Genomic DNA, 72,089 nt, shown 5'->3' with positions numbered 1-72,089 from the left:
CTGATTGAGAGAGGGTCAAATACTTATTTCCCTCATTAAAATGCAAATCAATTTATAACATTTTTGACATGCGTTTTTCTGGATTTTTCTGTTGTTATTCTGTCTTTCACTGTTCAAATAAACCTACCATTAAAATTATAGACTGATCATTTCTTTATCAGTGGGCAAACGTACAAAATCAGCAGGGGATTGAATTGTTTTATTTCTTCATCAATCTACACACAATACCTCATAATGACAAAGCAAAAACAGGTTTTTAGAAATGTTTGCAAATGTATAAACATTTAAAAACTGAAATATGACATTTACATAAGCGGCGCACAATTGGCCCAGCGTAGTCCAGGGTAGGGGAGGGAATGGCCGGCAGGGATGTAGCTCAGTTTATAGAGCATGGCGTTTGCAACGCCAGGGTTGTGGGTTAGATTCCCACGGGGGGCCAGTATGAAAAATATATATAATAATAATAATGTATGCACTCACTAACTGTAAGTCGCTCTGGATAAGAGCGTCTGCTAAATGACTAAAATGTAAATGTAAATGGGATCAAATACTTTTTCCTATATCGACATAACCTGTCCTATATCGACATAACCTGAAAGGCCGCTCAGCAAGGAAGAAGCCACTGCTCCAAAACCGCCATAAAAAAGCCAGACTACGGTTTGCAACTGCACATGGGGACAAAGATTGTACTTTTTGGAGAAATGTCCTCTGGTCTGATGAAACAAAAATAGAACTGTTTGGCCATAATGACCATCGTTATGTTTGGAGGAAAAAGGGGTGTCTTGCAAGCCGAAGAACACCATCCCAACCGTGAAGCACGGGGGTGGCAGCATTATGCTGTGGGGGTGCTTTGCTGCATGAGGGACTGGTGCACTTCACAAAATAGATGGCATCATGAGGAAGGAAAATTATATGGATATATTGAAGCAACATCTCAAGACATCAGTCAGGAAGTTAAAGCTTGTTCGCAAATGGGTCTTCCAAATGGACAATGACCCCGAACATACTTCCAAAGTTGTGGCAAAATGGCTTAAGGACAACAAAGTCAAGGTATTGGAGTGGCCATCACCAAGCCCTGACCTCAATCCTATAGAAAATTTGTGGGCAGAACTGAAAAAGCGTGTGCGAGCAAGGAGGCCTACAAACCTGACTCTTGTGGAAAGCTACCCAAAACGTTTGACCCAATTTAAAGGCAATGCTACCAAATAATAATTGAGTGTAGGTAAACTTCTGACCCACTGGGAATGTGATGAAAGAAATAAAAGCTGAAATAAATCATTTTCTCTACTATTATTCTGACCTTTCACATTCTTAAAATAAAGTGGTGATCCTAACTGACCTAAGACAGGGAATTTTTACTAGGATTAAATGTCAGGAATTGTGAAAAACTTAGTTTAAATATATTTGGCTAAGGTGTATGTAAACTTCTGACTTCAACTGTAAGTATTCAGATACTTTGCTATTAGACTTGAAATTGAGCTCAGGTGCATCCTGTTTCCATTTATTATCCTTGAGCTCTTTCTACAACTTGATTGGAGTCCACCTGTGGTACATCCAATTGATTGGACATGATTTGGAAAGGCACACACCTGTCTATATAAAGATCCCACAGTTGACAGTGCATGTCAGAGCAAAAACCAAGCCATGAGGTCTAAGTAATTGTCCGTAGAACTACGAGACAGGATTCTATCTGGGGAAGGGTACCAAAAAATGTCTGCAGCATTGAAGGTCCCCAAGAACACAGTGGCCTCCATCATTCTTAAATGGAAGAAATTCTCGAACCACCAAGACTCTTCCTAGAGCTGGCCACCCAGCCAAACTGAACAATCGCGGGAGAATGGCTCCAGAGTTCCTCTGTGGAAATGGGAGAACCTTCCAGAAGGACAACCATCTCTGCAGCACTCCACCAATCAGGCTTTTATGATATTGGCCAGACGGAAGCCACTCCTCAGTAAAAGGCACATAACAGCCCGCTTGGAGTTTGCCAAAAGGCAGCTAAAGACTCTCAGACCAGGAGAAACAAGATTCTCTGGTCTGATGAAACCAAGATTGAACTCTTTGGCCTGAATGCCAAGTGTCACATCTGGAGGAAACCTGGCACCATCCCTACGGTGAAGCATGGTGGTGGCAGCATCATGCTGTGGGGATGTTTTTCTAAGGAAGGGACTGGGAGACTAGTCAGGATCGAAGTAAAGATGAACGGAGCAAAGTACAGAGAGATCCTTGATGAAAACCTGCTCCAGAACGCTCAGGACCTCAGACTGGGGTGAAGGTTCACCTTCCAACAGGACAACGACCCTAAGCACACAGCCAAGACAACGCAGGAGTGGCTTCGGGACAAGTCTATGAAAGTCCTTGAGTGGCCCAGCCAGAGCCTGGACTTGAACCCGATCGAACGTCTCTGGAGAAACCTGAAAATAGCTGTGCTGCGATGCTCCCCATTCAACCTGACAGAGCTTGACAAGATCTGCAGAGAAGAATGGGAGAAACTCCCCAAATACAGGTGTGCCAAGCTTGTAGCGTCATACCCAAGAAGACTTGAGGCTGTAATCGCTCCCAAAGGTGCTTCAAGAAAGTACTGAGTAAAGGGTCTGAATGCTTATGTAAATGTCATATTTCAGTTTTAAAATGTTTATACATTTGCAAACATTTCTAAAAACCTGTTTTTGCTTTGTCATTATGAGGTATTGTGTGTAGATTGATGAAGAAATAAAACAATTCAATACAATTTAGAATAAGGCTGTAACGTAACAAAATGTGAAAAAAGTAAAGGGGTGTGAATATTTTCCGAATGCACTGTATATACACTACCAGTCAAAAGTTTGGACACACCTACTCATTCAAGGGTTGTTCTTTATTTTTACTATTACTTACATTGTAGAATAATGGTGAAGACATCAAAACTATGAAATAACACATATGGAAATATGTAGTAACCAAGAAAGTGTTAAACAAATCAAAATATATATTTGAGATTCTTCAAATAGCCACCCATTGCCTTGATGACAGCTTTGCACACTCTTGGCATTCTCTCAACCAGCTTCATGAGGTAGTCACCTGGAATGCATTTCAATTAACAGGTGTGCCTTCTTAAAAGTTAATTTGTGGAATTTATTTCCTTCTTAATGCGTTTCAGCCAAGCAGTTGTGTTGTGACAAGGTAGGGGGGGTATACAGAAGATAGCCCTATTTGGTAAAATACCAAGTCCATATTATGGCAAGAACAGCTCAAATAAGCAAAGACAAACGACAGTCCATCATTACTTTTAAACGACAGTCCATCAGTCAATACGGAACATTTCAAGAACTTTGAAAGTTTCTTCAAGTGCAGTCGTAAAAACCATCAAGTGCTATGATGAAACTGGCTCTCATGAGGACCACCACAGGAATGGAAGACCCAGAGTTACCTCTGCTGCAGACGATAAGTTCATTAGAGTTACCAGCCTCAGAAATTGCAGCCCCAAATAAATGCTTCACAGAGTTCAAGTCACAGACACATCTCAACATCAACTGTTCAGAGGAGACTGCGTGAATCAGGCCTTCATGGTCTAATTGCTGCAAAGAAACCACTACTAAAGGACACCAATAATAAGAAGAGACCTACTTGGGCCAAGAAACACAAGCAATGGACATTAGACCGGTGTAAATGTGTCCTTTGGTCTGGAGTCCAAATTGGAGATTTTTGGATCCAACCGCCGTGTCTTTGTGAGACGCGGTGTGGGTGAACGGATGATCTCCGCCTGTGTAGTTCCCACCGTAAAGCATGGAGGAGGAGGTGTTATGGTGTGGGGGTGCTTTACTGGTGACACTGTCTGTGATTTATTTAGAATTCAAGGCACACTTAACCAGCATGGCTAACACAGCATTCTGCAGCGATACGCCATCCCATCTGGTTTGGGATTAGTGGGACTATCATTTGTTTTTCAACAGGACAATGACCCAACACACCTCCAGGCTGTGTAAGGGCTATTTTACCAAGAAGGAGAGTGATGGAGTACTTCATCAGATGACCTGGCCTCCACAATCCCCCGGCCTCAACCCAATTGAGATGGTTTGGGATGAGTCGGACGGCAGAGTGAAGGAAAAGCAGCCAACAAGTGCTCAGCATATGTGGGAACTCCTTCAAGACTGTTGGAAAAGCATTCCAGGTGAAGCTGGTTGAGAGAATGCCAAGAAGCTGTCATAAAGGCAAAGGGTGACTATTTGAAGAATCTCAAATATAAATTATATTTTGATTTGTTTAACACTTTTTTGGTTACTACATGATTCCATATGTTTTACTTCATAGTTTTGATGTCTTCACTATTATTCTACAATGTAGAAAATAGTAACAATAAAGAAAAACCCTTGAATGAGTAGGTGTGTCCAAACTTTTGACTGGTACTGTATATACACTGTATATATCTTCTACGGTTCATGTCACTATTTTGACCTATTCTAATGAGACCATGCTGCGCTCAAAGTGGTGGGGGCGACAGCAGAAGAGAAGGGGTTGGGATAGAGCAAAACTAACACTAAGTAAGACATAACAGCTACGTAATGATGGAAGCTCCGGTTGAGTTTCAAACAGCAGGTGGAAGACTGGGTACGGTCAGGATGCAGAAGGTTATGTTCCGCTCGAACGCTTGTGCGGTGGGGGCCAGTCTCACAGGAGAGGCCAGTAAGACAAAGAGAATTACAACAATATACAGTAGGAGAGGAGAGGAGAGGACAGGAGAGGAGAGGAGAGGAGAGGAGAGGAGAGGAGAGGAGAGGAGAGGAGAGGAGAGGAGAGGAGAGGAGAGCAGGAGAGGAGAGGAGGAGGAGACGCTACTGTCAGAGATAACACACAGTGCTCACTCAGTACACACATACAGTGGGGAGAACAAGTATTTGATACACTGCCGATTTTGCAGGTTTTCCTACTTACAAAGCATGTAGAGGTCTGTAATTTTTATCATAGGTACACTTCAACTGTGAGAGACAAAAATCCAGAAAATCACATTGTATGATTTTAAAGTAATTAATTTGCATTTTATTGCATGACATAAGTATTTGATACATCAGAAAAGCAGAACTTAATATTTGGTACAGAAACCTTTGTTTGCAATTACAGAGATCATACGTTTCATGTAGGTCTTGACCAGGTTTGCACACACTGCAGCAGGGATTTTGGCCCAGTCCTCCATACAGACCTTCTCCAGATCCTTCAGGTTTCGGGGCTGTCGCAGGGCAATACGGACTTTCAGCTCCCTCCAAAGATTTTCTATTGGGTTCAGGTCTGGAGACTGGCTAGGCCACTCCAGGACCTTGAGATGCTTCTTACGGAGCCACTCCTTAGTTGCCCTGGCTGTGTGTTTCGGGTCGTTGTCATGCTGGAAGACCCAGCCACGACCCATCTTCAATGCTCTTACTGAGGGAAGGAGGTTGTTGGCCAAGATCTCGTGATACATGGCCCCATCCATCCTCCCCTCAATACGGTGCAGTTGTCCTGTCCCCTTTGCAGAAAAGCATCCCCAAAGAATGATGTTTCCACCTCCATGCTTCACGGTTGGGATGGTGTTCTTGGGGTTGTACTCATCCTTCTTCTTCCTCCAAAAGCTCTATTTTTGTCTCATCAGACCACATGACCTTCTCCCATTCCTCCTCTGGATCATCCAGATGGTCATTGGCAAACTTCAGACGGGCCTGGACATGCGCTGGCTTGAGCAGGGGGACCTTGCGTGCGCTGCAGGATTTTAATCCATGACGGCGTAGTGTGTTTCTAATGGTTTTCTTTGAGACTGTGGTCCCAGCTCTCTTCAGGTCATTGACCAGGTCCTGCCGTGTAGTTCTGGGCTGATCCCTCACCTTCCTCATGATCATTGATGCCCCACGAGGTGAGATCTTGCATGGAGCCCCAGACCGAGGGTGATTGACCGTCATCTTGAACATCTTCCATTTTCTAATAATTGCGCCAACAGTTGTTGCCTTCTCACCAAGCTGCTTGCCTATTGTCCTGTAGCCCATCCCAGCCTTGTGCAGGTCTACAATTTTATCCCTGATGTCCTTACACAGCTCTCTGGTCTTGGCCATTGTGGAGAGGTTGGAGTCTGTTTGATTGAGTGTGTGGACAGGTGTCTTTTATACAGGTAACGAGTTCAAACAGATGCAGTTAATACTGGTAATGAGTGGAGAACAGGAGGGATTCTTAAAGAAAAACTAACAGGTCTGTGAGAGCCAGAATTCTTACTGGTTGGTAGGTGATCAAATACTTATGTCATGCAATAAAATGCAAATTAATTACTTAAAAATCATACAATGTGATTTTCTGGATTTTTATTTTAGATTCCGTCTCTCAGAGTTGAAGTGTACCTATGATAAAAATTACAGACCTCTACATGCTTTGTAAGTAGGAAAACCTGCAAAGTCGGCAGTGTATCAAATACTTGTTCTCCCCACTGTACATGCATTGCATACATACTCATACACACACATGCAAACCTGGACTTCCACACACAGACGCAAACATACACACAAACACACACACACATACACACACGCACATACAGTGGGGAAAAAAAGTATTTAGTCAGCCACCAATTGTGCAAGTTCTCCCACTTAAAAAGATGAGAGAGGCCTGTAATTTTCATCATAGGTACACATCAACTATGACAGACAAATTGAGAAAAAAAATCCAGAAAATCACATTGTAGGATTTTTAATGAATTTATTTGCAAATTATGGTGGAAAATAAGTATTTGGTCACCTACAAACAAGCAATATTTCTGGCTCTCACAGACCTGTAACTTCTTCTTTAAGAGGCTCCTCTGTCCTCCACTCGTTACCTGTATTAATGGCACCTGTTTGAACTTGTTATCAGTATAAAAGACACCTGTCCACAACCTCAAACAGTCACACTCCAAACTCCACTATGGCCAAGACCAAAGAGCTGTCAAAGGACACCAGAAACAAAATTGTAGACCTGCACCAGGCTGGGAAGACTGAATCTGCAATAGGTAAGCAGCTTGGTTTGAAGAAATCAACTGTGGGAGCAATTATTAGGAAATGGAAGACATACAAGACCACTGATAATCTCCCTCGATCTGGGGCTCCACGCAAGATCTCACCCCGTGGGGTCAAAATGATCACAAGAACGGTGAGCAAAAATCCCAGAACCACACGGGGGGACCTAGTGAATGACCTGCAGAGAGCTGGGACCAAAGTAACAAAGCCTACCATCAGTAACACACTACGCCGCCAGGGACTCAAATCCTGCAGTGCCAGACGTGTCCCCCTGCTTAAGCCAGTACATGTCCAGGCCCGTCTGAAGTTTGCTAGAGTGCATTTGGATGATCCAGAAGAGGATTGGGAGAATGTCATATGGTCAGATGAAACCAAAATATAACTTTTTGGTAAAAACTCAACTCGTCGTGTTTGGAGGACAAAGAATGCTGAGTTGCATCCAAAGAACACCATACCTACTGTGAAGCATGGGGGTGGAAACATCATGCTTTGGGGCTGTTTTTCTGCAAAGGGACCAGGACGACTGATCCGTGTAAAGGAAAGAATGAATGGGGCCATGTATCGTGAGATTTTGAATGAAAACCTCCTTCCATCAGCAAGGGCATTGAAGATGAAATGTGGCTGGGTCTTTCAGCATGACAATGATCCCAAACACACCGCCCGGGCAACGAAGGAGTGGCTTCGTAAGAAGCATTTCAAGGTCCTGGAGTGGCCTAGCCAGTCTCCAGATCTCAACCCCATAGAAAATCTTTGGAGGGAGTTGAAAGTCCGTGTTGCCCAGCGACAGCCCCAAAACATCACTGCTCTAGAGGAGATCTGCATGGAGGAATGGGCCAAAATACCAGCAACAGTGTGTGAAAACCTCGTGAAGACTTACAGAAAACGTTTGACCTGTGTCATTGCCAACAAAGGGTATATAACAAAGTATTGAGAAACTTTTGTTATTGACCAAATACTTATTTTCCACCATAATTTGCAAATAAATTCATTAAAAATCCTACAATGTGATTTTCTGGATTTTTTCCCCTCATTTTGTCTGTCATAGTTGACGTGTACCTATGATGAAAATTACAGGCTTCTCTCATCTTTTTAAGTCGGAGAACTTGCACAATTGGTGGCTGACTAAATACTTTTTTTCCCCACTGTACATGCATGCATGTGCCAACACACACAAACAAAAAGAAACACTGACTTTCTCTCAGACTACTACACATCCTAAACATACACAGTGACTAACACACATACGCTCTCCTTTTCCCCATCTCGATGGCACACACACACACACACATGCACACGCACGTTCACTCTTATAAATGACTCTCTGGAAGAAACACACAGGGGGATGGACAATGCTGGAAATAGGTCAGCACCGTTCCTGATGCTCAGAATGTGTCACATTATGGAAGACAGGCTGCAGGACACAAGGCAGCTGCAGCCACTAACATTACAGTATCACCCATTCAGAATGAACAGCCCTGCCTCCATTTAAAACAGACAGTACTGTAGGAAGGCCATTGGGGACAGGGAAGGGATGGTGGTGCCATACACACCTACAGGCACAGACGTGTTTCTCTCGGCTGGAGGAGAGAAGGTATGACAGGTTGCTGTAAGGTTTGAGGAATGATGCACACACACACACACACACACACACACACACACACATACACACAGGTGTTTGGTCACGGATGGAAAATAGCAGGTAGTTGTTGTTGTTGTTGTGAGGAATACCACACACACACACAGGTGTTGAGGCAGGGAAGGCTGGAGTAGTAGCTGTAACAGTAGTAATGAGTAGTCAAGGGGAAGCTATCTGCTATCTGTCATCAGCTCAGATATGCTCAGTCCCACAGGTAGACACACACACGAACACACACACACGAACACACACACACGAACACACACACTCGAACACACACACACGAACACACACACACGAACACACACGAACACACACACAAACGAACACACACACACACTCCGCCAAGACTAACACAAGACTCAAACACAAAATCATCCCGGTATGTCAAATGAACAGTCTCATAGTGATGAACACATATTCTAATTCAGTTATGAGTGATATACACGGTTTGTTCGGGTTACAGTGATTGAAATACATAAGTTTAGAAACTGGGGATAACAGCTGTAGTACTGTACATGTGCATGGATGGTTAAGCTATTTCTCTGGGCATCTAAAAGTTCCCTCCAACCCCACCACACCAAAGTGGCGTTAGTATTTTCTAATCCACCCCATCAAGTCATATATTTTACATAAATGTAAATCACATCATACAGTCACCTGTCCCACATATACAGATCCTAACAGGTATATAAAAGTAACTTCAAACATGCCTAACATCAAACTCCCAATGACATCAATATCCATTTTACACAAGAGTTTAATGCACGCATATACACCTCAAGTTAGCATTTGACCCTACAGTATAGTGAGAACTGCAGTAGCATTGTGACATTTCAGGACAGCTTGATCAGAAGTCCAAGGCCTGCTAATGAAGAGAGGCTAATTAGTCACAAAGCTGTGATCAGGCTCACGGCAGATGGATGGTTTATTAAAAGGCCTTAGTAAGCACAGAGGCTGTCAAGACTGTACGCAGGTGTAACTTAGGTAGTTAGGAGAACCACACTTGTGCGTTAGTCTCGCTCTCTCTCTCTCTCTCTCTCTCACACACGTGCACACTCACATGCGTACAGACGCACGCACGCGCATGTACACACACTCCTGGCCCCTTTAGTTAGACTGCAGGTGTTCAGTTCAGACTACTTTATCAAGCCCCTGGAGTTTCTATCTTCCTCCACTCCATAACATCCAATAATAAGGTTATGTTACAGCAGAATACAAGTCAAAGACCATAGAAATAGAATTAGGATACATTAGGGACTAGGGACTAAGGACTAAAGTGGAGCTCTAGGAGAGCGGTAACGCATACACTGAGTGTACAAAACATTAAGAACACCTTCCTAATATTGAGTTGCACCCCATTTTGCCCTCAGAACAGCCTCAATTGGTCGGGCTTGGACTCTATGAGGTGTCAAAAGAATTCCACAGGGATGCTGGCCCATGTTGATTCCAATGCTTCCCACAGTTGTGTCAAGTTGACTGGATGTCCTTTGGGTGGTGGACCATTCTTGATACACATGGGAAACTGTTGAGCGTAGAAAAAACCAAGCAGCGTTGCAGTTCTTAACACAAACCGTTGCGCCTGGCACCTACTACCATAACCCATTCAAAGGCACTTCAATCTTTTGTCTTGCCATTCATCCTCTGAATGACACACATACACAATCCATGTCTCAATTGTCTCAAGGCTTAAAAATCCTTATTTATCCAGTCTCCTCCCCTTCATCTACACTGATTGAAGTGGATTTAACAAGTGACATCAATAAGGGATCATAGCTTTCACCTGGAATCACCTAGACAGACTATGTCATGTACACTCAGTGTATAAGGAAGCCAAGCTCCAGCAAATGACAGTAACCTCTGTTAATCTGAGACCACCACCCCTTGTGGCCAATGTGCAGACTGAGACAGAGGGCAGGGCAGTCTGACTCACTGTTTAGAAAGACAAAGAGCAGGGGGTGATAAGAAAGTAAGAAAGAGAGACAAGGAGAGAGGTGGAAGATCGGGAGAGAAAGAGAGAGAGGACAACTGCTTTGTAGTCCGGCAGATTTAGTTTATTGTCAAAGCTGACAGCTCCATTCAGATGAGCAACGTCTAAAATATGGGAATTGTCTGACAGAGAAGCAGCCACATTTGTACCGACACATTTCAACCAAATCAAATGTGTCGCTGCAGGGTAGAAAGAGAAAAAAGGATAGAGAGAGAGGGGGAAATAGGGAGGGAAACGAGAGAGGAAGATAATGCCTTTGACTGTGAGAGGCATCATGAAAATTAACACTTTTATGGGGGCACGCTTAAATTTTTCCGCCCCGCTGCGGTCCCTCGTTCCCCGAGCTGTGAACGTAGCTTCAGGTGAACCAGGTGTGTGTGAACACCGTCTCCCTCTCCCTCACACACCCTCTCTTGCTCTCTTTCTCCCATCTCTCTCTCTCTCTCTCTCTCTCTCTCTCTCTCTCTCTCTCTCACACACACATACTCAGAGTATCTCTTCTGGTTTAGTTCTTTTTAGTTCTGTTTTAGTTATATTTCTCTCAAGCTCAACCTCTGTAGTTGGTCTTACCATATTGTCAGTCACGCATCATGTTTCCCTGTGACCATTGTTGTCTGTGGCACATGAGGATGTAACTATCTGTCAGCACTATCGCTGCACAACAGAGACTACTGTTATTGGATGATAATACACACACACACACACATGCATACACACACATGGATACACACACACATACATACACACACACGGATACACATACATGCACACACACAAACATACACACACACACCGCCCTTGTCGTGTCAACCCCCTAAACCCCTGCCCTACACCCCCCTTACAGACACACCCTACACACACACACTATTTCTATGTCTATCTTTCTCACCGATACACATACACTCACTGATATGCATATGCACACGCAGAGCCATTTTAATGGTAATAGGTTTATGTTGGATCTGTAATTAAAAACAGCATGGTACATCCCTTTTTTCACTGTTTGAGGTCTAGAGAAATAGATAGCAGTGGGGAGGAGAGGGGGTACATAGCAAGATAGAGAGCAAGGAATACAGAGTCAGAGAGAGAGAGAGAGACAGAGAGAGAGAGAGACAGAGAGACAGAGAGAGAATGATATGCTAGCTGACAAGGCACACTGCAGGTGTGATTTGGAGACTGAAACAGCTGCAGTCAGTTCCTCTCACTACCAGGTAGAAAAACACTGTCCTGAAGTCTCTCTCTCTCTCTCTCTCTCTCTCTCTCTCTCTCTCTCTCTCTCTCTCTCTCTCTCTCTCTCTCTCTCTCTCTCTCTCTCTCTCTCTCTCTCTCTCTCTCTCTCTCTCTCTCTCTCTCTCTCTCTCTCTCTCTCTCTCTCTCTCTCTCTCTCTCTCTCTCTCTCTCTCTCTCTCTCTCTGTAGAGTACACTCAGTCTATAGAGTAGACTTCAGTCTCCAGCTGTCCATAGGGGAGTGGAACGGCTTGCTGGGATATGCCAGTCCTCCAGAGCAGCGCCCCATTGTAATTGGGTGGGCTTGTCTGCTGACAATTTGCCATTGGTGGAGGATGGAGAGATTGGGAAAATGACGTGTGTAGGGGATGGGGGGGGGGGGGTTCAGCGGTGTGTGTGTGAGTGGGAATGTGTCTGAGTCAGAGCTCAATGCTGCATGAAATGTTTTTCTAGCACAGATTGAGCAGTACTGACCAAAGGGACCCACCGGGGCTATCTGACCAGTTGGCGCGCACGCACACACACACCATCCCAGTTTACCGGCTCTTCCTCTCTGTCCCGTGCCTCATCACGCCCACTCTAATGAGGCATGCTGTGTAATTAACTAATTGAAGCAGCTTATTTCCATAACGGTTCGGCTCAACAAAAGGCCTTACGTCCCCTTAACAAACCAGCACGCCAAGCAAAGATGTTACCCAAAGACAGGGGGTGGGGGGGAAGAGAAAGGGAGAGGGTAAAGGAGAGAAAGGGAGAGATTGAGGGAGGGAAGAGATGAAATGAGGGGGGAGAAAATTGGACAGAGAGAAAGAGAGAGACAGAGAGAGAAACAAGGGAGGAGAAAACATCTAACATTTACATCTGACCAGTAAGCCCTTGAAATGAGAAAAAAAAACATCTCAAGATAAGACACTTTTGAGAGAGAGAACGAGAGAGAGAGAAAAATAAAGGGAGAGAGAGAACGAGAGAGAGAATGACAAGTGTGGAGCGCGGGTTGAAAGAGCACCTTTCTCCGTTCTCCATCTCGAGGCATTTTTCCCTCCCGTCTATCTGCCTCCCCAGCAACGTCATCCAAGCGAGGGAGAGAGAAAGACAGAGGAGGAGAGAAAGAGCCAGAGAGAGAGAGAGAGAGAGAGAGAGAGAGAAAGGTGGGCGGAACAGTTCCCAGGCACTGCCGCGTTCTTAAGTCACGCATGAAAAGCCTGAGTTATGCTCAATCGTTCCACTTTATGTACCACTTGGATAATGGAGCGCCTCTCCTGAAAAGGCATCCATAAATCTGACCCAGTTTTTCTCTCTTTCACTCTCTTGTCTTTCTCTCTCTCTCTCTCTCTCGCTCTTCTGTGATGGTGTATGTATGTTTTGGTCGTTCTATCTTATGTAACAGAAGATACGTCTTAGTCACATAACTTAGAAGAGCTTTGTTTTCGGGTTGTCACACAACCCAAATGTGATCACACTCATAGATATCTCTCTTTCACTTGCGCGAAAACACACACACACACACACACACACACACACACAGTTCAGGAGTCTTTCTTTCCTTACTCCAATAAGGTCACACAGTAGATACAATAAGGTCCCATACAGTAGATACAATAAGGTCACATACAGTAGATACAATAAGGTCACACAGTAGATACAATAAGGTCCCATACAGTAGATACAATAAGGTCACATACAGTAGATACAATAAGGTCACATACAGTAGATACAATAAGGTCACACAGTAGATACAATAAGGTCACATACAGTAGATACAATAAGTTCACATACAGTAAATACAATAAGGTCACATACAGTAGATACAATAATTTCACATACAGTGGATACAATAAGGTCACACAGTAGATACAATAAATTCACATATAGTAGATACAATAAGTTCACATACAGTAGGTACAATAAGGTCACACAGTAGATACAATAAGTTCACATACAGTAGATACAATAAGGTCACACAGTAGATACAATAAGGTCAAACAGTAGATACAATAAGATCACACAGTAGATACAATAAGGTCACACAGTAGATACAATAAGTTCACATACAGTAGATACAATAAGTTCACATACAGTAGACACAATAAGGTCACATACAGTTTTTTTTTTTACCTTTATTTAACCAGGTAAGCCAGTTGAGAACAAGTTCTCATTTACAACTGCGACCTGGCCAAGATAAAGCAAAGCAGTGCGATAAAAACAACAACACAGAGTTACATATGGGGTAAAAAAACATAAAGTCAAAAAATACAACATATACAGTGTGTGCAAATGTAGCAAGTTATGGAGGTAAGGCAATAAATAGGCTATAGTGCAAAAAAATTACAATTAGTATTAACACTGGAAAGCTACATGTGCAAGAGATTATGTGCAAATAGAGATACTGGGGTGCAAAAGAGCAAAATAAATAACAATATAGGGATGAGGTAGTTGGGTGGGCTAATTTCAGATGGGCTGTGTACAGGTGCAGTGATCGGTAAGGTGCTCTGACAACTGATGTTTAAAGTTAGTGAGGGAGATAAGAGTCTCCAGCTTCAGAGATTTTTGCAATTCGTTCCAGTCATTGGCAGCAGAGAACTGGAAGGAATGGTGGCCAAAGGAGGTGTTGGCTTTGGGGATGACCAGTGAGATATACCTGCTGGAGCGCAGACTACGGGTGGGTGCTGCTATGGTGACCAATGAGCTAAGATAAGGCAGGGATTTGCCTAGCAGTGATTTATGAGGTATGAGGGAGCAGCAGTCGGGAGAGGACGTGTTTTTCTCTAGCTCTCTAGCTCTCTAGCTGGAGGTAAGCAAACTTCTCATTTGGTGTTGAGTATAGCTTAACCATGCATTAGATCGTAGGTTGGTAGTTAGTTGTAGTTAGGTATTGTATTTATTATAGGTTAGTATTGTTGTTATTGTAGGTTTCCGTAGGTTATTGTAGGCTAGTATTGAAGCTCGAGGCTAGCTAGCTCTCTAGCTGGAGGTAAGCAAACTTCTCATTTGGTGTTGAGTATAGCTTAACCATGCATTAGATCGTAGGTTGGTAGTTAGTGTAGGTAGGTATTGTATTTATTATAGGTTAGTATTGTTGTTATTGTAGGTTTCCGTAGGTTATTGTAGGTTAGTATCGAAGCACGAGGCTAGCTAGCTAGCGGGTAGCTACTGGTAACGATTAGCTGTTCCCACTGTTAAATGTGCTTCTAGCCAACGTTTAATTTTTGCTGCGTTCTGCGTTATGTAAGGAACTAGACACGGACATGAATCATCTGTTTAGTGTGCTAACACACTCTTGGCAGTTTGTTGTAACCAAGTATTGGTGCTAATTGTGTGTTAATGGATGCTAGCTTGCTAGTTAGCTACGGCGTCATAGCTAGGTATCGTGGGTAGCTACTGTGTCTTGGCAGTGTCTTCCGCCGTGCCGGCTGTAGCACGAAGCGAGCTAATTAGCCGTTTTTTCGAACAGAGTCAGAGTCAACACAGTAGCCATTGTGTGCCGGGTGTAGCACGAAGCTAGCTAGCTAGCCGTTCTTAAAACAAAGCCAACACAGTGGCCATTGCTAGCTACCCAGCACGACCAGCGAACGGTACGGTAGTAGCTAATTACAATATACTTGTCCTAGCTAGCCAATGTTGAATCATTGCTGCGTCATGAAAGGAACTTGACACAGACACGAATGATCTGTTCAGTGTGTTATCACACTATTGGTGGTTTGCTGTGACCAAGTGTTTGTGCTTGGCTGTGTGTTACTGGATGCTGGCATGCTGGTTAGCTAGTTAACACACTATTGGTGGTTTGTTGTGAGTATTTGTGCTTAACTGTGTGTTAAACTGTGTGTTATTGGATGCTAGCATGCTAGTCAGCTATGGTGTCATAGTTGGCTAGCTGAATAAAGTGGGTTTGAGTTTATTCCTTTAAACATTGAACAACTGTTCAGTGAAACAATTTTAGTTTCTGAGGTAGAAGTTTTTGGTGAGGGAGGCCCCCCTCTCTCCTCTCCCAGATGCTTAGCTCATTTCATTCCGATCTCCTCTGCATTTTTGTAGCCATTTGCTACAGCCTGTCAACTATGCCTCTGCCTATCCCTGTTCTCTCGTCTCTGCACAGGCTACACAAACAACGCACAACACCGCGCGGCTGCTGCCTCTCCAACCTGGTGGTCCCTGCTCGCACCCCTCACCTGGAGTTCCAGGTCGCAGGCAGCCTCTGGAACTGCCGTTCTGCTGCCAACAAAGCTGACTTCATCCCAGCCTATGCCAACCTCCAGTCCCTCGACTTCCTGGCGCTGACGGAAACATGGATCACCACTGAAAACACGGCTACTCCTACTGCTCTCTCCTCGTCTGACCATGTGTTCTCGCATACCCCGAGAGCATCTGGTCAGAGGGGTGGTGGTACAGGAATCCTCATCTCTCCCAAGTGGACATTCTCAATTTTTCCCCTAACCCATCTGTCTATCTCCTCATTTGAATTCCATGCTGTCACAGTCACTAACCCATTTAAGCTTAATATCCTTGTCATCTATCGCCCTCCAGGTTCCCTTGGAGAGTTCATCAACGAGCTTGACGCCTTGATAAGTTCCTTTCCTGAGGATGGCTCACCCCTCACAGTTTTGGGGGATTTCAACCTCCCTATGTCCACGTTTGACTCATTTCTCTCTGCCTCCTTCTTTCCACTCCTCTCCTCTTTTGACCTCACCCTCTCACCGTCCCCCCCTACTCACAAGGCAGGCAATACGCTTGACCTCATCTTCACTAGATGCTGCTCCTCTACTAATCTCACTGCAACTCCCCTCCAAGTCTCCGACCACTACTTTGTTTCCTTTTCTCTCTCGCTCTCCTCCCACACTACTCACTCTGCCCCTACACAGATGGTAATGCGCCGCCGCAACCTTCGCTCTCTCTCTCCCACTACTCTCTCCTCTTCCATCCTATCATCTCTTCCCTCTGCTCAATCCTTCTCCCTCCAATCTCCTGATTCTGCCTCCTCAACCCTCCTCTCCTCCCTTTCTGCATCCTTTGACTCTCTGTGTCCCCTATCCTCCCGGCCGGCTCGGTCCTCCCCCCCAGCTCCGTGGCTTGATGACTCACTGCGAGCTCACAGAACAGAGCTCCGGGCAGCGGAGAGGAAATGGAAGAAAACTAAACTCCCTACCGACCTGGCATCTTTTCACTCCCTCCTCTCTACATTTTCTTCATCTGTTTCTGCTGCTAAGGCCACCTTCTACCACTCTAAATTCCAAGCATCTGCCTCTAACCCTAGGAAGCTCTTTGCCACATTTTCCTCCCTCCTGAATCCTCCCCCCCCCCCCCCCCCCTCCTCTCTCTCTGTGGATGACTTCGTCAACCACTTTGAAAAGAAGGTTGACGACATCCGATCCTCGTTTGTTAAGTCTAATAACACTGCTGGTCCTGCTCACACTGCCCTACCCTATGCTTTGACTTCTTTCTCCCCTCTCTCTCCAGATAAAATCCTGCGACTTGTGACTGCAGGCCGCCCAACAACCTGCCCGCTTGACCCCATCCCCTCCTCCCTTCTCCAGACCATCTCCGGTGACCTTCTCCCCTACCTCACCTCGCTGATCAACTCATCCTTGACCGCTGGCCATGTCCCTTCCGTCTTCAAGAGAGCGAGAGTTGCTCCCCTCCTCAAAAAACCAACACTCGACCCCACTGATGTCAACAACTACAGACCAGTATCCCTTCTTTCTTTTCTTTCCAAAACTATTGAGCGTGCCGTCTTTAGCCAACTCTCTTGCTATCTCTCTCAGAATGACCTTCTTGATCCAAACCAATCAGGTTTCAGGACTGGTCATTCAACTGAGACTGCTCTTCTCTGTGTCACGGAGACTCTCCGCACTGCTAAAGCTAACTCTCTCTCCTCTGCTCTTGTCCTTCTAGACCTGTCTGCTGCCTTTGATACTGTGAACCATCAGATCCTCCTCTCCACCCTCTCCGAGATGGGCATCTCCGGCGCGGCTCACTCCTGGATTGCGTCCTACCTGACCGGTCGCTCCTACCAAGTGGCGTGGCGGGAAGCTGTCTCCGCACCACGTGCTCTCACCACTGGTGTCCCCCAGGGATCGGTTCTGGGCCCTCTCCTTTTCTCCCTATACACCAAGTCACTTGGCTCTGTCATATCCTCACATGGTCTCTCCTATCATTGCTACGCTGACGATACACAACTAATCTTCTCCTTTCCCCCTTCTGATAACCAGGTGGCGAATCGCATCTCTGCATGTCTGGCAGACATATCAGTATGGATGACGGATCACCACCTCAAGCTGAACCCTGGCAAGACGGAGCTGCTCTTCCTCCCGGGGAAGGACTGCCCGTTCCATGATCTCGCCATCACGGTTGACAACTCCGCTGTGTCCTCCTCCCAGAGTGCGAAGAGCCTAGGCGTGACCCTGGACAACACCCTGTCGTTCTCCGCCAACATCAAGGCGGTGACCCGCTCCTGCAGGTTCATGCTCTACAACATTCGGAGAGTGCGACCCTGCCTTACACAGGAAGCGGCGCAGGTCCTGGTCCAGGCACTTGTCATCTCCCGTCTGGACTACTGCAACTCGCTGTTGGCTGGGCTCCCTGCCTGTGCCATTAAACCCCTACAACTCATCCAGAATGCCGCAGCCCGTCTGGTGTTCAACCTTCCCAAGTTCTCTCACGTCACCCCCCTCCTCCGCACACTCCACTGGCTTCCAGTTGAAGCTCGCATCCGCTACAAGACCATGGTGCTTGCCTATGGAGCAGTGAGGGGAACGGCACCTCTGTACCTTCAGGCTCTGATCAGTCCCTACACCCAAACGAGGACATTGCGTTCATCCACCTCTGGCCTGCTGGCTCCCCTTCCTCTGCGGAAGCACAGCTCCCGCTCAGCCCAGTCAAAACTGTTCGCTGCTCTGGCACCCCAATGGTGGAACAAGCTCCCTCACGACGCCAGGACAGCGGAGTCACTCACCACCTTCCGGAGACATTTGAAACCCCACCTCTTTAAGGAATACCTGGGATAGGATAAAGTATTCCTTCTAACCCCCCCCCCCCCCCCCCCCCAAATTGTAAAGTGGTTATCCCACTGGCTATAGGGTGAACGCACCAATTTGTGAGTCGCTCTGGCTAAGAGCGTCTGCTAAATGACGTTAATGTGCCCTTGAGCAAGGCACTTAACCCTAATTGCTCCTGTAAGTCGCTCTGGTTAAGAGCGTCTGCTAAATGACTAAAATGTAAATGTAAATGTATAGATGGCCTGGAGCCAGTGGGTTTGACGACGAACATGTAGTGAGGACCAGCCAACAAGAGCGTACAGGTCACAGTGGTGAGTAGTGTATGGGGCTTTGGAGACAAAACGGATGGCACTGTGATAGACTACATCCAATTTGCTGAGTAGAGTGTTGGAGGCTATTTTGTAAATGACATCGCCGAAGTCAAGGATCGGTAGGATAGTCAGTTTTACGAGGGCATGTTTGGCAGCATGAGTGAAGGAGGCTTTGTTGCGAAATAGGAAGCCGATTCTAGATTTAACTTTGGATTGGTGATTCTTAATGTGAGTCTGGAAGGAGAGTTTACAGTCTAACCAGACACCTAGGTATTTGTAGTTGTCCACATACTCTAGGTCAGACCCGTCGAGAGTAGTGATTCTAGTCGGGTGGGCGGGTGCCAGCAGCGTTCGATTGAAGAGCATGCATTTAGTTTTACTAGTGTTTAAGAGCAGTTGGAGGCTACTGAAGGAGTGTTGTATGGCATTGAAGCTCGTTTGGAGGTTTGTTAACACAGTGTCCAATGAAGGGACAGATGTATACAAAATGGTGTCGTCTGCATAGAGGTGGATCTGAGAGTCACCAGCAGCAAGAGCGACATCATTGATATACACGGAGAAAAGAGTCGGCCCAAGAATTGAACCCTGTGGCACCCCCATAGAGACTGCCAGAGGTCCAGACAACAGGCCCTCTGATTTGACACATTGAACTCTATCTGAGAAGTAGTTGGTGAACCAGGCGAGGCAGTCATTTGAGAAACCAAGGCTATTTAGTCTGCCAATAAGAATGCGGTGGTTGACAGAGTCGAAAGCCTTGGCCAGGTCGATGAAGATGGCTGCACAGTACTGTCTATTATTGATCGCGGTTATAATATCGTTTAGGACCTTGAGCGTGGCTGAAGTGCACCCATGACCAGCTCGGAAACCGGATTGCATAGCGGAGAAGGTACGGTGGGATTCGAAATGGTCGGTGATCTGTTTGTTAACTTGGCTTTCAAATACTTTCGAAAGGCAGGGCAGGATGGATATGGGTCTGTAACAGTTTGGATCTAGAGTGTCACCCCCTTTGAAGAGGGGGATGACCGCGGCAGCTTTCCAATCCACATACAGTAGATACAATAAGTTCACATACAGTAGATACAATTAGTTCACATACAGTAGATACAATAAGGTCACATACAGTAGATACAATAAGGTCACACAGTAGATACAATAAGGTCACATACAGTAGATACAATAAGGTCACATACAGTAGATACAATAAGGTCACACAGTAGATACAATAAGGTCACATACAGTAGATACAATAAGGTCACATACAGTAGATACAATAAGGTCACACAGTAGATACAATAAGGTCACATACAGTAGATACAATAAGGTCACATACAGTAGATACAATAAGGTCACATACAGTAGATACAATAAGGTCACATACAGTAGATACAATAAGGTCACACAGTAGATACAATAAGGTCACACAGTAGATACAATAAGGTCACATACAGTAGATACAATAAGGTCACATACAGTAGATACAATAAGGTCACATACAGTAGATACAATAAGAGGGAGAGTAAAGTAATTCCAATCCTAGTTGCAGGTTAATTTCAAGGTCAGTCACATCCACCTTCTCATTGACATTACATTGCTGTGGTGGAGTCAAGGCATATGTGAGGATATAAGCTCTGTCAAGAAGTCTAGCTATACCTTTTTGACATGGGCGATGTACTCACCTTGAAGCTGCAAGGTTGCTGGTTCAAGCATCACTCAAGCAGTTACCCCTAAATCACTACATTAACATCAGAGGAATAATTACTCTTTAATTACAGTTGTTCCTTTCTCAGCTGACCAATTGAATGACTAATATGCATCCTGAATTAAGAGAGTTAGAATAACAATGTTTTCTGATTTAGTAATTTTCCAACCAATTCGGCATAGTCTCACCCTTGAGACTCAATTAGACTCGCTGTGCACCGATGATGCCCTTTTTAGACAACATGACTCTGCGGTACTTTGAAGACGAGAATACGAGTAGGTAATATTACAAATAGCCTAACTACCATACTCTCATGTCTACTAGCCTACTATAGCCTAGTCTACAAGCGCCACTGCGCTGGACAGAGTGCGGTGTGAACGGTCAATGAGGTCCCTCCCTAACCACGGCATCGCTGCCTCATTTGCAGCACACACCCTCCAATTATTGACTAGAAATGGATAGTTAGTAAAATAGATGATATGCTGTTTTACCAAAGTTGGTAGTGGCATCAATAAACTGCAACCCGTGAAACCCATTTAAACTAAAATGCTGGTAACTTCCAAGGGGCTCAACAACCTATTTTGTAGCCTGTAGGCTGCTGTCTGACATCCATCAAACATCAAGAAAGCTTCAGTTGAATTATTAATTTAATGAATGTCTCTTTTTTTATTTATCCATTGCCCAGCTTTAGTTCAAATAGTAAAGAAACATCTGAAAATCCTTCTTGAAATCAACGCTCGCGTCTATCAATGCCCCAGTATACAGAATCACAATCTGTAAGCAAGTTTTCATTCTCACTTACCTTTTCCAGCGAGAGCGCAGGACAGCCACAGAACCACCCAAACCAGCGCAAATGGCACTCCAAGCATCTCCATGATGGGAGAACGAATTCGACCAAGACAAGGCGATCTCTCTCTCTCTCCCACTTGATATACCTTACTTTCTTGCAATGTCTGTTCGACACACCTTTTCAATGCGAGTTAAGCAGGGAACTGAAGCTGACTGCGAGAGACAGAAAGCGTGCCGTGCCAGTCAACAGTCTACTAGGTGGAGCGATGGTTTGGCGTGGCTGGCTGAGCCTTTGATATTTGAAGGGGACCGGACACAAAGCGCGCCCCGGGACTAGACTGCTACGTCACGCAGTGGAAAATATAACGAGCTTTATCATCATGTAGCCTACTTCTTCTATTTAAGATGTGTTCGACTTGATTAGCCTATCAATTCAACCAGTCTGTTTATCACCACCAGCATTTACATTTAATCATAACTATTGCATTAATGGAATAGATTGCATTCTAGTGTAGCATATTGCAAGAGTAGGAGTCTTTGAGTTGCTTATAAAGTTGCTTACTACAGTAGCCTATTATAAACCACAATGACCACTAAGCAATACATAATCTTCTCTCAATCATATGAATATTACTTTTGCTGTTATGAAAATATAATGCAACTATGTTATCTAAGATGTCTTAAATGTTCACTGCAACAGCTCAGCTCTGTGTAGGCTATTGTACAATTACATCAAAATCCTGTCAAAGGCTTAAAACCTATGGTACATCTGTACCTCCTCCAGATTTAACTCCTCCAAATGAAGTAACCCTGTGGCAATATGTCTGGTTTCTCTCTTATTATTTTACAACATTCCCTGCTGTGTGTGCCAAGGATTAGTGTGTGTTTGTGTGTGTGTGTGTGTGTTAAGCCCTGTGGTGTTGCCTCATGCTGTCAGGGGCCAGGGGGAGAAGGAAGAAAGTCCCTAGAGTCAGAGACACAGAGGAAAATAACTGGTTACATTGGAGCCCAAACCAATGTATGTGTGTGTGTGTATTTGTGTGTGTGTGTGTGAACCTCATTAGAGTGGGCGTGATGAGGCTTGGGGTGTAGGAGAGGAGCCAGTAAACTGGTGTGTGTGTGTGTATATATACACTACCGGTCAAAAGTTTTAGAACACCTACTCATTCAAGGGTTTTTCTTTATTTTTACTAGTTTCTACATTGTAGAATAATAGTGAAGACATCAAAACTATGAAATAACACATATGGAATCATGTAGTAACCAAAGAAGTGTTAAACAAATCAAAATATATTTTATATTTGAGATTCTTCAAATAGCCACCCTTTGCCTTGATGACAGCTTTGCACACTCTTGGCATTCTCTCAAGCAGCTTCATCTGGAATTCTTTTCCAACAGTGTTGAAGGAGTTCCCACATATGCTGAGCACTTGTTGGCTGCTTTTCCTTCACTCTGCGGTCCAACTCATCCCAAACCATTTCAATTTGGTTGAGGTCGGGGGATTGTGGGGGCCAGGTCATCTGATGCAGCACTCCATCACTCTCCTTATTGGTAAAATAGCCCTTACACAGCCTGGAGGTGTGTTGGGTCATTGTCCTGTTGAAAAACAAATGATAGTCCCACTAAGCCCAAACCAGATGGGATGGCGTATCGCTGCAGAATGCTGTGGTAGCCATGCTGGTTAAGTGTGCCTTGAATTCTAAATAAATCACAGACAATGTCACCAGCAAAGCACCCCCACACCATAACACCTCCTCTTCTATGCTTTACGGTGGGAAATACACATGTGGAGATCATCCGTTCACCCACACTGCATCTCACAAAAACACGGCGGTTGTAATAAAAATCTCCAATTTGGACTCCAGACGAAAGGACACATTTCCACTGGTCTAATGTCCATTGCTCGTGTTTCTTGGCCCAAGCAAGTCTCTTCTTCTTATTGGTATCCTTTAGTAGTGGTTTCTTTGCAGCAATTCAACCATGAAGGCCTGATTCACACAGTCTCCTCTGAACAGTTGATGTTGAGATCTGTTTGCTATTGAACTCTGTGAAGCATTTAGTTGCGCTGCAATTTCTGAGGCTGGTAACTCTAATGAACTTATCCTCTGCAGCAGAGGTAACTCTGGGTCTTCCATTCCTGTGGTGGTCCTCATGAGAGCCAGTTTCATCATAGCGCTTGATAGGCCCACCCACTGGGGAGCCAGGCACAGCCAATCAGAATGAGTTTGTCTCCACAAAAGGGCTTTATTACAGACAGAAATACTCCTCAGTTTCATCATCTGTCGGGTTGGCTGGTCTCAGACGATCCCGCAGGTGAAAAAGCCGGATGTGGAGGTCCTGGGCTGGCGTAGTGACACGTGGTCTGAGGTTGTGAGGCTGGTTGGACATACTGCCAAATTCTCTAAAATGACGTTGGAGGCGGCTTATGATAGAGAAATTAACATTAAATTATCTGGCAACAGCTCTGGTGTACATTCCTGCAGTCAGCATGTCAATTGCCACCTTCCTCAAAACTTGAGACATCTGTGGCACTGTGTTGTGTGACAAAACTGCACATTTTAGAGTGGCCTTTTATTGTCCCCAGCACAAGGTGCACCTGTTTAATGATCATGCTGTTTAATCAGCTCTTGATATGCCACACCTGTCAGGTGGATGGATTGTCTTGGCAAAGGAGAAATGCTCGCTAACAGGGATGTAAACAAATTTGTGTACAACATTTGAGAGAAATAAGCTTTTTGTGCGTATGGAACATTTCTGGGATCTTTTACTTCAGCTCATGAAACATGGGACCAACACTTTACATGTTGTGTTTATATTTTTGTTCAGTATAAGATATTAGATTAGAAAAACTTTAATGTCATCAATGAGGCAATTCATATCGTAGTATTCACAATACATACAGATGAAATGATAAGATATATGGAAGATATAATATCTAAGATTATCTCTCTATTGCCTCTGTATCTGTAAGTAGTATATTTACACAGCCTACATGATATGCATGGAATCTGAAGGCATTTAATTAAGTTTAGGTAAGGGATCATGAAGGAGGGGCTATGGAAAATAATGGATTTAAAACAGAAAAAATACAAACGATTACCTAGCACTGGGATTGAACCCACGATCCTCTGAGCCATAGCTCGCGGTTTAACACCACCCTAGCAAGCCGCGAGCCTACTAGATGGAAATAAGTGCTCATGTTGCCCCAGTGGACAGTATTGAAGGCATCTTCCGACATCCTGGGGACCTGGACAAACGTCTAATACTACAGTGGATCTGATGTGACTTGGCTGAGCTAGCTACAGCATTGCTAGTTTCCTTGATAACCTAACAAACAGACTTGCTAGCTAAGCAAACCATCAGTCCTCCTAAATGTTATAGTGCTTGCTAACATTTAGGAGGACTGATGGTTTGCTTAGCTAGCAAGTCTGTTTGTGAAAATGTATGAGTCTGTTTGTGAAAAGGTAACCTGCCTAAATGACTATCACCGCGTAGCACTCACTTCTATAGCCATGACATTTTTTGAAAGGCTGGTCATAGCTCACATCAACACCATCATCCCAGACACACTGGACCCACTCCAATTCGCATACCACCCCAACAGATCCAAAGATGACGCAATCTCTATTGCACTCCACACTGCCCTCACCCACCTGGACAAAAGGAATACCTATGTAAGAATGCTGTTCATTGACTACAGCTCAGCATTCAACACCATAGTCCCCTCAAAGCTCATCACCAAGCTCCCTGGGACTGAACACCTCCCTCTGCAACTGGATCCTGGACTTCCTGACGGGACACCCTAGGCGATGAGAGTAGACAGCAACACATCCGCCACGCTGACCATCAACATTGGGGCCCCACAGTGGTGTGCGCTTAGTCCCCTTCTGTACTCCCTGTTCACCCACGACAGTGTGGCCGTGCACGACTCCAACACTATGATCAAGTTTGCTGATGACCTGATAGTGGTAGGACTGATCACCGATGACAATGAGGCAGCCTATAGGAAGGAGGTCAGAGACCTGGCAGTGTGGTGCCAGGACAACAACCTCTCCCTCCACGTCAGCAAGACAAAGGAGCTGATTATGGACTACAGAAAACGGAGGGGCGAGCACGCCCCCATTCACATCAATGGGGCTGTAGTGGAGCGGGTCGAGAGCTTCAAGTTCCTCGTTGTCCACATCAATAAGAAATGAATATGGTCCACACACACCCACACAGTTGTGAAGAGGGCATGACAGCACCTCTTCTCCCTCAGGAGGCTGAAAAGATTTGGTATGGGCCCTCAGATCCTCAAAAGGTTCTACAGCTGCACCATTGAGAACATCTTGACTAGCTGCATCACTGCTTAGTATGGCAACTGAAAGGCACCCGACTGTAAGGCACTACAGAGGGCCAGCTTTAATAAGCACTCATATTAGGGTGCATCTGTCTTTTTCAGAAGGGAAATTTAAGAGGCTATCCTTAAACTGATTTACACTTTACTTAATTCCCTCTCTTTACATTTATTTGACCTTTTTTGAGCGACCTTCTGTTTTATTCCCCCTACAAATGCAAATCTTGCACTAATGCAAATACCCAATCTGGTGCACCATAGATAGCTGCCGGTTCGATTCAAATCACAATACTGTACTTTCACCTGTTAATATCAGTAGAAATGTATACCTCTTTAAAATGATTATGTATAACTTGAACATTTCCTATATAATATGGCAGTAACTGTTTTTACCTGAATTTTCGACTTGTATCTTTTACTACCGTCAAATGCAAAGGCCCTTGTCTTTCATCCCTATAGTCCCATGTGGTTGCCCCATTAGGCACATTTAGGTGGTTATATGTTGCAGCTACGCCTGTCTCTGTTATGGAAGTCTATGAATAATTGATTCCAGTTTTTATTTAAAATCTTATGAGGGCAATCTGTTCAAGTGAAGGGTTTGGCAGGGAGATCTATTTTTGTTACATATGCTGCAGTAAATGTATTCCATTGAATTATTGCTCATCTCCTCTCCAGTGTTTTTTCCCCCCTCTCTATGTCTTACTGTAACGTTTTGGATATTCAGCACCATGGACAGCGTTCTGCATTTGGTTGCAATTCATAATATTCTCCACAGGGGGTCAGATCTAAGTCATTTAAAAAAACAAAATGGACAAGTTCTTGTGTGTAACTTGAGTGGGTTGTGGGAAGCTGTATAAGTCCAATCATTCACCTATAGCTCAATGGCAAATACAAGGGGTTAAGCAGTAAAAGGGGAAAACGATTTATTGACGAGAACGTCTCTGTTTCTATTTCATTCACAGTGAACTACCAGCATGCAGTTCAGCAAAACTAATTGTAATAACAACTTGTAAAGGTAAGTACAAGGATATCGTTATAACTCACATTGTACTTTAATGATAATGCTAGTGTGTGTGTGTGTGTGTGCATGTGTGTGTTTGTGTGTGTGTGTGACAAATAAGAAACCTTCCATTCTTCCTGCAGGTTGCACAGTTATGTTAAGAAGGTTATTTATAATGCATGAGTAACTGAGAGCAGAGGCGACCTGAAGGAGACTGTAGCTTTGACGGTCGTAACCCACTCTGCCTGTTTGTGTGTGTGTGTGTGTGTGTGTGTGTGCATGAGAGAGAGAGAGAGAGAGAGAGAGAGAGAGAGTGTATTTTTAGAATTTAGTATTCATTAGGATACCATTAGCTGCTGCCAATGTAGCAGCTACAGTGCCTTCAGAAAGTATTCCCACCCCTTGACTTTTCCAAATTTTGTCGTGTTACAGCATGGACTCACTGCAATAATAGTGTTTAACATGATTTTTGAATGACTACCTAATCTCTGTACCCCACACATACAATTCTCTGTAAGGTCCCTCAGGCATCCTTCTTCCTAACTCAGTTGCCGGAGAGGAAGGAAACCGCTCAAGGATTTCACCATGATTTCACCATGAAGCCAATGGTAACTTTAAAATAGTTACAGAGTTTAATGGCTGTGATAGGAGAAAACTGAGGACGGATCAAGAACATTGTATTCAGTCCACAAAGGACGCCTGTACAGAATAAAAATATTCCAAAATATGCATACTGTTTGCAACAACGCACTAAAGTAATGTGGCAAAGAAATTAACTTTTCGTCCTGAATATAAACTGTTATGTTTCAGGCAAATCCAATACAACACATTACTGAGTACCACTCTCCATATTTTCAAGCATAGTGGTGGCTGCATCATGTTATGGGTATGCTTGTAATCATTAAGGTGTGGGGAGTGTTTTAGGATTAAAAATAAACGGAATGGAGCTAAGCACAGACAAATTCCTAGAGGAAAACCTGGTTCAGTCTGCTTTCCACCAGACACTGGGAGATTAATTCACTTTTCAGCAGGACAATAACCTAAAACACAAGGACAAATCTACATTGGAGTTGCTTACCAAGAAGACAGTGAATGTTCCTGAGTGGCTGAGTTACAGTTTGACTTAAATCTACTTGAAGACCTGAAAATGGTTGTCTAGCAATGATCATAACCAATTTGACAGAACTTGAAGACTTTTGAAAATAATAATGGGCAAATGTTGCACAACCTAGATGTGGAAAGCTCCTACAGACTTACCCAGAAAGACTTATAGCTGTAATTGCTGCCAAATGTGATTCTAACATGTATTGACTCAGGGGTGTGAATGATATATTGTAATCATATAATTATTCACACCCCTTTCTAAAGGCCACTTTGTCATTATGGGGTGTGGTTTGTAGATGGGTGAGAAAAAAATATATTTAACCATTTTGAATTGAGGCTGTAACACAACAAAATGTGGAATAAATCAAGGGGTATACATACTTTCTGATGGTACTGTACTCTTCCTGGGATCCAAACAGGGTTAAAATAGTTACATCACACCAAAACACAACAACAGCCTACATCATAAATAAAAAAACACATCATACAATACATTATTACTCTAATATTACAAATGTACAATATAAAATACACAATACCACAACATTACAATGTGTATGTGTGTGTGTAGTGTGTGTAAGAGTGTGTGTGCGTATGTGTGTGTGTCTTTACTGTCCGCGTTGTGCCGTGAGGTGTTGTTTTATCCGTTTTATTTTAAATCTGATTTTATTGCTCACTTAAGTTACTTGATGTGGAAGACAGTTCCATGTAGGCATGGCTCTATGTAGCACTGCATGTTTCCCAGAGTCTGTTCTGGACTTCGGGACTGTGAAGAGACCCCTGGTGGCATGTCTTGTGGGGTATGTATGGGTGTCTGAGCTTTGTGTCAGCAGTTTCAACAGACAGTTCTGTGTTTTCAAAACATCGAGAGAGAGAGAGAGAGAGAGAGAGAGAGAGAGAGAGAGAGAGCGAGAGATTTGTATTATTTGTACTCACAGATGTGTAGAACTCTGGCATTCAGTTTCATGTGAAGAACGCAGACCTCAAACAACTAGAGAACGTCAGTTTTGCCACTAGATGTCACTATCGTACCATACCACTACAGAACCTTTATACAACGTTGCTTCAAGCTGGGGAAGGCAAAAAGTGTAACACATGAACCTTACGCAAACCACGTAGTACACAAGCGGGAAAAGGTAATGATATTATTGCTTGTAGCTACCATTGGCGTTAAAACATTTTAATGAATATGTCATGACAGGGTTTTAAACAAATAAGATAGCAGACAGCATAATCATCGTAAGACATTCGATGTGTGTGTTATAGCCAGCCTGGTTACCGTTAGCTAGCCCGCTATCAATGTCAAATCACCTGTAGCCGCCTGATAAAAACTGCCAACTACCCTGTCTATAACGCGGAATAGGTATAACGGACTAGGTAGCTACTAGGCTCGCGTTGCCATACCTCCAAAAGGTTCTCAACGAGGCTAGGTAGCTACTAGCTAATGTAGTAAGAAAATACTAGCTAGATGTTGAAAATAGTTTTGACTGCTACTGTAGATGAATAACCAGTCGTGTTTTCCTGCATGTGCTGTTTAAATTAGAACAAATAAAAACTTTCATAGAAGTTTTACGTGAGCCCCGCGTGAGGGGTCTCCTGTGTAGCCTCGCGAGACTACCTGTAGTCTACCCCAGTTCCGTAATTTTCGTTGGAAAATGTTGTACCTATGTAGCACCTTGTTGTACCTTGTATGCAGCTATGTCACACTCAGTGGTGTAAAGTACTTAATAAAAAATACTTTAAAGTACTACTTAAGTAGTTTTTGGGGGTATCTGTACTATTTATATTTTTGACTACTTTTACTTCACTACATTCATGAAGAAAAGAATGTACTTTTTACTCCATACATTTTTCCTAAGACCCAAAAGTACTCGTTACATTTTGAATGCTTAGCAGGACAGGAAAATGGTCCAATTCACGCACTTATCAAGAGAACATCCCTGGTCATCCCTTCTGCCTTTGATCTGGCGGACTCACTAAACAAACACAAAGGCTTCATTTGTAAATTATGTCTGTTGGAGTGTACCCCTGGCTATCTGTAAAAAGACAATGGTGTTGTCTAGTTTGCTTAATATAAGGAATTTGAAATGAGTTACCGTGCATTCGGAAAGTATTCAGACCCCTTCGCTTTTTCCACATTTTATGTTACAGTCTTATTCTAAAATGGATTAAATTAGTCAATCTACACACAATACCCCATAAAGACAAAGGGAAAACAGGTTTTTAGATTTTTTTTGCAAATGTATTAAAAATAAAAAACAGAAATACCTTATTTACATAAGTATTCTGACCCTTTGCTATGACACTCGAAATTGAGCTCAGGTGCATCCTGTTTCCATTGATCATCCTTGAGATGTTTATATAACTTGATTGGAGTCCACCTGTGGTAAATTCAATTGAACCCAATGGTCACTCTGACAGAGCTCCAGAGTTCATCTGTGGAGATGGGAGAACTTTCCAGAAGGACAACCATCTCTGCAGCACTCCACCAATCAGGCCTTTATGGTAGAGTGGCCAGACGGAAGCCACTCCTCAGTAAAAGGCACACAGCGCACTTGGAGTTTGCCAAAAGGCACCTAAAGACTCTCAGACCATGAGAAACAAGATTCTCTGGTCTGATGAAAACAAAATTGAACTCTTTGGCCTGAATGCCAAGCGTCACGTCTGGAGGAAACCTGGCACCATCCCTACGGTGAAGCATGGTGGTGGCAGCATCATGCTGTGGGGATGTTTTTCAGCGGCGGGGAGTGGGAGACTAGTCAGGATCGAGGGAAAGATGAATGGAGCAAAGTACAGAGAGATCCTTGATGAAAACCTGCTCCAGAGCGCTCAGGACCTCAGACTGGGCCGAAGGTTCACCTTCCAACAGGACAACGACCCTAAGCACACAGCCAAGACAACGCAGGAGTGGCTTTGGGACAAGTCTGAATGTGCTTGAGTGGCCCAGCCAGAGCCCGGACTTGAACCCGATCGAGCATTGCTGGAGAGACCTGAAAATAGCTGTGCAGCGACGCTCCCCATCCAACCTGACAGCGCTTGAGAGGATCTGCAGAGAAGAATGGTAAAAACTCCCCAAATACAGGTGTGCCAAGCTTGTAGCGTCATACCCAAGAAGACTCAAGGCTGTAATTGCTGCCAAAGGTGCTTCAACAAAGTACTGAGTAAAATGTCTGAATACTTATGTAAATGTCATATTTCCGTTTTTTATTTTCAATACATTCGCACACATTTCTAAAAACGTGTTTTTGCTTTGTCATTATGGGGTATTGTGTGTAGATTGATGAGGGGGGAAAAACAATTTAATCAATTTTAGAATAAGGCTGTAACGTAACAAAATGTGGGCAAAGTCAAGAGGTCTGAATACTTTCCGAATGCACTGTATACTTTTAGTATATTTTAGCAATTACATTTACTTAGGATACTAAAGTATATTTAAAACCAAATACTTTTAGACTTTTACTCAAGTAGTATTTTACTGGGTAACTTTCACTTTGACTTGAGTCATTTTCTATTAAGGTATCTTTACTTTCACTCAAGTATGACAATTGGGTACTTTTTCCACCACTGGTCACACTCCAATTCCATATAGCTAAATTCCATATAGCTAATTTCTCAATAAACCAAATATCACATCATAGTTATCATGATTCATACCTCAAATTCTGACCACACTGTTAAACCTCCTTGATGTCAATTTAAGCCCTTCAGTACCTTGACCACCTATGAGAGATAATGTGCATCATGTATTCAATGAATTCAAGCATTGCTATATTATCAGCATTGCTGGTATTATTGAATACATTTCCCCCTTCATCTCTAATCCTGTGTTCTGCTGTTTTTCAGTGTTCTGTGGGGGTGACCATGGTTTGAGGGAACAAAGATGTCTGTCCGCATTCCACTGGTCCTCCTGGCCTGCGGCTCCTTCAACCCCATCACCAACCAGCACATGCGGCTGTTCGAGCTGGCCAGGGATCACCTGCACCAGACAGGTCAGGCACCATAGAGACCCTGTATTCATTTGCTATGTTCGTGTTGCCTCCTAGACTTGCACGTATTATGCACGAGTCTGTTTATTTCATCAGTGTGCTCACGGGACAGTGGAAGGAAGAAGTCCCCCAAGGGTTTCTGTGTAGCTTTCAGGAGCATTTCCATCGTGGTTAAGTATCAATAGTCATCTGTGCAGATAGAGCTGTGCCTTCCTTGCACACAACTTTACACCTTGTGCCTTAACATTCAGTCTATAGACCAAAGAAACAGGACTGCACTTCAGTTGGAATAAATCATGTTCCTAGTTTCCCATGGACCCAGATGTCAGCTGACCTGTGAGAATGTAAACATTGAGCAGAATAAGCTGTATAGTATTATATTGCGTGGTGACTAGCGATTTGTTATATTTTCCCATGTTGTATAAAACACTTTTCTTATTATAGTTATAGAATTGCCCTTAATCCCATAGCCTTGTGACCGGTCGTAGCCCTTTCTGGGGCAATAAGGAAGACAATATGTCATTGAGGGGATTCGATTAGGCGTGTTTTTCACCGGGTGAAAGTTGATTGCATTCCTTTTGGAACCGGGCTGCCTCCTGGGCGTGAGCCTGGTGCCCCGTTCAAAACCCACGGTGAAGTCGGCTCAAAACAAAAGTGACAAAATTAAGCACGCGGAGTAATGAGTAGGATTCTGTGTTTTCACATGCAAAAGTGATTGCTTTCGATAAAAACACTTTAGCTGCCTTCTCAATGAAAACTACAGTGGAGAAAAAAACTATTTAGTCAGCCACCAATTGTGCAAGTTCTCCCACTTAAAAAGATGAGAGGCCTGTAATTTTCATCATAGGTACACGTCAACCCCGTGTGGTTCTGGGATTTTTGCTCACCGTTCTTGTGATCATTTTGACCCCACGGGGTGAGATCTTGCGTGGAGCCCTAGATCGAGGGAGATTATCAGTGGTCTTGTATGTCTTCCATTTCCTAATAATTGCTCCCACAGTTGATTTCTTCAAACCAAGCTGCTTACCTATTGCAGATTCAGTCTTCCCAGCCTGGTGCAGGTCTACAATTTTGTTTCTGGTGTCCTTTGACAGCTCTTTGGTCTTGGCCATAGTGGAGTTTGGAGAGTGACTGTTTTGAGGTTGTGGACAGGTGTCTTTTATACTGATAACAAGTTCAAACAGGTGCCATTAATACAGGTAATGAGTGGAGGACAGAGGAGCCTCTTAAAGAAGAAGAAACAGGTCTGTGAGAGCCAGAAATCTTGCTTGTTTGTAGGTGACCAAATACTTATTTTCCACCATAATTTGCAAATAAATTCATTAAAAATCCTATAATGTGATTTTCTGGAAAACATTTTCTCAATTTGTCTGTCATAGTTGACGTGTACCTATGATGAAAATTACAGGCCTCTCTCATCTTTTTAAGTGGGAGAACTTGCACAATTGGTGGCTGACTAAATACTTTTTTCCCCCACTGTAGTTTGAAAATTCAAATATATTTTTATGGAAAATATATGTTGTATGTTTCTGGATGATGCGCTATGCTTCCTTGTTGACAACATGACATGCAGATTACTGTAATATTTGAGAAGGGCACTCCTCCCTCACCGCTTTTGCCCTTTCACGTCATGGGCCATAGACCGGTGCCCCGTGGCTCAGTATAATCAAATCCGCCCAATGTCAGAGAGTGGGGAGGATCAAGAGTCTCATCAACCAATGATTTACCTCCTTTCAGGTCAGTTCCAGGTGGTGGGCGGGATTGTGTCTCCGGTGAGTGACGGCTATGGCAAGCAGGGCCTGGTGTTGGCCAAGCACCGCATCGCTATGGCGAGGCTGGCACTGCAGAGCTCAGACTGGGTCTCCGTTGATGATTGGGAGAGCCAACAGCCCGACTGGACAGAGACAGTGGTCACAATGAGGTGTGGAGTCACACATTTTCACAGTTTAAACCTTTAAACTAATTGATTAAGTAACTACTAGTATATCACAGCCCCGAAATGGCTTCTCTCTGAAGAAACGTTTTGAGAAGTTTATTACCGCTTTGATGAGCAGTGAACTACAGTACACTAAGACATTTATGTTATTAGAGATTTTGCGGGATCAGCATTGCCTTGTGATGCCACTGGTCATGTACACCACAGTCATCATTATGCAAGTTAGCCGCTGAGTGTAACCCTTTCATAACTTTGTAAGTGTTTTTGTTAAAAAGAACACAATAGGATTCAGAGCTTTTATCGAAGATCTGATAGGTCAGGATTCCACCTCAAACATTAGTGTTGACAAGTGGTCAATACCTTAAACTAACCATGGTATCCTTTACTGGACGTTTTTGATTTCCAAGAGCTCCGGGATAATTGTTCAAGGGGTTTACTTACAAAATCCTTCAATACAGCTCCACTTTATACATGAAATAATATCACGTTGTAAAAATGTCTAATTCCCTTTGTTGTAGACAAAGTAAAACATCTCAGCATGCAGACAGGCCAGTCAGAGCTTCATCCTCCTTTTCAATCAGACAGACCCCGTCTACACCTGACATTTAAAAATAACTTTGATCATCCTATCACAAATTATTTAGACAAAAATCTCATTAAGGGCTTAGTTTGCATCCACACCCTGTATTAAAATGTCTCCCAACATGATGTGTCACATCATGCCTCAACTGTCCACGTTCATGATCGGAATTTTCTACTTCATCTAAGGACCGTTACAACTACACTTACATGACTGTTGTGGTCCATCAGATCCGATCACAATGCGTTTTACGTGCATGTACTCTATTCTACACCTGTCCATAAACATCAAATTCCACTGAATATGGACAACAGCCAATCACATGTTAATACAGGTGTACACTGGTCCGGAGCCTTGGTTTATGTCCTCTCCTGTTGTACTTCACAGCCTTCGACCTTTAGCTCTTCATTAGCCGTTAGTGCTCCGTAGAATCTCCTCTTCCCGCACCGCAAACCTAGTCACAATAGAAAAGCAATAGAGCTCCCTGGGTAAAAATCCCCTCTGTTGCTGCTCCATGCCAACTGTTCTATGTGCCAGAAACCACCTCAGATCTAAGGCTGCGATGCCAGAGGTTCCAGGGATATTGCGCCAACATGCCCATGCCAGGGCATGCCAGGTCTGGGTGTTTATTGGGGTCAGATCAGTTTGTTGCTATTGTGACATATTGTAACATGTTGCCATAGTGATTAAGTGGATGTGGGACACAGTTGCATTTGGTTTTGATAAACCAGTTGAAACTATACATACAGAAAGTTACCTCCACTTTACATGCGTGTTTTCTCCCACAATGGCACTCACTATTGATTTGATCTACAAGTCAAATAAATGGAGGGTTACACATAAACATGACATGCATTTAGTTATATGTACACAATGGCTATGTGCACCCATGCGAACGTAAACACACACACACACACACACACACCCACATACACAAACATAAATGCACACATAGTTTAAGTGCTGTTCCCACTTGTGATGCATTATACAACCCTCTCCTTGTCCCCTCTGCTCTGACAAATCCCCTTGTTGAGCGAGCTGTCTGCACTCTTAAGCTGCGTTTTCGCAACAAGCGGAGCTGATTAAAGTCATGAAGTGGCCTGTTGTCCACATTGGAGCAGGGCTGTGGGAACCTATGGCATCACGTAACCCAACGGCCAACACAAATCTTCTAGAACATCTGTAAGAGGCTTTTGCTCTCAACAGTATATTCCTTCATTGGTTTTCTTTGCGTTTGTCATATGTTTGTTTGTTTGTTTCTCGCTTTGTTTGTCCTGCTGGCAGGTACCATTATGGTCGGATACTGAAACAGTACCAAGAGGGCACAGGGAAGGACAGTGGTCCAACCACAAACTCCCATCATCTCACAAGTAAGACCCTCCTTCACCTTGCACTCTGTAGCATGGGCCCATTCCAGCCCCTAGCCCCTTCTCCTTTTATGTTCAAAGATCTAAAAGGATTGGATAGGTCAGGGGTCTAGAATGTGTGGCTCTGGAGCCGCGTGCGGCTCTTTACCTGGCCCTTTGTGGGCCCATGGCAATACAAGTAGTATTTCAAAGTAATCAATCAACTATAAAAGTAGTTGAATTAACAAATCAAATTAGCTGTACTCACACTTGAACAACCACATGAAAAGTATTTTACAACAGTTGAAATTGGACTTCAACATTCAACACAATTCTGTTTTCTGGGACTTTTATGGGAAGTGGACTGAAATGGAACTGTGCCTCTCTCTCTCTCTTGGCACCAACTGAGCTGCAATCATCCTCTATTAGTTATAATCCTCCACATTGGCACCGGCGTCCTCTCCTCAGTCTTTAATACCCTATTTTGAATCTTATTTAGGTTGAAATATGTAAAGGATCTGTTTTTTCATATTTTCAAGCCAACTAAGTAATCCTTTATCCCCTTTACACATGCAGCTCTATGGAAGCAGCTCTATGAAGTCAGCTCTATGGAAGCAGCATGTTCATTAAAGCTAATGACGTATAGAGGATGAGGGGGATGTGTGGCATGAACAGATCATTATGAAGGTCTCAGTATGTGCCAGGAAAGACTGTGTAAATGGAGCCAGACACACACGCACACCATTCCTATCAAAGTCTGGTGGATAAGATCAGAAAGAACCCTATCAGAAATTCCTTTGGAGAGACATTATCTAGAACTCTTGTCCCTAATCCCAGAGGGCTGTAGCATTTTCTCCCCAAAGATGAGTGTTAGATATTATGTTAAATATGTTGAAGTATATGCACCAGGGAATAAAACATAAATGGTAAACCAATGCCTATTCTTCCCCTTTTAAACAAGTGCAAACGCTGAAGAGGTGCAAACGCTTAGTAAACCTAGAAGTTTAGGTAGTCATGAGCAGCTTTTGGTCTGACCTGGAACTACACTACCGGTCAAAAGTTTTACAACACCTACTCATTCAAGGGTTTTTCTTTATTTTTACTATTTTCTACATTGTAGAATAATAGTGATGACATCAAAACTATGAAATAACACATGGAGTCATGTAGTATCCAAATAAGTGTTAAACAAATCAAAATATATTTTATATTTGAGATTCTTCAAATAGCCACCCTTTGCCTTGATGACAGCTTTGTAAACTCTTGGCATTCTCTCAACCAGCTTCACCTGGAATGCTTTTCCAACAGTCTTGAAGGATTTCCCACATATGCTGAGCACTTGTTGGCTGCTTTTCCTTCACTCTGCGGTCCAACTCATCCCAAACCATCTCAATTGGGTTGAGGTCTGGAGATTGTGGAGGCCAGGTCCTCTGATGCAGCACTCCATCACTCTCCTTCTTGGTAAAATAGCCCTTACACAGCCTGGAGGTGTGTTGGGTCATTGTCCTGTTGAAAAACAAATGATAGTCTCACTAAGCCCAAACCAGATGGGATGGCGTATCGCTGCAGAATGCTGTGGTAGCCATGCTGGTTAAGTGTGCCTTGCATTCTAAATAAATCACAGACAGTGTCACCAGCAAAGCACCCCCACACCATAACACCTCCTCCTCCATGCTTTACGGTGGGAAATACACATGTGGAGATCATCCGTTCACCCACACGTGTCTCACGAAGACACTGCGGTTTGAACCAGAAATCTCCAATTTGGACTCTAGACCAAAGGACACATTTCCACCGGTCTAATGTCCATTGCTCGTGTTTCTTGGCCCAAAAAAAGTATCTTCTTATTGGTGTCCTTTAGTAGTGGTTTCTTTGCAGCAATTCGACCATGAAGGCCTGATTCACACAGTCTCCTCTGAACAGTTGATGTTGAGATGTGTCTGTTACTTGAACTCCGTGAAGCATTTATTTGGGATGCAATTTCTGAGGCTGGTAACTCTAATGAACTTATCCTCAGCAGCAGAGGTAACTTTGGGTCCTCATGAGAGCCAGTTTCATCATAGCGCTTGATGGTTTTTGCGACTGCACTTGAAGAAACGTTCAAAGTTCTTGAAATGTTCCGTATTGACTGACCTTCATGTCTTAAAGTAATGATGGACTGTTGTTTGTCTTTGCTTATTTGAGCTGTTCTTGCCATAATATGGACTTGGTCTTTTACCAAATGGGGCTGTCTTCTGTATGCCCCCCTACCTTGTCATAACACAACTGATTGGCTCAAACGCATTAAGAAGGAAAGAAATTCCACAAATTAACTTTTAAGAAGGCACACCTGTTAATTGAAATGCATTCTAGGTGACTACTTCATGAAGCTGGTTGAGAGAATGCCAAGAGTGTACAAAGCTGTCATCAAGGCAAAGGGTGGCTATTTGAAGAATCTCAAATATAAAATATATTTTGATTTGTTTAACACTTTTTTGGTTACTACATGATTCCATATGTGTTATTTCATAGTTTTGATGTCTTCACTATTATTCTACAATGTAGAAAATAGTAAAAATAAAGAAAAACCCTTGAATGAGTAGGTGTTCTAAAACTTTTGACCGGTAGTTTACATAAATCACACATGAAATTCAATGAGTTAATGAGTTCCATGTGTGGTGTATGTAGTTCCAGGTTAAGAGCAAAATCTGTAGTTCTCATGACTGACTAAACTCAATTACATTTTTTATTGATTTATTGTCTGTTTAATCATGAGATTGATCTACTCATTGACTAACTGTCAGTCTAGGGTTTGGTCAGCACGCTGTCAATACATACAGGTTACCATTGTTTATCTGCACAAGTCAACAAATTACTCCAAATCCCAAAATTCATGTCCTGTCACTTTTAAAACAAGCTCTTACACAAAGAAGGGTAATGGATTTTTACAATCCCATATAGTGTGCCTGTGCTTAACGTGTACACTGTTATTACACTGCAGTGCTAGCGAACGCAGCTAAAGAGCATTAGCTTTTGTTCAGGGATCCCATTAAGACTCTGTGTGTGTGTTTGTGTGTGTGTGTGTGTGTGTGTGTGTGTGTGTGTGTGTGTGTTCACCCGTGCTTCGGATCTCCGGAAGGTTTGTGCCACAAAGCACAAGGCCTGACTGAAAATACAATATTGAATTAAATGGATTTAGGGACATAATCCGAATGCTCAGTTACATCGTACTTTGTTGGTGGTCAGCTGGCATGGGGTTACATCTGGTTAACACCTATATTTATGAAGAAAATTGCTAATTCTAGTGAGGGATGGATTACATGATTTACCGCAGTACAAATAAAGAAATCAGTAAAACAAATGAATAACTAACTCTCAGCAAACCAATTCCATGGTCTTTAAAACCATGGCTTTCATGTTTACTGCAACATGATGGCCACATCCAAATCTCTCTTGGGTGGAGACCAGGAGAGACATTGTTGTAAAGGCCACCATTCACCAACTCTTCCTTTTCTTGGCCCTCTCTCAGGCTCCTCTCCCAGGCTGAAGCTGCTGTGCGGAGCTGACTTCCTGGACACCTTCAAGGTGCCGGGCCTGTGGCTGGACGACCACGTGGAGGAGGTGGCGGGCCGCTTCGGCCTGGTCTGTGTCAGCCGGGGGGGCCTGGAGCCCGAGCGCGCCGTGCACGAGTCAGACACACTTTCACGCCATTGGCGAAACATCTTCCTGGTGAGCGAGTGGGTCCGCAACGAGACCAGCGCCACGGAGGTCCGGCGGGCCCTGAGACGAGGCCTCAGCGTCAAGTACCTCCTCCCGGATTCTGTCATCGAGTATATCCACCAGCACAACCTCTATACCGGGGATAGTGAGCTGAAGAATAAGGATGTGCTGTTGAGGCCGTTTACCAAGCAGACAGAGATGCTTGTGAAAACGCTGGATGACTGAGAGATTGCCATTGGCCTTCATTGACGGAAGCATATAATGTGCCAATAGCAAATACGTCTACTGACTGTGCAAGGACAGGCCATGTGGCCCATATCTAGTTCACTTCTGTCATCTCAGTTGAATCTGTGGCACACCACACGCACAATGTTTTGCCATCAGTGGTTTCCTTTTTTATAAACAGATTTATACACATTTTAGTGTTATAGTGTTGGCAAACTTGATGTAACAGCAAAGACATTTGTGCAGCAGTGCAGATGACTAGAGAGACCCGATTATAATTGTGATTGACACGGTGGATTGTAGTAAACTGGACTAGTTTAGGATGCTCCTAATCCATTACTGACATTTAATCCACTTTGGAAGAGATTACATCATCACCCCAACAGCCCGCAGATACAGTGTGCATATATGCAGGTCGGGTAGTCTACATGATGAGATTATTATGGATAAGAGCGATTTAATATTTTGATTTGTCAAACGGCAGTCAAGCATCGATCATCATGTCACCAGAATAAGACCCTCGATATTTATTGGAAAAGAGCATCAAGCTCATCACCGTGCCCTTTCACCACCCTGTGAAGTTCATCTGTAGCCTAATAAACTGTGTGCTTTCCCTAGTCATAGTGGGAGGACCACACACCACTCCAAGTTTACTTCGATATGATGATTATTATATCAATATTTGCACATAAAGGCATTTCCATGTTGAATGAACAAACTATCTGTCGGTATTTATAAAATTGTACCAAAACTTTCTGTTTCCATCACAGCTGTCATGACTTTTTGTTTTATACGGTATGACTTTACTCGCATAAAAACTGGATGGAAACATAGTTTATGTTATCGATAGGCCTACACTTTGCACCGTTTTACATGGCCTCCGTGCCAATGCGTGTTAAAACAGTGGTTGCTCAGCTTAAAACACGGCTAGGCCTAATCGAATTAGTAGAATTGTCCAATTTATGGTGTCATAAAATAAAATGCACCCCTGCCGCAACTGAAAAAATATTTTCAATAATGTTTACACCAACAAATAACAATAAATGTAGCAACCCTGTGTTTATAAACGTGGATATCGACTTTGCCACTTCAACATACTTTTGTGGCAAAGTTGATGCCACTCAGGTCTACGGGCCAGAAGGTTGAGGGTTCACCGACCACCACAGACGAGCTCACTCTCCCTGCCTGTTTCATTATTTCATGATCAGAGCCAGTTGCAGACAATGAGCAGCTAGGGGGGAATCCGATTTTAAACATGTTGAAGCCATATTTATAATTATATAAAATATATGCAACACATTTTCCACCAACAGGTTTCTGTGCCAATGCACCACACAACCAATAAACAAAACATTCAATATCATGGTTTGCGTTTTCAACACCACAATAAATAGACTATGTAAATCTCAACAAACAGAAACCCTTCCCCCCCTACCTTGTAGGCCTACCCAGTATGGAAGGCTTGGCTTGACAATCTCTGAATGTCATTACGCTTTTTGGTGTTTTGTAACAGATCGAATTGCCACTGCTCAGTTTGGATTGTTTGATTTGATAGATTTTATTTGTCAGTAAAAAACAAATACATACAGTGGGGAGAAAAAGTATTTGATACACTGCCGATTTTGCAGGTTTTCCTACTTACAAAGCATGTAGAGGTCTGTAATTTTTATCAAAGTTACACTTCAACTCTGAGAGACAGAATCTAAAACAAAAATCCAGAAAATCACATTGTATGATATTTAAGTAATTAATTTGCATTTTATTGCATGACAAGTATTTGATCACCTACCAACCAGCAAGAATTCCGGCTCTCACAGACCTGTTAGTTTTTCTTTAAGAAGCCCTCCTGTTCTCCACTCATTACCTGTATTAACTGCACCTGTTTGAACTTGTTACCTGTATAAAAGACACCTGTCCACACACTCAATCAAACAGACTCCAACCTCTCCACAATGGCCAAGACCAGAGAGCTGTGTAAGGACATCAGGGATACAATTGTAGACCTGCACAAGGCTGGGATGGGCTGCAGGACAATAGGCAAGCAGCTTGGTGAGAAGGCAACAACTGTTGGCGCAATTATTAGAAAATGGAAGAAGTTCAAGATGACGGTCAATCCCCCTCGGTCTGGGGCTCCATGCAAGATCTCACCTCGTGGAGCATCAATGATCATGAGGAAGGTTAGGGATCAGCCCAGAACTACACGGCAGGACCTGGTCAATGACCTGAAGAGAGCTGGGACCACAGTCTCAAAGAAAACCATTAGTAACACACTACGCCGTCATGGATTAAAATCCTGCAGCGCACGCAAGGTCCCCCTGCTCAAGCCAGCGCATGTCCAGGCCCGTCTGAAGTTTGCCAATGACCATCTGGATGATCCAGAGGAGAAATGGGAGAAGGTCATGTGGTCTGATGAGACGAAAATAGAGCTTTTTGGTCTAAACTCCACTCGCCGTGTTTGGAGGAAGAAGAAGGATGAGTACAACCCCAAGAACACCATCCCAACCGTGAAGCATGGAGGTGGAAACATCATTATTTGGGGATGCTTTTCTGCAAAGGGGACAGGACGACTGCACCGTGTTGAGGGGAGGATGGATGGGGCCATGTATCGCGAGATCTTGGCCAACAACCTCCTTCCCTCAGTAAGAGCATTGAAGATGGGTCGTGGCTAGGTCTTCTAGTATGACAACGACCCGAAACACACAGCCAGGGCAACTAAGGAGTGGCTCCATAAGAAGCATCTCAAGGTCCTGGAGTGGCCTAGCCAGTCTCCAGACCTGAACCCAATAGAAAATCTTTGGAGGGAGCTGAAATTCTGTATTGCCCAGTGACTGTACTGTACTTCACATGACTGTAAGTCGCTTTGGATAAAGGCGTCTGCTAAATGGCATATTATTATTATTATTTATTATTATTATTATTATTATTTATCACAGCACTGTCTGTATAAACAGTGGGGGGAAAAAAAGTATTTAGTCAGCCACCAATTGTGCAAGTTCTCCCACTTAAAAAGATGAGAGAGGCCTGTAATTTTCATCATAGGTACACGTCAACTATGACAGACAAATTGAGGGAAAAAAATCCAGAAAATCACATTATAGGATTTTTAATGAATTTATTTGCAAATTATGGTGAAAAATAAGTATTTGGTCACCTACAAACAAGCAAGATTTCTGGCTCTCACAGACCTGTAACTTCTTCTTTAAGAGGCTCCTCTGTCCTCCACTCGTTACCTGTATTAATGGCACCTGTTTGAACTTGTTATCAGTATAAAAGACACCTGTCCACAACCTCAAACAGTCACACTCCAAACTCCACTATGGCCAAGACCAAAGAGCTGTCAAAGGACACCAGAAACAAAATTGTAGACCTGCACCAGGCTGGGAAGACTGAATCTGCAATAGGTAAGCAGCTTGGTTTGAAGAAATCAACTGTGGGAGCAATTATTAAGAAATGGAAGACATACAAGACCACTGATAATCTCCCTTGATCTGGGGCTCCACGCAAGATCTCACCCCGTGGGGTCAAAATGATCACAAGAACGTTGAGCAAAAATCCCAGAACCACACCTACTGAATGACCTGCAGGGAGCTGGGACCAAAGTAACAAAGCCTACCATCAGTAACACACTACGCCGCCAGGGACTCAAATCCTGCAGTGCCAGACGTGTCCCCCTGCTTAAGCCAGTACATGTCCAGGCCCGTCTGAAGTTTGCTAGAGTGCATTTGGATGATCCAGAAGAGGATTGGGAGAATGTCATATGGTCAGATGAAACCAAAATATAACTTTTTGGTAAAAACTCAACTCGTCGTGTTTGGAGGACAAAGAACACCATACCTACTGTGAAGCATGGGGGTGGAAACATCATGCTTTGGGGCTGTTTTTCTGCAAAGGGACCAGGACGACTGATCCGTGTAAAGGAAAGAATGAATGGGGCCATGTATCGTGAGATTTTGATTGAAAACCTCCTTCCATCAGCAAGGGCATTGAAGATGAAACGTGGCTGGGTCTTTCAGCATGACAATGATCCCAAACACACCGCCCGGGCAATGAAGGAGTGGCTTCGTAAGAAGCATTTCAAGGTCCTGGAGTGGCCTAGCCAGTCTCCAGATCTAAACCCCATAGAAAATCTTTGGAGGGAGTTGAAAGTCCGTGTTGCCCAGCGACAGCCCCAAAACATCACTGCTCTAGAGGAGATCTGCGTGGAGGAATGGGCCAAAATACCAGCAACAGTGTGTGAAAACCTTGTGAAGACTTACAGAAAACGTTTGACCTGTGTCATTGCCAACAAAGGGTATATAACAAAGTATTGAGAAACTTTTGTTATTGACCAAATACTTATTTTCCACCATAATTTGCAAATAAATTCATTAAAAATCCTACAATGTGATTTTCTGGAGAAAATAATTCTCATTTTGTCTGTCATAGTTGACGTGTACCTATGATGAAAATTACAGGCCTCTCTCATCTTTTTAAGTGGGAGAACTTGCACAATTGGTGGCTGACTAAATACTTTTTTCCCCCACTGTATACAGTGCATTTGGAATGTGTTCAGACCCCTTGACTTTTTCCACATTTTGTTACGTTAGAGCCTTATTCTAAAATGTATTAAATGTTTTTCCCCCTCATCAATCTACACACAATACCCCATAATGACAAAGCAAAAACAGGTTTTTAGACGTTTTTGCAAATGTATTAAAAATAAAAAACAGAAATACCTTATTGACATAAGTATTCAGAACATTTGCTATGAGACTCAAAATTGAGCTCAGGTTCATCCTGTTTCCATTGATCATCCTTGAGCTGTTTTCTACAACTTGATTGGAGTCCACCTGTGGTAAATTCAATTGATTGGACATGATTTGGAAAGGCACACGCCTGTCTATATAAGGTCCCACAGTTGACAGTGCATGTCAGAGCAAAAACCAAGGAAGGAATTGTCCGTAGAGCTCCGAGACAGGATTGTGTCTAGTCACAGATCTGGGCAGGGACGGCCTGTTCAATAGGGCGATATGGGCGACGCACTGCCAAACGGGAAAAGGAAGGGATTTTTTTTCTAATCAATTATATCACGGCAACAGTAGTTATCAGTGTTGTAATCTGATCTGACTGCCACTAAATGTCAAATCAGGCTAAAGTCGTGCTTCAAATGGCCCCGCCCGTTTTTGGGGCGATTTCAGTCAGGTTGAAAATCGCCCAGAAGTCTCTCATAGCCTGTCATGTAAAATCTATTTTTTTCAAATTTCAAAGCTTTCAATACAATCTCTATGGGGGTCTGTGGGCTTGCACTTACGCGCTTTCGTCATACGTGACGTAACCATGAACGTAACTAAGCAAATAGCGGCTAGCAGCGTCTCTGTTGCGACCTGCAGTGTGGCGTTATCTTATGTTTTTAATTTGTACACTTAGTGGCGTTATTTTATGTTTTTAATTTGTACACTTAGTTTACAAACATTCTGCCAACCATGGATTTCCAGTGGTGGGTTTTGGACTGATCTTGTTGATCGTGTACATACCCGCTACGAACGGACTAAATAATGAAAACGCTGCTGGCAGCGGAATCCAATACAGCTGGGAGACTTGGCTGGATGACAGAGTCCCGGAGAAGTGGAGCCGGCCGGCTTCACCCTGGTCAGAGCGGACCGCGATCTGACAGTCACAGATCGATCCTGGTAAGAGAGCGACTCTATACCCCCGACATTGAACTGCTTTCTGTGTCACTGCGACCTTACTATCTGCCCCGTGAGTTCCCCCAATTGTTTGTTACCGTTGTGTACTGTTGATAATCACAAGTTTACTGGAGAACTGAGACCAAGTAGAGACTTTGGACAGGGTGGATATGGTATAATAAAGGCAGTTTATTCAGAGGTAAAGATATCTGGAATCGCGTGCACGGACTCGTTCGTCAAACTCTTAGGGAGCTATCTGAAGAGAGCCCCGAAAACATTGTGTGCAGACATTTTATACAATAAATGATGTAGGTTGAATCTAGTAGTTCTGATCTTCTGATTGGTCCTGATGAGTTGGGCGAGGTCCTCTCCACTGTTGCATTGGCTCTGAGTCGGGTTCTCTGTCTTCAAATGTTCAGCCTAAAGAGAGGGGATTTTTGTGTGTGTGTGTGTGTGTGTTTAACAGTGATGATGTGTGTGTGTGTGTGTGTTATCAGTGATGATGTGTGTGTGTGTGTGTGTGTGTGTGTGTCCTCAGAGCAAGAACTCGTGAGTTGGAAGAACTGAGAGACCTATGGCGTGGGTGTTGTCCTTGGCCACCTGCTGACAAGGCTGACAAGATAGGACTCTTTTGTCCATTGTTATAGGATAGGAACAGCATTGATTGAAAACAAACGCCCAACACAAAATGGGTCATGCACAAGATTTTAGTCAGACCAAGCTATAACATTATATATTTACTACGACAGTACATTCAACCAAAAGCTAATATAACAAAGGCATCAGAGATTATTTATAATCTGTCACAGAAACTGGAATCCATCTCCCCAGATCAGTCAATAAATGCTTCTGGTATTGACTTATATGCTGCCCCTGTCTTCATGTTGTTGCTGGACATATCTTTTTTTAAATGTGTGTAGGTCACCTAAATCATCAGAAAAATTGCCCCTCCTGAGAATTTTTTCAGGAGCCGCCACTGGATCTGGGTAAGGGTACCAAAAAATGTCTGCAGCATTGAAGGTCCCCAAGAAAACAGTGGCCTCCATCATTCTTAAATGGAAGAAGTTTGGAACCACCAAGACTCTTCCTATAGCTGGCCGCCCGGCCAAACTGAGCAATCAGGGGAGAAAGGCCTTGGTCAGGGAGGTGACCAAGAACCCGATGGTCACTCTGACAGTGCTCCAGAGTTCCTCTGTGGAGATGGGAGAACCTTCCAGAAGGACAACCATCTCTGCAGCACTCCACCAATCAGGCCTTTATGGTGGAGAGGCCAGACGGAAGCCAGTCCTCAGTAAAAGGCACATGACAGCCTGCTTGGAGTTTGCCAAAAGGCACCTAAGACCATGAGAAACAATGGTCTGATGAAAACAAGATTGAACTCTTTGGCCTGAATGCCAAGCGTCACGTCTGGAGGAAACCTGGCACCATCCCTACGGTGAAGCATGGTGGTGACAGCATCATGCTGTGGGGATGTTTTTCAGCGGCAGGGACTGGGAGACTAGTCAAGATCGAGGGAAAGATGAACGGAGCAAAGTACAGATAGATCATTGATGAAAACCTCCTCCAGAGCGCTGAGGACATGAGACTAGGGCGAAGGTTCACCTTCCAACAGGACAATGACCCTAAGCACACAGCCAAGACAATGCAGGAGTGGCTTCGGGACAAGTCTCTGAATGTCCTTGAGTGGCCCAGCCAGAGCCTGGACTTGAACCCGATCAAACATCTCTGGAGAGACCTGAAAATTGCTGTGCAGCGACGCTCCCCATCCAACCTGACAGAGCTTGAGAGGATCTGCAGAGAAAAATGGGAGAAACTCCACAAATACAAGTGTGCCAAGCTTTTAGCATAATAATAAATAATATAATATTCCTTTTAGCAGACGCTTTTATCCAAAGCGACTTACAGTCATGCGTGCATACATTTTTTTTTTGTGTATGGGTGGTCCCGGGGATCGAACCCACTACCTTGGCGTTACAAGCGCCGTGCTCTACCAGCTGAGCTACAGAGGACCACGCATCATAGCATCATACCAAAAAACATTTGGCTGTAATTGCTGCCAAAGGTGCTTCAACAAAGTACTGAGTAAACAGTCTAAATACTTATGTAAATGTGATATTTCCGTTTTGTTTTTTTTATACATTTGTCAACATTTCTAAAAACCTGTTTTTGCTTTGTCAGTATGAGGTATTGTGTGTAGATTGATGAGGAAATAAAACAATTAATCCATTTTAGAATAAGGCTGTAACGTAACAAAATGTGGAAAAGGGAAGGAGTCTGAATATTTTCCGAAGGCACTATATGCTTTAGAATGACTCTTCCGGTTTGGGTGGGAAATACCGCGTTACCCGGGAGAAAAGTGATTATTCTCGGGATGGAAGATTTGTAAAATGCAGGGGAAAATATTCAACCCTAATCTGTAGCTTATTCTTTAGATGTTTGGGGCTGCTGGTGAACAATGATGTGCAGGAATAATTGTAATGAATACTCGGACAGAGTGGTAAGATCCAATCGCAGAATAGCGATGCTTTATTAAAGTACAGACAAGGGAAAGGCTTAATCGTGGTCGGGCGGGCTGTGGTCAAAACCGGGCCAGGCATAGACAGGCAGGGGTACCAAAGGAGCGGGCTTAGTCGTAGTCGAGGTCACAGGCACAGGATCCGAGAACGGTAATCACTGGGGTAGACAAGTAGAGGATTAAGCAATACGGGGAGTCAAATAACAAGGCACTGGTCGGATACACGGGTAATCAAAACAACAAACTCTCTCTCTCTCACTCGGAACAAAACGCTTAGCAAGTCACAATGGAACAATACCTCGCGCCGACTGAGCTTCTGAGCACACCTTAAATCCTATACTAATTACTGACAGGTGTGCTCAGAACTCAGGTGAACCAGATCGAGTCTGATGACTCCCCCTCTCAGTAGATCGGGGAAGTGTCAGACTCTGTCTAGATCCTGCCAAACCCCGATCCCTTACAGTATCCCCCTCCCCAGGGCCGGCTCCTGACGGCCTTCTACCTCTACCGGGTGGTCTTCCTCTGGGTCGGGGTCCTGGCTGATCTGGGTGCTCAGCGTGGAAAGTGACCTTGAGAGCGGGATCCAGTATATCCTTAGCCGGAACCCAGGACCGTTCCTCAGGTCCATATCCCTCCCAGTCCACGAGATATTCGATGCCCCCTCGTCTCCGTCTTGACTCCAGTATCTCGTGGACTGTATAGATGGTGTCCTGTTCATCCTCCAAAGGTGGTGTAGTAGGTTGTTGAGCGATTGGTGGATACATCGGGCTATAATGGACAGGTTTCAGCAGGGAGACGTGGAACGTAGGGTTTATCCTGTAGTGTCGAGGGAGGAACAGACGGTAGGTGACAGGGTTAATACACCTCTGTACTTTGAAGGGACCAATGTACCTGGGTTGGAGCTTCTTGCAGCTCCGTCGGAACCGCAGGTCTCGGGTAGACAGCCACACTCGTTGCCCGGGTTGATAAATGGGAGTAGGTCTCCGGCGTCGGTCGGCGTAGGTCTTTTGTTGTTGTGAGGCTTGGCTGAGATGTTGATGGGCCGTCTCCCAGACCTGCGCACTCCGACGGAACCACTCGTCCACCGCCGGTACCCTCCCTGATGCGGTATCCCACGGAAACAGGGGAGGTTGATACCCTAGAACACACTGGAAGGGCGTTAAACGTAGGGAGGTGTGAATGAGTGAGTTCTGAGCATACTCTACCCAAGGAAGGAATCGACTCCACTCTTGCGGTTGCCGCGAACATTGTTGCCGTAGATATTTCCCAATTTCCTGGTTGAGCCGTTCTGTCTGCCCATTGGCCTGGGGATGATATCCGGAGGTTAGGCTAACCGAAATGCCCAAGCGTTCGCAGAACGCCTTCCATACCCGGGATACAAACTGGGGTCCCCGGTCGAAAACAATATCCTCCGGGACACCAAACTGCCGGAACACCTGGGTAAACATAGTCTCAGCCATCTGAGTGGCGTTAGGCAAACGGGTCATAGGTACTAACCGACACATCTTGGAGAAACGATCGATGACCACGAGAATTACAGTATGGCCCTCTGATTCAGGTAGGTCGGTAATAAAGTCCATAGCAATGTGCGACCATGGTCGTTGAGGAGTTGGCAATGGCATCAGCTTACCCTCCGGTAGTGCACGAGGTACCTTGGACTGGGCACATACTGGACAGGATAAGACATAGTCTCTAACGTCATCTGCGAGGGAATCCCACCAGTATTTTCGGCTGATGAGTCGTGTAGTTCGAGTGATTCCAGGATGACCAGATCCCAGCGACGTGTGGCACCATTCCATCAGTTGAGGGCGAAGAGAAGCTGGCACAAACACCTTAGACTCCGGGGTTTCTGGAGGGGCTGGTTCCGCTTGTAAGCTCTCCTGAATCGTGTCGTCAATAGCCCACCTCACCGGTCCAGCACGGTAACTCATGGGGAGAATAGTTTCTGGCTCCACGGGTCTTTCCGTGCGCTCGAACCGTCGGGAAAGCGCATCCGCCTTACCATTCTTGGACCCGGGGATATAAGACACAGTGAATCGGAACCGGTTGAAGAATAAAGACCACCTGGCCTGTCGGGAGTTCAGTCGTTTGGCGCTGTGAAGATACTCCAGGTTGCGGTGGTCCGTGAGCACCTGGAACGGATGCTCTGCTCCCTCCAACCAATGTCTCCACTCCTCCAGGGCTAACTTCACCGCCAGTAATTCCCGATTACCCACGTCATAGTTCTGCTCGGCAGCATTCAATTTCCGGGAAAAGAAAGCACAGGGTCGTGATTTAGGCGGCTCACCTTGGCGTTGGGATAACACGGCTCCAACTCCAACCTCCGATGCGTCCACTTCCACGATAAACGGTAAGGTAGGGTCCGGCTGACATAGAATAGGAGCGGTGGTAAAACGTTGCTTCAGCGTCTCAAACGCACGCACTGCCCCCTCCGTCCAGCTCAGACCGCGACCCTTGTAGCTGGTCATCGCCGACAGAGGCGCTGCGGTTGTGCTGAAATTACGCACGAACCGTCTATAGTAATTGGCAAACCCTAAGAACCTCTGGAGCTCCTTCACCGTCTTGGGTTGAGGCCAGTCTTGTACCGCTTGCACCTTAGATTCATCCAGTTTAACACCGTCGGGAGTGAGTATGGCCCCAAGGAAGGAAATCGTAGTGACGTGGAATTCGCTTTTTTCTGCCTTCACAAACAGAGAATGTTGTAGGAGCCGATCCAGAACCTGTCGTACATGGGACACATGTTCACTCAGCGAGTTAGAATATATGAGGATGTCATCAATGTATACAATGACAAATCGATCAATCATGTCTCTGAAAATGTCATTCATGAACGCCTGAAATACTGAGGGCGCGTTGGTAAGTCCATAGGGCATGACACAATATTCGTAGTGTCCTCGATGTGTGATGAAGGCGGTCTTCCATTCATCCCCCTCTCTAATACGCACCAGATTGTACGCACTCCTGAGGTCCAGTTTACTGTACATGGAGGCCTGTCCCACCTGTTCAAGGGCGGCTGGAATCAAAGGAAGGGGATAACGATTTTTTATGGTTATATCGTTCAACCCTCGATAGTCGATACAAGGACGCAGTCCGCCATCCTTTTTCTTCACAAAGAAAAAACTGGATGCAGCGGGAGACGATGGGCGAATGGCCCCTTGCTGTAGCGCCTCATCAACATACTGACTCATCGCTTCTCGTTCAGGCTGTGACAACGGGTAGATTCTTCCACGAGGAGGTGTAGCTCCGGATAGTAGATCAATCCCGCAGTCCCAGGCCCGATGAGGTGGTAACACGGTAGCCCTCTCCTTGGAGAACACCTGCGCGTAATCCTGGTATTCTGTAGGGACCACAGTAGACACCGCACCCTGCGCATCCTCCACAGTAGACGTTTTGCACGGTAAATTGAGGCACTCTGCCCTACATACCTCACTCCAAGCTGTGATATCGCCAGATTTCCAGGAGATGACCGGATCATGGAGGACGAGCCAGGGGTGGCCGAGAACTAGTGGCTCCCGTGGAGCGGAGATGACGAAAAAAAAGATGTTCTCCTGGTGTATGGCGCCCACTTGTAACTTGATCTCCCCGGTACGGTGCGTAATGAACCCAGTGCCCATGGGCTCACCGTCTAGCGCGTTGACTCGCAGGGGAGGTTGAATAGGAATAAGTTGAACTCCCAACTCCTCAGCAAGACCCATATCCAGAAAGCTGGCCGCCGCTCCGGAATCAATAAGTCCTTCCAACCTGCGCACTTTCTCTCCGACAGATAAGGTAACAGGTACATACATTTGTTTAGCTGTAATGTTCAAAACGGGAGTCTCACTCACCGGTTTGGCAGTTCCGAGGCGATATCCTGAGGTACGGTTAGGTCGTACCGGACATTGACGCACGAAATGACCCGACTGACCACAATACAGGCATAGTCCGTCTTGCCGACGTTGTTGTCTCACCGACCCTTGTAGAGGTGACCGTCCCAGTTGCATAGGTTCCTCCTCAGATTCTCTCCTCCGCTCTGTCGCTTGCATAGGACCAGTGATCGAGGGCTCCCGAACTGTGGATGCCTTGTGTTGCACTATAAGATTATCAATAGAGATGGCAATTTTGATAAACTCATGTAGCGTAGTGATATCTCCTCGACAAGCCAACTCAGTCTGTACGTCTTTGCGCAGACCTCTACGGAAAACTGTGAGCAAAGCAGTCTCGCTCCATCCGCTACCGGCTGCTATAGTACGGAACTCTAAAGCGTAGTCGGCTACTGTGCGACGGCCCTGCTGAAGTTCGCATAGCTGATCTCCCACACTACGCCCAGATACTGGGTGGTCGAACACCTCTTGAAACAGTCTCTTGAACTGAACTTCCTCATTCAGCTCGGGGACCTCAGCTGCCCAAAGCGCAGTAGCCCAATCCAGTGCTCTTCCCGTTAGCAGAGAAATCATGAAATCCACCCTGCTACGGTCATCGGAAAACATGGAATGATTATACGACATATACAGGGACATCTGGAGTAGAAACCCCTGACATTTGCCAGGTTCCCCGTCGTACCTTGTCGGTATAGAAATCGGAGGTGCATGACGAGGACTGACCGTACTCGGGGTGGTGCCTTCCGCTGCACCAGCGTTGAGTAGCTGTAGGAGTTCATCCATGCATTTCTCCTGTACCTCCCATCGCCTCTGTAATTCCGCTGGATCCATGGTAATGGCGAGGTATTCTGTAATGAATACTCGGACAGAGTGGTAAGATCCAATCGCAGAATAGCGATGCTTTATTAAAGTACAGACAAGGGAAAGGCTTAATCGTGGTCGGGCGGGCTGTGGTCAAAACCGGGCCAGGCATAGACAGGCAGGGGTACCAAAGGAGCGGGCTTAGTCGTAGTCGAGGTCACAGGCACAGGATCCGAGAACGGTAATCACTGGGGTAGACAAGTAGAGGATTAAGCAATACGGGGAGTCAAATAACAAGGCACTGGTCGGATACACGGGTAATCAAAACAACAAACTCTCTCTCTCTCTCTCACTCGGAACAAAACGCTTAGCAAGTCACAATGGAACAATACCTCGCGCCGACTGAGCTTCTGAGCACACCTTAAATCCTATACTAATTACTGACAGGTGTGCTCAGAACTCAGGTGAACCAGATCGAGTCTGATGACTCCCCCTCTCAGTAGATCGGGGAAGTGTCAGACTGTCTAGATCCTGCCAAACCCCGATCCCTTACAATAATCAGTGTGACACTGGATAAGTGCACTTGCCACACACAGTCTTTAGGGTGTCTATAGGTTTCCATCCAATTGGCGACAGATTTTCATACAAATATTCTCAAATCTGAATCCAAATCATATAAATAATATGATCATTTCAGGGTTTTATTCAGGAAAATTTGGCGGACATTTGAGAAATTTACCGGGCATCCATATGCATTATATTGTTAGAACTCTGGTAGGCCTGAAACATAGAATGGTTCTGAAGCGTGAATAGGCGTGAGGCTATGATAGAAAGCCTCTCCAGGACAATTTGGCCTGCTACAATTTTTTTTATTGGCTTTTCATTTTTTTTATTGGCCAAAAGCCACAATTACCGGCTAAGGGAAACCCTGGCGCATTTTACCATCAGAGTTGTGTTTCCATCAAATTCACATGTTGCAGATAAAAGTATGTGCGTAAATACGTAGTGCACATAAAAATAACTTTTGAGGTTAAATTCCCATGTCCCTTGTACCGAATAACAAATACAAATGACATCGCATTTTCAACTCTACTGATCACTGTGCACTTTCACCACCCTGTGCAACTCTCCTACGGACTCGGGAGAGGCGAAGGTCGAGAGCCATGTGTCCTCCGAAACGCGACCCTGCCAAGCCGCACTGCTTCTTGACACACTGCTCGCTTAACCCGGGAGCCAGCCGCACCAATGTGTCAGAGGAAACACAATCCAGATTGTGACCGAAGTCAGCTTGCAGGCGCCCGGCCCGCCACAAGGAGTCGCTAGAGCGTGATGGGACAAGGAAATCCCAGCCGGCCAAACCCTCCCCTAACCCAGATGACCGTGGGCCAATTGTGCGCTGCCTCATTGGTCTCCAGGTCACAGCCGGCTGTGACACAGCCTAGGATCGAACCAGGGTCTGTAGTGACGCCTCATGCGCCAGGGTTTCCCTTAGCAGGTAATTGTGGCTTTTGGCCAATAATAAAAATGAAAAGCCAATAAAAAAAATTGTAGCTGGCCAAATTGTCCTGGAGAGGCTGTCTAGCCTTAGACCGCTGCGCCGCTCGGGAGGCCATCCTGACATTTTTTAATCCGACATGTAGGCTACTTTACTGCATAAAAAGGTTGGATGGAAACCTGGTTAATGTCAAGCCATTTTGAGGATGCTGGAATTTTATTTGGGATGAACATGCGCATGCCTACAGGACACTAATCAGATTAAAACATTGTGACTGGTTGTATTCATGCCACATATTTTAAAAGTGAAATGATAAATATTTAGGCTATGTTGAAGCGTTAGGTTCTAGGTGCGCGAGGAATAGCCGCTCAGATTGGAGAGGAGGCAGAGCGGGTAACTGGGCCTGCCAGGAGCATATGTCGCCACATTATTTTAGGAAGACTTGGGATAATTATTATCTGAAACAGACAGCACATCTCAGTATCAGAAGTAAAAATACAGCCAGACTGGCCTGCTACTGTGTCTTTCTAGACTTTATAAACTGTCGAGAGTAGACCCACAACTGATCCAAATGGAATGAAACATTCAAATCACAGGGCTTTTGCACCGTTATTCAAATGACATTTTCACTGCAGTATAATTTTGTACTCACTTGAAAACAATAATGCAATTATTCATTGCATTGTAGTGTTGTAGGCTACTATAGTCTAGGTAGGATAATTGTATTGTCCCTAAACAAGATCAATAGGGGAGCTTTTTGAGCTGAGTGTTTCATGTCTTCACTGTTCTTTCATGCGCAATGAAGTACCTGGCGCCTCCGCTGCCCATCAGCTATTCCTATTTGTTCTTGTGGATTCATATTGAAAATGTATGAAGCTTTGAATGCTTTTATGTGTGGTATGATTGCTAGTTAGCCTATTGCAGACCTGGACAAACGATCCACCTACCACTATTGTCACTATAAATGATGAATAGAGGGCAGGATAGAGCGTTACACTGGTAGAATATACTGACCTGTGGTATAGTTAAACAATAAGGCCCAAGGGGGTGTGGTATATGGCCAATATATCAGGGCTCTTGAAGAACGATCTGGCCTTAATGGCCATGTACTCTTATAATCTCCACCCGGCACAGCCAGAAGAGGACTGGCTTGGACTAGGTTTGGTTCCTGCCTTTCTAGGGAGTTTTTCCTAGCCACCTTGCTTCTACATCTGCATTGCTTGCTCTTTGAGGTTATAGGCTGAGTTTCTGTGTAAGCACTTTGTGACATCTGCTGATGTAAAAAGGGCTTTAGAAATACATTTGATTTGATTTGATTTGATTTAAGGGCTGTTCTTTACCCGACGCAACGCGGAGTGCCTTGATACAGCCCTTAGCCATGGTATATTGGCCATATACCACAAACCCCCAGGATGCCTTATTGCTATTATAAACTGGTTACCAACATAATTAGAGTCAAAATAAATGGTTTGTCATACCCATGGTAGAAAAGTTTGCCTTCTCGTCAGGACACTCGAGACTGTTCATTACGAGGAGATCGCATTGCATATCAAAAACTAGGCTAGAAGCTAGCTAAATAGTTTGTTGTTAGAAAGTCTGCCAATATGGTGGTGGGTACTCTCTTCGTTCACTGGACTTTATCCTGCTAACTGTTCCAAATGTCCGAACTGAATTTGGTAAAAGGTATTTTATGTACTCTGCGCCATCGTCTTGGAACACCTTACAAAATAATTTTAAACTGGAAGAACTTGTCCCGATTGGTGTTTTTAAATCTCTGATGAAGGATTTTGAGGCTGATTCCCTGACCCGTCAATGTCTTTAATTTGCTGTTTTTGATATTGTTATACTCTTGTGAATTCATGAATGGTTTTTACTAGATTACTTGTAGTTGTTCATGTTGTCTGTCTGTAATTTTTTGTAATGACTTGGTGCTGCCTATCTTGGCCAGGACGCTCTTGAAAAAGAGATTTTAAATCTCAATGAGCCCTTCCTGGTTAAATAAAGGTTAAATAAAATAAAATAAAAAATAAAATATGACAACCGAATTAAAAAATACCAGTTGCTGAAAACAACTGGTCAAACTAGAAACATGTGGGAGGATTTGACAGCAGAGCGCCACTTGCGTCATGACTGCAACAGTAGGGACCAGAGAAATGCATGTTTATCACTCACCACGTTAGGTCATCAGATGCTCCAAAACAATATGTATGCAAAAACAAATCAATGCCTAGCTAGCTAAGTTTTCTTGTTGGACCAGCGTTTACGATGTATCCCATTTCAGTTTGTTTAGTTGTTGGTTTTGCTTTCTGTAACTTTGTAGCAAGTACGGTCTGCATGTGCATGTCTGCAGGCGCATATTGTGTCACTATTGCAAGGTGTCCCGATATCTGGTTTGAATGCCCTTCTAGTCAATCAGAAACGGGTATTCAACAATACTGTGGTATAATGTATGTATAATTTTGTCCCCAGACTGCTCTCATGGACTGGGGACGAGGTTTAATTGATAGCCTATATGCCCTTGTTCCAAATGCGCAGTTTACGCAGGGATTCATGGGGGTGAGTCGGCGGATCAGCGGTGGACGGGGGCTCAAATTGTTGTAGGAAAAAAATGAAAACTAGTAAGTAATCGGATTAAAGTGGTTATGTTTAAAATTGGAGGTATGAACAGCAGTCCGGCATTCGATCGCAAGTAAACTGCGATATCAGATCTTCTTGACCCCTTTCACTGGAAGTAAGGACACTAGAAACACACAGCCAACATGCCAGTTGACCTGAATGGGTATTGGAAAATGATCTCCAATGACAACTTCGAAGAGTACTTGAAAGCCCTCGGTGAGTTGTCCAACAGTCTTTTATGGATGGTTTGCGCTTAATGACGGGGATTTAAACTTCAGTCAAAATGGATGATGCGCAAGGATACCTGCTGGACCACTGCGCCATGGGTTCAATATTGAGCTCTATCCATCAATCAAAACCCTAACTATAGATCTAACTAACGTTACCATTCTGAATATTTAGATAAATATATAGGTTTATAGCCTTTAGTAGTTCGAAAGTGTTCTTATTGGAGCACTAGTGTAGATACTGACATTGGTTGTGTCACTTAAAATAATGGTTTCGAAAGTGCCTCATATTTACAAAGTATCCAAAAAAGATTCCTGGAGTTGGATCCAGTTATAGCCTATAGGCTACAGAAACAGAGGTTATGGGAGAATGAGTGTGATGTTAGGCTATAGATGAATGTAGCCCTCCTGTGTTCATCTATTTTCTATATCTTTCCTTTTTTGGGGACCCCTCACACAGATGTAAATGTTGCCATTAGGAAAATTGCCACCTTGTTGAAGCCCGACAAAGACATCAGTCAAGATGGTGACCACGTTGTCATCAAGACCCTCAGTACCTTTAAGAACTACAACATGGATTTCCATGTTGGCAAGGAGTTTGAGGAGGATCTCTCAGGGGTGGATGACAGAAAATGCATGGTGAGTTGACAAAAATATTACCATCACACATTCAGACTAGACTAGTTTTTGGCTATCAAAGGCTATCAAAACGTATTTCTGGAGACTAGAGAGAGACACAGAACAAGAAGAAATGTTAATGTTTCATTAGTGATTTGATCAATCATATTTCCTCTAGTGCAGTGTTTCCCAAACTTGCAAGGGGTGCACGTTTTGGTTTTTGCCCTAACACTACACAGCTGATTCAAATGATCAAAGCTTGATGATTGGTTGATTATTTGAATCAGCAGTGTAGTGCTAGGGCAAAAACCAAAATGTGCACCCCTTGGGGTCCCGAGTTTGGGAAACCCTGCCCTAGTGTGATTGCAGTCCTTATGTGTCCTTATCAATACTTGATTGAGGTACCACTGTGAACACAAGGGGCCTTGAGTTAATATAATAATATATTCCTTTTAGCAGACGCTTTTATCCAAAGCAACTTACAGTCATGCGTGCATACATTTTACGTATGGGTGGTCCTGGGAATCAAACCCACTACCCTGACAGGTGCAAGCGCAATTGCTCTACCAACTGAGCCACAGAGGACCACAGTTGAGACTAAGGGGGAAGCAGTAGACGGAATCAGCAATAAAGCTAGAGAAGACACTGGAGTTCTTGAGTACACATAAAGGCTTTTTGCACTACTGAGCAGATCAGAGCAGAGCTAAACCGAGCTGTACAGATCTGGCCTGGTTACATATTCGCCATAGTTGCTGGAACTGCTGAAGAGGACAAAGTGAAAATAAAATATCCAAGCCAGCACAGTAAGGTTTGGGTCAGCCTAATAAAATCAGGCAATAGAGGACAAGAGCAAGACGAGAAGGTTAGTTAGGAGCTCAGAGACAAACTTGTATGATTACATTTTTCCCCTGATTACATATTTTCTCTGAGAACTGATTAGGATCTGCATATTTTTCTCCCCAAAAAGATCTGCCCTTGTAAGCCGATTTAGACTGATTACTTTTCAAGCCCATAAGCCATCACCTTGTGTGGTGCTGCGAGTACCATCAGGGAATGAAATAACGTAATCTGTTATTGACCAATGGTCCAACTATATAATGTTGTACCTTACGATTTGTGAGTCCAATTCATGAAGACTTTACTATACCTTTATGACTATTTATACAGTTGACTGCTGACTTGTTTATGTCATGAAAGAGCTGGTGTGTATAATATCTGGTCAGTATTGTGTGTATATATAGTCATAATGACAGCACTAGGATAACACTCCTGTTGGTATGAATAAGAACTGATCCAAATAGATGTCAGGACAGCCTTTCCTCACATTCTGATCTCATTCAAGTCCTTTGGCATATTATTTGCTCCTGTACACTGAACAATATATGAAAAGTTATTTTGCTCTGCTGAGAAGTGTGTTTGCATGTTTCTGTCTGTATACACTGAGTGTACAAAACATTAGGAACACCTTCCTAATATTGAGTTGCACACCCTTCTGCCCTCACAACAGCCTCAATTCGTTGGGGCATGGACTCTACAAGGTGTCGACGCTGGCCCATGTTGACTCCAATGCTTCCCACAGTTGTTCCAAGTTTGCTGGATGTCTTTTGGGTGGTGGACCATTCTTGATACACACAGGAAACTGTTGAGCGTGAAAAACCCAGCAGTTCTTGACACACTCAAACCGGTGCCTGGCACCTACTACCATACCACATTCAAAGGCACTTAAATATTTTGTCTTGCCCATGCACCCTCTGAATGACACACACACACACACACAATCCATGTCTCAACTGTCTCAAGGCTTAAAAATCATTCTTTAACCTGTCTCCTTCCCTTCATCTACACTGATTGAAGTGGATTTAACAAGTGACATCAATAAGGGATCATAGCTTTCACCTGGTCAGTCTATGTCATGGAAATGTTTTGTACACTCAGTGTATGTTTTCCCTGTAAGTTGTTCTACATATGTTCGTGCACGCTGTGTGTGTGTGGATGTGTGTGTGTAGATGTGTGGGTCATGTTCCTAACTGACAGTAGAATGCATAATGGTGTCTCTCCTCTCTTCCCGTAGACCACTGTCTCATGGGAGGGGGACAAGCTGGTGTGTGTTCAGAAGGGAGAGAAGGAGGGCCGAGGCTGGACCCATTGGGTGGAGGGAGATACGCTTCATCTGGTAAGAGAGTCTGTTCATTCATGTCATTTGAATGCAAGTCTACTTCCTCAGTTCCTGATTTCACTTTTTGTCACAACAGATCTCAGATCAGGTGATTTAAAACATGTATATAGATGTGGCTATAGATAAATAGCAGAGATAAAAAAAACGGCACTGACCTCTACAATGACTACCTTCATTACATTGACATTGCAGATTTTCATTGCTATATGATTATTGTCATCAAAGCTGAGTAAAAGGCAGTGGAGGCTGCTGAGTGTTTGATGTTGATAGCCATTACCACATGCCCGTCCTCCCCAATTAAGGTTCCACCAACCTCCTGTGGTAAACGGCATCTGACTGCCATATTATTTAGTCAAAGTGATTCCAACAGATGTTCCGCAATCAGTGGCCATAAAATTATTCATCAGCAGAGTGGCTCCCTGGTCATTAATCCCGGAATCACTGAACAGCAGCGGCCTCTGGTGGTTAGAAATAGAACTGCAAGTACAAGTGCTTTGCCAATGGTTATTCTCCATAGAGGAGATTGATTTACTGTGTAAACATTTTTTACATTTTCACAGCTGTTTACCTCAATTAATGGTGATAAGGCAGTTATTTTTCTCTCCCTACACAAATAAATAATGAATCAAACGGATCTATAAAAAATATGTTCTCTCTGCAGGAGCTGAGAGCATGTGGAGCTGTGTGCAAACAGGTCTTCAAGAAAACTTAAAGCAGCCCTGGAACAACAGAACGGTACCCCCTACCTGAGCGTGCAAGAGAGACATGGACACGACCCAAGAGTGTGACAGAGAACCCCCTATTGCACTCATCCGTCCGTCAATCCATCCTTTCACATTTAATTCCATCAGGACTGTTGCCTTGCACCCACAAAAGTCAAACTATCCACAACAGGGGTGATGTACATGATGCTTCCTAACAAAAAGGAAAACAACTGTTTATTTTATTTTTCTTCTTTCCTTTTATTATCTTTCCATCACTGGTACTGTAACTCTGTTTCAGGGGGGGCGGGTGCTCCTTTGATTAACATGTTATAGGTGGATTAGATGCCTAATACACTGTATTAGATTTAGTTGGCTTTGCAATTAGTGCCTTAATCTCTGATGATGCGCCGGACTGAAAACTGGGGGTGAACTTGACCAGTAGGAAGGAGGGTTTCAGCAGAATGAAAGAGAAAGTGAGGGTGAGAGAGGTAAAGAATGAAAATGAAATGTACAGGCAACAGAAGATGTGACAGATGGGCATCGTAGCCATCTTGGTAGAAAGCTTTACAAGTACTAATGTGTTCTGTAAATTACAGTAGACTTTGACTGTGTTTTTCCTTCTCAATTAATTTGCCCTCGATAGGACAAAACCAATCAATAAATGAATCTCAATGTGGACTGTCTGTGAGAGTTGTCGTCTTTAAAAGCGAGAAAGCAAATGAAAGCAAAATAAATGTCACGTTTTTCTATCACCTATGTAAAGTCAACTTGACCAGTATGAAGGAAGGTTTCAGTGTAAAGTCACCTTGACCAGTATGAAGGAAGTTTCAGTGTAAAGTCAACTTGACCAGTATGAAGGAAGGTTTCAGTGTAAAGTCAACTTGACCAGTATGAAGGAAGGTTTCAGTGTAAAGTCAACTTGACCAGTATGAAGGAAGGTTTCAGTGTAAAGTCAACTAACATTTGGACCACTAGAGAAGCAGCTAAACAGCTAACTCAAACACACAAACTTTTGATGCCACTTTGTTTAAAATGTTCAGGATGCATGACAGAAGTATTAAGTTCCGGTGGTATGCATTGAAACACGTGGCCTTTTTGTGCCTTTCTTTTGCAAACTACTATGAATGAACTGACTTATTTGGGCGGCAGGTAGCTTAGTGGGTAAGAGCGTTGTGCCAGTAACCGAAAGGTCGCTGGTTCTAATCCCCGAGCCGACTAGGTGAAAAATCTGTCGATGTGCCCTTAAGCAAGGCACTTAACCCTAATTGCTCCTGTAAGTCGCTCTGGATAAGAGCGTCTGCTAAATGACGTAAATGTAAATGTAAATGTTATTTCCTAAAACTTGTCAATAAACATCATATTAAGGTGTGGAACATTCATTGTGTGACAATAAATAACTAGCAGGTCTGTTACACTCCAGCAGCTAGAATTTATCTGTCCACAATAAACTGTGGGAACATGGCGGCCCTCAACACCAGACAACAGAAAGAGCTGGCCGCTACTATACGAGAGATTGTTTGTGAGGAGATTACCTCTGCCCTCTACTTACAATTAAAACCAGTAAATGAATAATTGACAGTGCTCACTACTAAAGTGGATACCTATTCAACTGAAGTGGAAAGTCTGGAGAAGACATCCAATGTGACAGAGGTGTGACTCCATGACCTGGAAACAGCACAAGCTAACCTAGAAGGGATAATCAAACTTTAAAAGAGAAAACGGAAAATCACTCAAAATTCCCGTAAATTCAATGTGTGGTTCACAGGACTTGAAACTGGTGTGTAAGTGGGCAACCCATCTTCATTTATTAGCAATCTTTTCTATAAACTGTTCGGGCAGGAGAAGCAGGGTCCCATGCCGCTGATTAACATTGCTCACCGCACGGGTCAACTCCGCAACGGCTCAACTCCGCAACGGCTCTAGCTGTATGATTGTACAGATCCAAAGCTTTGAAGCCATGTTAACATGACTGAAGTATACTCAAAGCTCTGACTCCATGCAATTATTATCACACAAACATGGTGTCAGAAGTAACTGAACCCGAAAATAAGTGCATATCACGTTACTGGAGTCTGTAGTGCACTGCCGTGAGTACTTTAGGATCTTTACGGACAGCGCAAAATTGAGTTTTAGCGTCAGTTAGCATTAGCAGAAAGCTAGTTAGCTAGCTAGCATACAGTGTCAGCATGGCTACCAACATCCCCTTGCCGGATGAAATGAAAATGACCTGCAATAACTGGGACAATTTTAGCGCAGAGTTTGAAGACTATCTGCTAGCCTCTGGATTATAAAAAAAAACCTGCTGAAGTGCAGGCTGCAACACTGAGAAGAGAGATGGGCAGTTAGATTTGTCACATCTACAAACACAACTTGGATATAACAGCAGATCAGGAAAAGGACGTGGCAGCTGATCTCATCGCGAGATACTTCAAACCAGCATAAAATTTTATATTTGAACGCTTCATTTTCGGCACCTGCAGACAAGAGGAGGGTGAGACAATTTATGATTTTGTGACCAGATTCAGAGAGAAAGTAGCCTGGACAACTAAAAGATGAGCTGATAAGGGACAGAGTGGTGCTTGGGATTGGTGATGAGAGTGCGTGCCGCTGCCCCCTCAGAGAGCGTGATCTCACTCTCACCTCTGCCATTGAGATCTGCCGGGCTGCAGATTTGACAGACAGGAGAATGAGAGCAATGACGCAAGACAGACCAGGAGACAACAACATCAACACCACAGATGGACTGCGATCCCGATGACGGTCATTGCCCAGGCAAGAAAAACCCCAACATCAATCCAGCACAGCAGGGGAAAGCCCTGGGACATGCAGATACTGCGGTAACAACCACAAGCATGGACAGAAGCTATGCCCAGCCTATGGTAAGGCTTGCTGTCTGTGTGGAACTGCAAATCACTTTGCTAAAGTGTGCATGAAGAAACAAGCCTCACACCAACTAAACACAGTGGATACCCCAGCCCTGGAAGTGGACCAGGAGAATGGAAATAATGGACATATCTATTCAACCAGGAGCATAGGAGCAGTGAATGCACAGGGGGGGAAATGGTTTGTCAACCTACAACTGCACAATGGCAACCTGTGACGTGATGAGCATAAAGGACAAGATGAGATTAACCTTATCCTCAGCCAAACCAAACTGAAGCTATACTGAACAAAAATATAAACGCAACATGTAAAGTGTTGGTCCAATGTTTCATCAGCTGAAATAAAAGATCCCAGAAATGTTCCATGCATACAAAAAGATGATCTCAAATTTTGCGCACAAATGTGTTTACATCCCTGTTAGTGAGCATTTCTCATTTGCCAAGATAATCCATCCACTTGACAGGTGTGGCATATCAAGAAGCTGATTAAACAGCATGATCATTACACAGGTGCACCTTGTGCTGGGGACAATTAAAGGCCACTCTAAAATATGCAGTTTTGTCACACAACACAATGCCACAGATGTCTCAAGTTGAGGGAGCGTGCAATTGGCATGCTGACTGCAGGAATGTCTACCAGAGCTGTTGCCAGAGAATGTAATGTTCATTTATCTTACATAAGCCACCTCCAACGTTGTTTTAGAGAATTTGGCAGTACGTCCAACCAGCCTCAAAACCGCAGACCACGTGTAACCATGCCAGCCAAGGACCTCCACATCTGGCTTCTTCACCTGCGGGATCGTCTGAGACCAGCCACCCTGACAGCTGATGAAACTGAGGAGTATTTCTGTTTGTAATAAAGCCCTTTTGTGGGGAAAAACTCATTCTGATTGGCTGGGCCTGGCTCCCAAGTGGGTGGGCCCATGGCTGCGCCCCTGCCCAGTCATGTGAAATCCATAGATTAGGGCCTAATGAATTTATTTCAATTGACTAATTTCCTTATTTGAACTGTAACTCAGTAAAATCGATGAAATTGTTGCATGTTGCGTTTCTATTTGTGTTCAGTATATATTCAGGTGAGATAATGAACTCAGTAGGGTTGTTGAGAACAGAGTGTGTAGTCAGAGGGAGAACACATAGAGGCCCATCAGAATCCCCTACTGTCAGGCTCAACATGCGAGCGACTGGGGTTAATGCACTTCACCATCCCTGCAGAGCTGCACAAGGTAGAACATGGAGGTAAAGGGACACTAACTAAGCAGCACCTTGTTAGTGCATACCAGGATGTTTTCAATGACATCATAGAGTCACTGCCGGGTGACGTCCACTTCGAGCTTGTCAACAGCAGCACACTGGTGCAGTGTGCCCCAATAGATTTCTCAGTGGCTCTGAAGGCAGCAGTTAAGGCACAGCTGGACAAACATGAGCAGAACGGCCACCTAGGCATTGTCACCGACTGGATTGGCAACAAGATCAGACAAGTTCAGCCAGACCGAGTGACCTCTGATTCCGGCCCGCAGTTTGCCTGTGAGAAATTCAGAACATTTGCTAAAGAATGGGACTTTGAACATGTCACATCTTCATCCAGACACCCGAAAGCCAATGTCAAAGCAGAGTTGGCTGTGAAGATTGTAAAGAGCCTGTGTAAAAAGGCAGCCAGCGCAGCTTATGATCCACGGAAAGCCATCCTCCATTGGAGAAACACATCCCATAGAGGGCATGGACAGAAGCCCAGCACAGCGGTTGTTAGCACAGAGACTGAAGACTCCCCACGCGTCATCACAGGAGTCCCCGAGAAGCTGCACCTGAAATGACAGACGGCCAAACTCACGTACGACAGGTTGGCCAGAGACCTGCCAGAAACATGCCAGAGCTGCACATCGGCCAGGACATCAGAATGAAGCCCCTAACTGATGATTGGACTGGCCGATGGAGACAAGGTACGTGCCTACAGCAAGTTGCTCCCTGATCATACCTCGTGGATGTTGAAGGTGCCACCTACCGGCACAACCAGGTGGACCTGAGACCGGCAGAGAAAGCCCCACCTGGGGACCCAGACCACCCATCGATCGGCCCAGTAGCCCAGCTCGGGCCAGACAAGACAGTGTTATCATCAGTGACACAGAGGAGAGTGACACTGGCCCCACTGAACTCTCACACAAACCAGCCAGGCAGGTTCATCATACCCCTTCCCAGCCTGCTGGCAGCCCACCACACACAGGGTAGTATCAGTACTTGGTGAAAGCCCCTGAAAGACTTCATCTGTAGTGTTCAGTAGTGCCTGTACTGGACAAAAATGACAAAACAAACAAAAACTGCATTTGTTATTGAGAGAATAATTGTTTTAAAACTGACAGAAGACACGTGTTAATGATAGTAAATTAAGATAATGGATTAAGTGCTATTGGTTCTACATCTATCCTATTTCTGTTTAGGCATTAGGCTGGCATATCGTTCATATCTTATCTTTTCCTCATTACCCTTACTCATCAAGTCTGCTAACTTCATTGTAAAGGTCTGGATTGGTTACTTATTTTGTTTGCTTAAGAGACTCCATATGTAAGGCTGTCACGCCCCGTTATGATACAACCCTGTAATGATGCATGGCAGGGGGGAACCGATGTTCACACTATCGCCCCCTATTATTGAAAAACACAGATATTAAACAATTTTTTTTTTAATTCTGTGGTCCCGTCTCGAAACTTACTTACACAAATTGGTACATCTGGACCAAAGCGGGTTTGTTAAAAAACAATTATCCTCAGATAACCTTCGTCGTCTATTACATACAGTGGGGAAAAAAAGTATTTAGTCAGCCACCAATTGTGCAAGTTCTCCCACTTAAAAAGATGAGAGAGAACTGTAATTTTCATCATAGGTACACGTCAACTATGACAGACAAATTGAGAAAAGAAAATCCAGAAAATCACATTGTAGGATTTTTAATGAATTTATTTGCAAATTATGGTGGAAAATAAGTATTTGGTCACCTACAAACAAGCAAGATTTCTGGCTCTCACAGACCAGTAACTTCTTCTTTAAGAGGCTCCTCTGTCCTCCACTCGTTACCTGTATTAATGGCACCTGTTTGAACTTGATATCAGTATAAAAGACACCTGTCCACAACCTCAAATAGTCACACTCCAAACTCCACTATGGCCAAGACCAAAGAGCTGTCAAAGGACACCAGAAAAAAAAATTGTAGACCTGCACCAGGCTGGGAAGACTGAATCTGCAATAGGTAAGCAGCTTGGTTTGAAGAAATAAACTGTGGGAGCAATTATTAGGAAATGGAAGACATACAAGACCACTGATAATCTCCCTCGATCTGGGGCTCCACGCAAGATCTCACCCCGTGGGGTCAAAATGATCACAAGAACAGTGAGCAAAAATCCCAGAACCACACGGGGGGACCTAGTGAATGACCTGCAGAGAGCTGGGACCAAAGTAACAAAGCCTACCATCAGTAACACACTACGCCGCCAGGGACTCAAATCCTGCAGTGCTAGACGTGTCCCCCTGCTTAAGCCAGTACATGTCCAGGCCCGTCTGAAGTTTGCTAGGGTGCATCCAGAAGAGGATTGGGAGAAAGTCACATGGTCAGATGAAACCAAAATAGAACTTTTTGGTAAAAACTCAACTTGTCGTGTTTGGAGGACAAAGAATGCTGAGTTGCATCCAAAGAACACCATACCTACTGTGAAGCATGGGAGTGAAAACATCATACTTTGGGGCTGTTTTTCTGCAAAGGGACCAGGACGACTGATCCGTGTAAAGGAAAAATGAATGGGGCCATGTATCGTGAGATTTTGAGTGAAAACCTCCTTCCATCAGCAAGGGCATTGAAGATGAAACGTGGCTGGGTCTTTCAGCATGACAATGATCCCAAACACACCGCCCGGGCAACGAAGGAGTGGCTTCGTAAGAAGCATTTCAAGGTCCTGGAGTCTCCAGATCTCAACCCCATAGAAAATCTTTGGAGGGAGTTGAAAGTCCGTGTTGCCCAGCGACAGCCCCAAAACATCACTGCTCTAGAGGAGATCTGCATGGAGGAATGGGCCAAAATACCAGCAACAGTGTGTGAAAACCTTGTGAAGACTTACAGAAAACGTTTGACCTGTGTCATTGCCAACAAAGGGTATATAACAAAGTATTGAGAAACTTTTGATATTGACCAAATACTTATTTTCCACCATAATTTGCAAATAATTCATTAAAAATCCTACAATGTGATTTTCTGGATTTTTTTTCTCATTTTGTCTGTCATAGTTGACGTGTACCTATGATGAAAATTACAGGCCTCTCTCATCTTCTTAAGTGGGAGAACTTGCACAATTGGTGGCTGACTAAATACTTTTTTCCCCCACTGTATCTTACATGCTTCATCAGAAACCGAAGCTCCTTGGGAAGTTCTATCTCTCAATGCAGAAAAAGCTTTTGATAGACTAGAATGGTCATATCTTTGGTCGGTTTTGGAACATATAGGACTTGGCTCCAATTTAATGAATATGATTAAAACACTATATACCAATACCTCAACCATAGTAATAACAGGCAATACCTGCTCTGTTCCGTTCAGAATAACTAGAAGTAGTGTAACAGTACTCTTCTTGCGTTGTGTTGTGAACGATCATCGACAAGGACTCCAGCATGTAGCACCAGTCACGAGTTTATTATCTGATAGGGAAACAGCACGGATAGCAAGTCATGTATAGTATCTGAAGATTATGCCTTTGTTAAATGTTTTTCATGAAGAAATGGAATGTTGGTTATGTTAGTATCAAAAGGCAATGTTTAGTATAATGTCACATATAATAGACAGGAAGTGTGTTGTAAACTGGTGATTGGCCAGAGGAGGGAGTTTCATTGTTTATAAATAGGGGGGTTAGGCGAGGAAGACGTCAGAACGGCCATGGCAATCGGAGGAGCCGTTCTCCGGACACCGCGGGTCTGTACTTATGCTGTAACCTCGTGATTTTAATAAAAGCCTCTAATACGATGCAGCATAAGCGGACTCTTTGTTGACAGCAATAATGGCCACCACTCACCAGATACGACATAATGGCGCCCAACGTGGGGCTGGGTTTGCGTCTCTTCCTTGTTTCAGTCAATCGCCGGGCTAACTCGCTTTGAAGCATGGCCAAAAGAGGGTGAGTGTTTTCTTACCGCTTCGGAGTTTGTTAGATTGGATATGACTTGTGTACACTGGAGAGATGTTCCATATGACCTTGCCTCGGGTGGCGTTATTGCGGTCGACTGGAGTCTGCTAAAATGTTATTTCATTGGTAACGGGTGACAATGGGGAAATTTAGAGGAGGCCGATATGCGCATTCTTTAGGGCACCGTGAATCTGGTAAAGACCTCGAAGCGAGGCGATTCTTTAGGAATGGGCCATAAAATCCTTGCAACGCGTTCGGTGTGGTAAGGTTGATTCTTGGAATTATAAGCTGGACGGATTATATGCATGTTATGCTCATTGTATGGTTGACGAACTATAATGCATGGGGTAACCTCTCTATGATTATCCAGAACTTACGGCAGCATAAAGTTAGGCGGAGATATTGATAATAATGGACAATGATTTGGCCACGGTGCAGGTTACTTAGGGCTGGGTAGACCGCAGTTAGCTAGAGGCTAATGCTAAAGGCTAATTGTGTTGTGTGCTACATGCTAACGTATCCTTAGAGATTCCATTGTGATGGATTAAAGTCTCTTAAATTTGTCTCTGTGTGTAAGTCAGGTTATATGTTTTGTGAGCGCTGTTAAATGTTGTTTGACTATAAGGGGGAAACGGGAGTTACAGCTGGAGTGTTATTCTGTCTGTTTGGGGAGAGAGAGTAGAGAATCTTCCTTCCACGGTGAAAAGGTATTTTTTGAATGGATGTGCGCATGTGCATGATTTTACGGGGCTAAAACTACGACATGCGGTTGTGCTAAGCCTACAAAACAAAATGGTGGGTCGAGGTCATAGGTCCCATTTGGGAGCTGCAGGGGCAGACAGAGAAACACACGGACAAAGAGAAGAGAGATTTTAGCACGATGATTCTAGTTTAAACTGCGATTGGTTAAAGATGAAACTTGTTTTGTAACCTATTGAATTTATAAATTAGATATATGGTAGCGGATTATAATAAATTGAATTAAATAATTAAATAACGGATTAAAATAAAAAAAATGTTTTTGAGCGATCTGTTTAGTTCTGAGTTTAGTCTTAGAGTGAATAATGTAGAACGAATTAATATTGAATGGTTGGAAATACTCAGTGATGGCATTAACTACTAAAAGCTGTTTCTGTGTCTTTGTCCCTTGTCATGAGAGACAGGAGAGAGGGGGAGCGAGGAGATACAGGAAGTGATCACGTGACGCGGCAGAGGATCAAGTCAAAAAAAAAAAAGTTACTGTTACAAGATATGTGATGTTATGACGATTTTACATAGGCTTGGCAAATGCTATTTCATTAAAAATTGCATTTTGGAAGATCTGTGTATCACTGGGGTTTGATTACAGATGTGTTGGGAATCAAGGATTGACATTGTTCTGTAAATTTAAGATAATTAGAGCTGATAGAGCAAGGGGTTTATGGGAATTGGAGTAATGATAGGGTTAGAGGCTTTGTTTTTGGGGGATTGCTTTGAAGTTGACTAACTTCATTTACTTGCATTTGATGGGTTGTGGTAAGATAGCCAACACTAATGGATAAATTGGGGACATAGGATATAGGAATAAAAATTGGTTTTAATTATTCGTGATTTTTAATTGATTTATTTGGAGTTTTTTGGGGGTTGTTAGGGTTATATTAATAATTTAAGGGGGGAAGCCTTAGGCTATACAGTCTAAAATAAGCTAATTTAGAAAAACTAATGGCAGAAGTTAGTACACCTTTCTCACATACGGATTCAGAAAAAGTACAGCTTAGGGATGTTTATCCTCAGCTTTCAGTGATCATCTAGCAGGGTGATTATGGCATCAGAGATGAAGATGAATAATAGATAGAGGACAAGCAGAAACGACGATAAAGATGAATCCAAAACTCCAGAAGGAAGAAAAACCGAGATGTCTGGGAACTTAAAGAAGATGAGGATGATGAAGATGAGAGTGATTGAGAGAGGTCATGCATGGGTGGATATGACTCTGTGATCAGAAGGAAGTTGGCAAGAGAGAAACGAAGAAGGATACACGAGATTTGATCTCTGATGAAAGTTGAACGAAGAAGGAGACAAGAGATTCGAGTTCTGATGAAGAAAGCGAGGAAGATTTGGAGATTAAAGGTGTTTTATGTTGAAGAGGATTTTATCCTACAATGACTAGCAAAGAAGAAATAGAGATATAGACCGATGTTTATCATGCCTGGATAAAGCAAATAGTTTAGAAGTAACACAGCTGAAGATACAGAAGAGGAGAAACTGCTGAGAAAAGGATCCCAAGAATTGGAGAGCAAGAAAGAACAGGACGAAGAGATGCATTGTTGGGAGAAAACTCAATCATACAACGGGTGGAGAAGATAAGTTTTGGTTATGAAGAATCAGAGTGAACCAAATCAACAATCACTGTTACAGCTTCAACTGAACAATATCAAATGCAATTGTACCAGCCAAGGGGGTACCAGTTGATTCATATCCAAAGCCAGTTTCTGGACAGACACAGAATTGACGAGAAGAAATAGAAGGAGGAGGAAGATTTCAGCTACACTTTCAGCAACTTTCAGAAGACTGTTATAATTGTGGACAGATTGGGTACTTTACCTGTGATGAAAATGAGTCGGGAGAAAACAACAGAGGAAGATGAAGGAGCAAGTGAAGATCACCTGTTAGTGTCTAGAATATTCGGAAGGGGGGTGCATTGCTGAGAGCATCGATTAGAGAAGAAGAGAAAATAGCTAACAGTTGAAACAACCGACCATTAGAAGTGATAGTGAATAGGGGAAAACTTATTTGGGTTCAGCCTAAAGAGGTTAAACATCTCACTAATTGATAACTAATTAGGATAGGGATTTGCGGTAGTAAAACAGTTAATTACTCTTAAGGTACTAATATTAGAAGATACGGTTATTGCAGTGTTGGGAAGAGATGCATTGTTTGAATTGAATTGTACAATAAGATGTACACTAGACGACTGTCTATTAGACAATCTGTCTGAAAAGTTAAAAGGGGTGACTGTTTATTCTGGGTTACATTCTTACACTAAGAGGTTTCAGGCTAGGCTAAAAGGTGTTTAGTCGTTTGCCAAGTCTGTGTGTAATGAGTCAGAAGCAGGTGGGGAACTTTCCCAATCACATATTCCAAAAATTTCGTGGTAAGGGATTTTGTGAATAACTCAGGGGAGAAAGTTTTAAATGTTATGAGAGAAAACATTAGATTAAAATAAGTTAGGAGCAGATGCATGGATAAGAGAAGATTGAGGGTGATTGAGTATCTATAGTTACAGTTCCCAGCAGGGAGATCAAGGTAATTATAGGTGTATTTTTTATAATCAAAAGTTTGAAAATCAGGGATTTAGAGAAAGGACTGAGATTTGGGGAAAAAGTGACACTAGTGGTGATAGATGGAAGGACAAGCAAATAACTTTTTTCTTTGGGGAAAACTAGGAGTAACTAAGGACATTAACACTTCAGTCTATTATAACAACAGTGAGAAGCAATTTAACTCTTTCAACATTGATAGTTATTAAAGCCATAAATATATCGCATTTGATTATAAGG

General features: G+C 43.9%; 3 protein-coding genes across 3 annotated transcripts in view; 2 read left to right on the top strand and 1 right to left on the bottom strand.

Moving 5' to 3' along the window:
* The window catches only part of LOC311147062 (calsyntenin-2-like), a gene marked incomplete at its 5' end in the record, with an annotated part of 260,551 nt that extends 238,843 nt beyond the window's left edge, over positions 1-21,708 (bottom strand). Inside the window, one exon of the mRNA XM_084183679.1 lies at positions 21,636-21,708. Coding sequence (XP_084039805.1) covers positions 21,636-21,708 — 73 coding nt within the window. The remainder of the gene's footprint in view (positions 1-21,635) is intronic.
* Positions 21,709-29,152: 7,444 nt separating this feature from the next.
* On the top strand, positions 29,153-41,190 carry LOC311146556 (nicotinamide/nicotinic acid mononucleotide adenylyltransferase 3-like). The gene is made up of 5 exons (XM_084183073.1): positions 29,153-29,198; positions 31,906-32,051; positions 33,786-33,969; positions 35,849-35,934; positions 39,419-41,190. The coding sequence occupies exons 2-5, from the start codon at positions 31,943-31,945 to the stop codon at positions 39,832-39,834; spliced, it is 795 nt and encodes a 264-aa protein (XP_084039199.1). The 5' UTR covers positions 29,153-29,198; positions 31,906-31,942; the 3' UTR covers positions 39,835-41,190.
* Positions 41,191-56,924: 15,734 nt separating this feature from the next.
* Positions 56,925-60,517, top strand: LOC311146820 (retinol-binding protein 1-like; the record flags this gene model as incomplete). Its single annotated transcript, XM_084183419.1, has 4 exons — positions 56,925-57,000; positions 57,472-57,650; positions 59,701-59,802; positions 60,467-60,517. Exons 1-4 carry the CDS (start codon positions 56,928-56,930, stop codon positions 60,515-60,517), a joined length of 405 nt encoding a protein of 134 aa, XP_084039545.1. The 5' UTR covers positions 56,925-56,927.
* Between the last annotated feature and the right edge of the window lie 11,572 nt (positions 60,518-72,089).

Source organism: Coregonus lavaretus (assembly GCF_964263955.1).
Source record: "Coregonus lavaretus genome assembly, chromosome: 19".
NCBI classification, from domain to species: Eukaryota; Metazoa; Chordata; class Actinopteri; order Salmoniformes; family Salmonidae; genus Coregonus; species Coregonus lavaretus.
This window is presented reverse-complemented; position numbering and strand designations above follow the sequence as displayed.

Coding starts and splice junctions, on each gene's coding strand:
- LOC311146556 (XM_084183073.1), top strand. CDS start 31,943: ATGTCTGTCCGCATTCCACTGGTCCTCCTGGCCTGCGGCTCCTTCAAC. Junction 32,052..33,785: donor GGATCACCTGCACCAGACAG/GTCAGGCACCAT, acceptor ACCTCCTTTCAG/GTCAGTTCCAGGTGGTGGGC. Junction 33,970..35,848: donor GAGACAGTGGTCACAATGAG/GTGTGGAGTCAC, acceptor TCCTGCTGGCAG/GTACCATTATGGTCGGATAC.